At 33.7% G+C, this 72089-nt stretch overlaps 2 protein-coding genes and 2 pseudogenes across 3 annotated transcripts; all 4 read left to right on the top strand.

The window, feature by feature from the left end:
• The first annotated feature begins 24739 nt into the window (after positions 1 to 24739).
• On the top strand, positions 24740 to 25637 carry LOC107647276 (uncharacterized). Its single transcript, XM_016351370.1, has 2 exons — positions 24740 to 25297; positions 25509 to 25637. The coding sequence occupies exons 1-2, from the start codon at positions 24740 to 24742 to the stop codon at positions 25635 to 25637; spliced, it is 687 nt and encodes a 228-aa protein (XP_016206856.1).
• A 7292-nt stretch (positions 25638 to 32929) lies between these two features.
• Positions 32930 to 43639, top strand: LOC107604836 (phytyl ester synthase 2, chloroplastic). Of its 2 annotated transcripts, none has more exons than XM_016306538.3 (14): positions 32930 to 33524; positions 37677 to 37728; positions 37814 to 37869; positions 38329 to 38487; positions 39134 to 39238; positions 39591 to 39697; positions 40082 to 40203; positions 40496 to 40604; positions 40728 to 40858; positions 41195 to 41564; positions 41882 to 41995; positions 42670 to 42755; positions 42989 to 43098; positions 43249 to 43639. In XM_016306538.3, exons 1-14 carry the CDS (start codon positions 33092 to 33094, stop codon positions 43437 to 43439), a joined length of 2145 nt encoding a protein of 714 aa, XP_016162024.1. In that variant the 5' UTR covers positions 32930 to 33091; the 3' UTR covers positions 43440 to 43639. The 2 variants fall into 2 exon arrangements, with proteins under 2 accessions (XP_016162024.1, XP_020960528.1); XM_021104869.2 differs by having other exon boundaries at positions 32934 to 33524; positions 40725 to 40858.
• A 97-nt stretch (positions 43640 to 43736) lies between these two features.
• On the top strand, positions 43737 to 45051 carry LOC107647277 (uncharacterized; annotated as a pseudogene).
• A 1828-nt stretch (positions 45052 to 46879) lies between these two features.
• On the top strand, positions 46880 to 52407 carry LOC148562790 (uncharacterized; annotated as a pseudogene).
• The last annotated feature ends 19682 nt before the right edge of the window (positions 52408 to 72089 follow it).

Below are 72089 nucleotides of genomic sequence, written 5' to 3'. Positions count from 1 at the left end.
TTAACAATCATACTTATTATAGTTTACTTAGCTTTTAATTTCTTATCATTTCGAACACTATTGAGTTACTGGTTCACTTTCAAAATTGTCGTTTGACTTTAAAACTCATATTTTCAGCAAGTAGTTCAATATTTTACGATTCAATCCTTCAAATATCCTCTAAACTTAATTCCAATCAATCACCAAGTCTACCACTGTTACGATAATTCACACCGATTACCTTCACTTACCTCATAGGGGTTTCCTCACCCTATTACGGCCTCCGGCCCAATATCCAAATCAATTAACAATAAAATCAATAAATGCCATTCACTTCATAATGTCACAACAATTCTTAATCAACACACACATACATATAGCCATTCACTATCCACAACAACAACTAATTTCAATCCACACCTATCTTAGGGTCAACTAACCTAGGCATTCACATAACTTTACATAATGCCTACTTGAAACTCAAACCCGTACCTTGAATGTTGGCGGTTCCAACCCTTGAAGCCTTGCCTAGCTCAATCTCCAAGGTCCACCACCCAAATTTGCCAATCAAATTCTACTTCATATCAAATTCAGCCCCAACAATTCTCTATTCCATATAATCTAGTTACAACAATATATCTCAACATTTATTCTAGGGTTCATACATAAAATTGGGGACAATGAAGAGAGTTAAGCTTTCTTACCTTAACCCACATGAAATATAGATGGAACCCACTAGGAATTCATGCTAGAGCATCCCTAAACAACCAAAATCACAAAAATTCAACAACCCAAAACCAAAAACGTGAATCTGTAAGGAACAGAAAATTGGGCAAAAAACTGAGAGTTTCTTACCACAAATCTTAGATAGAATTGAAGAGGATGAGGAGAGCTACCGCGTGACCGCAAACGGCTTGTCAATCGGAGTTTTGGATCAAAAGTTATGTAGAATTGAAATTTGAGTTGAAAGATGAGTTAGGGTTTGAGGTTTGTTGCTGCTCCTCAACGTGTTTCAAGTGAAATGAAGGGGAAGGAGGCTGCATTTGGTTTCTTATATGTTGGGCCATGGGCCCAATTCAGGTTCGGTCCAACTGGTTTGGCCCGTTCAACCCAATCTTGGGCCAAATTCTTTAAAATTAGTGTCAAAATTCTCGTTTTAATTTCCTCTATCATATTAAAGCATGAAAACCTCATTTTTCACTTTCTAGAATATATTTTAATTTATGGGTTAATTAGTCATTAATTAACCGGGTTTTACAACCAACCTACTGAAGCAAATGCAGTTGAACCAACAACAATAAGCTCAGCCTTCCCCACCACAACAAAGCCAACAGCTAATCGCACAAAGAGTATGCAGAATATGTGCTGATTATAGTCATTACACTGATGAATGCCCACAGCTCCAACAAGAAGACAACACTGTGGCAGCTACTCATAACTTCTATGACCTCCCAAATCAAGGATACAATCAATAAGGCAGCAACTACAACCAAGGTGGGAACTATAACCAAGGATGGCAGGACAACTCCAACCAAGGTTGGAGAGATAATTCCAACCATGGCTGGAAGGACAACTATAACAGAGGAGGCAGAGATAACAATGAAAACCAGAGGTGGAATAACAACAACAGACAGCAGAATCAGAACCAACCTTACAGAGCTCCTCACCTAAGACAGTCACAAGGACCCCAGCATAACCAACAACAAGTCCCACAAATCACTTACCCTACTTCCTCATCAAATGACGAGATGCTTCGTTCTCTTGCACGAGGACAAGAAGACATGCAGACTACACTGAACTCTACTTTAAATGGTTTGAATGCCACTTTACAAGCTCTCGTCGCCCGGATAGATACATTACCTACTTCCACTAGCCAACCTTTAAGCTCCAGTGGAATTCCTTCTCAACCCTTACCTAACCCCAAGGGTGGCATCAATGCCATCACTTTGAGGTCTGGAACCACACTGCAAGAGAGGACCCAGGAGGAGCCAAGCCCAATAGAACACACCTAAATTGAAGACTCAGTGGACGTGGAAGACGCTGAAATGAGAGATGTTGAAGAGGAAGATGAAGTACAAGACAAGGTTGAAGAAGAAGCAGCTCAGCCAAGGAATGGAGCACCAAAGGATGCAGAGGCTGCAAGTGGCGCCATTCCTATCCCATTTCCACACCTTACAAGGAAGTCCAGAAAGTAGACGGAACTTGATCCCAAAATGGTAGAAATTTTCAAAAAGGTTGAGGTAACTATTCCCCTTTTTGATGTCATTCAGCAAGTACCTAAATATGCAAAATTTCTGAAAGATTTATGCATACATAAAGATAAAATTAAAGAATTAGAAACTATTCCTTTAGGTAGTTCTATATCTGCTTTAATGGGAGGTATACCTGAAAAATATAGTGACCCAGGTCCATGTATAGTAAACTGTACTATTGGAGGTGTAATATTTTCTGATTGCATGTGCGATTTAGGAGCGTGTGTTAGTATAATGCCATTGTCTATATATGATACCTTGAGGCTCCCTCCCTTAAAAAGGTCGGCAGCTCGTTTTGTGTTAGCAGATAAAAGCATTATTACAGTAGTTGGAATTGCTGAAGATGTATTAGTGAGTATTAAGGGGCTCACATTTTCCATTGACTTCTATATCCTGGAAATGTCCCCCTAATGACTCAGGAAGACCATCATCAATCTTGCTTGGAAGACCATTCCTGAAGACTTCGAAGTTCAAGCTGGATGCATTCTCAAGAACTTACTCCTTTGAAATAGATGACAGAACAGTGAGTTTCAGTTTAAATGAAGCTATGAAGCACCCTCCAGAAAATCATTCTATCTTCCAGTGCGACATCATTGATGAAACTGTAGCTGAAGTCCACCAAGAAGAAATAGAAGAGAAGCACATGGAGCAAAGTCCAAGTGTGGGGACACCCTCTGAACATAATGAAGATACTTTGCCATTATCACTAGCCCCGAATGATCCAGAGCCTAGCTATGAGCAGAAATTAGAATTGAAGACCCTTCCTCTACACCTCAAGTATGCTTACCTTGAGGATAATCAGAAGTTCCCAATTATCATTGCAAGGGAACTCACTTCACAACAGGAAGAGCAACTGCTCGCTGTACTGAGAAAGCACAAGAAAGCAATTGGGTGGAGCTTGGCGGATATAGTAGGCATCAGCCTTCAAGTTTGTGAGCATAGAATATATCTAAAAGAGGAATCAAAACCCGTCCGTCAACCCCAAAGAAGATTGAATCCCACTATCTTAGAAGTTGTCAAGAAAGAAGTGACCAGGCTACTTGAACCAAATATCATTTACCCCATCTCAGACAGCGAATGGGTCAGTCCAGTACAAGTGGTGCCCAAGAAGTTTGGAGTCACAACAGTCAAGAATGAGCATGGAGAGCTCCTGACAACTAGAGTGCAGAATTCATGGAGGGTTTGCATTGACTATAGGCGTCTCAATCAAGCTACTCGCAAGGATCACTAGCCCTTGCCATTCATTGATCAGATGCTTGATCGACTGTCAGATAAATCCCATTACTGTTTTTTAGATGGTTATACAGGCTATTTTCAAATTCATATAGCTCCTGAAGATCAGGAGAAGACTACTTTTACATGTCCCTTTGGAACGTATGCATACAAAAGGATGCCTTTTGGCTTATGTAATGCACCGGCTACTTTTCAAAGATGCACGATGAGTATCTTTTCAGATCTTATTGAGAACTGTATAGAAGTTTTTATGGATGATTTTAGCGTATATGGCGATTCGTTTAATATTTGCTTAGATAGTTTAGCTAGAGTATTAGACAGGTGTGTTAGTTCAAACCTTGTATTGAATTTTGAAAAATGTCACTTTATGGTAAAACAAGGAATTGTTCTAGGACATGTTGTTTCTAATACTGGTATTTCTGTAGATCCAGCAAGGGTGTATGTCATTTCTAGTTTACCTTACCCCTCCTCCGTGAGGGAAGTCCGTTCATTCCTTGGCCATGTAGGTTTTTATAGGAGATTTATTAAAGATTTCAGTAAGATAGCATTACCTTTATCCAGACTGTTGCAGAAAGATATTGAGTTCGAGTTCAGTGAGGATTGCATGCAAGCATTTGATAAGCTGAAGATCGTCCTGACTCAAGCTCCAATTGTAAGAGGACCAGACTGGAGCCAGCCATTTGAGATTATGTGTGATGCCTCCAACCATGCAGTAGGAGCGGCGCTGGCTCAGCGCGAAGGTAAGGATCCTTTCGTAATTGCTTACGCATCTAAGACCTTAGATGCCGCTCAGTCTAATTACACTACTACTGAAAAAGAGCTTCTTGCTATTGTTTTTGCTCTGGATAAATTCTGAGCCTATTTACTTGGTACTAAGGTAGTAGTGTACTCGGACCATGCAGCTCTAAAGTATTTATTAGCTAAAAAAGAGTCCAAATCAAGGTTGATACATTGGATACTATTGCTACAAGAATTTGATTTAGAAATTAAGGATAGGAGTGGTAACCAGAATTTAGTGGCAGACCACTTGAGTCGCCTTGAGCACATTAAGGATGATTCCACTCCTATCAATAACACTTTCCCATTTGATAGTTTGCAAGCAGTATCCGAAGTAGTTCCTTGGTATGCACCTATAGCTAATTATCTAGTTAGCCATACTTTCCCTCCCAATTTTACTAAGCATCAAAAGGACAAGCTGAAAAGCGAGTCTAAATACTATATATGGGATGATCCATATTTGTGGAGGTGTGGTGCTGATCAGGTAATTAGAAGGTGTGTGCCTCAATCAGAATTCCAGTCCATTTTAGAGGCCTGCCACTCTTCTGAGAGTGGAGGACATTTTGGCCCTCAAAGAACATCTAGAAAAATTTTAGACTGTGGATTCTGGTGGCCTACTATTTTTAAAGATGCTGCTGAATTTTGTGGATCTTGTTCCCTATACCAAAGGTTTGGTAATATATCTAAGAGGGATGAGATGCCTCAACAGATTATGCTTTTTTGTGAAATTTTTTATGTTTGGGGCATTGACTTCATGGGTCCATTTCCAAACTCTAATGGTTACCTTTATATACTGTTAGCTGTAGATTATATTTCTAAATGGGTGGAAGCCATTCCTACCCGTACTGATGATGCTAACACTGTTGTTTCCTTTGTTAGAAACCATATTATTTGTCGCTTTGGATCACCACAAGCAATTGTGAGTGATCAAGGCACTCACTTTTGTAACAGGAGACTAACAGGATTGCTGAAGAAGCATGGGATTGTTCACAAAGTAGCAACAGCTTATCATCCTCAGACCAATGGATAAGCAGAAGTATCTAATAGAGAAATAAAGCGTATTCTGGAGTAGATAGTAAAGCCTCATAGGAAGGACTGGAGTGCTAGGCTACAAGAGGCACTCTGGGCATATAGAACAGCATACAAAACACCCATTGGGATGAGCCCCTTTCGCTTAGTGTACGGAAAGGCTTGCCACCTTCTAGTAGAGGTGGAACACAAAGGCTTTCTGGGCTGTGAGGGAGTGCAACATGAATTTTGAAGAAGCTGGTGCTGAAAGGAAGCTGCAACTAGCTGAATTGGAGAATCTTCGCCTAGAAACATATGACAATTCCAGGCGATACAAAGAGAAGATGAAGGCTGTCCATGACAAGCACATAAAAAGGAGAGAATTCAGACCAGGGGAGTTAGGTCTTCTTTATAACTCCAGACTGAGACTCATGCCAGGTAAACTGAGATCAAGATAGGAAGGTCCTTACAGAGTAGAGAAGGCAGAGTCATACGAAGTTTTTCACCTGCGTCATCCTTCAAGCTCCAAATTCATCAAGGTCAATGGACATCGCCTAAAGCTTTGTCACGGAGAAAAGATAAAGGATCACAAAGAGCTAGAGGTCTTCCAAGAGCAGAAGCAGAATGAGCTTGAAGAACGTCCAACTTAAGGACGTAAAAGCAAAGTACTAGGTGGGAGACAACCCACCATGGTATGATCGTTTTGTTTCAGTCTTAGTTTTATTTTACTTTATTCTATTTTAATGACTCTTATCATAATCTCTACATAAAATCTGCATTTTCATTTGCATTCTGCATTTAAAAAAAATGCACGCGACACGTAACCGTCGCTGACGCGTCCGCGTCATAACTGCATTTGAAACAAGGAAGAAAAGAAGCAGAGAGTCACGCGGGAGCATGGCTGGAGGCGTGCCTTAGGCACAAGCATGATGTTGCACAAAATCACAATCACACTTTTGCAATTCCGCACAACTAACCAGCAAGTGCGCTGGGTCGTCCAAGTAATACCTTACGTGAGTAAGGGTCGACCCCACGGAGATTGTCGGCTTGAAGCAAGCTATGGTTATTCTGTAACTCTTAGTCAGGAAATTTGTAATAAAAATGATTGGATTTATGAAGAGTAAATAACTTAAAATAAATACTTTTATTTAGTAATGGAGAACAGGTTGAGGTTCTGGAGATGCTCTGTCTTCTGAATTTCTGCTTTCCTACGGTCTTCTTCTTCACGCACGCAGATCTCCTTCCATGGTAAGCTGTATGTTGGTGGATCACCGTTGTCAATGGCTACCATCCATCCTCTCAGTGAAAATGGTCCAAATGCGGTGTCACCGCACGGCTAATCATCTGTCGGTTCTCACTCATGTTGGAATAGAATCCATTGATTCTTTTGCGTCTGTCACTACACCCAACACTCGCGAGTTTGAAGCTCGTCCCAGTCATCCCTTCCCAGATCCTACTCAGAATACCACAAACAAGGTTTAGACTTTCCAGATCTCAGGAATGCCCGCCAATAATTCTAGCCTATACCACGAAGACTCTAATCGTGAACCAGGAGGCTAAGAGATACACACTCAAGCTAGTGCAGATAGAACGGAGGTGGTTGTCAGGCATGCGTTCATAAGTGAGAATGTTGATGAGTGTCACGGATCATCACATTCATCAGGGTGAAGTGCGAGTGAATATCTTAGAATAGAGACAAGCGTGATTGAATGAAAAATAGTAGTAATTGCATTAATTCATCGAAACACAGCAGAGCTCCTCACCCCCAACCATGGGGTTTAGAGACTCATGCCGTTAGAAATACAATATGAAACATGTAAAATGTCATGAGATGCAAAATAAATCTCTAAAAGTAGTTTTTATACTAAGCTAGTGACCAAGGTTTACAGAAATTGAGTAGACTAAGATAGATAGTGCAGAAATCCACTTCCGGGACCCACTTGGTGTGTGCTTGGGCTGAGCATTGAAGCTTCCATGTGTAGAGACCTTTTTGGAGTTAAACGCCAGGTTGTAGCCTGTTTCTGGCGTTTAACTCTGGTTTGCAACCTGTTTCTGGCGTTTAACGCCAGAATAGGGTAAAGACTTGGCGTTAAACGCCAATTTTCATCGTCAAAGCTTGGGCAAAGTATGAACTATTATATATTGCTGGAAAGCCCTGAATGTCTACTTTCCAAAGCAATTGAGAGCACGCCAATTGGGCTTCTGTAGCTCCAGAAAATCCATTTCGAGTGCAAGGAGGTCAGAATCCAACAACATCTGCAGTCCTTTTTCAGCCTCTGAATCAGATTTTTGCTCAGGTCCCTCAATTTCAAACAGAAAATACCTGAAATCACAGAAAAACACACAAACTCATAGTAAAGTCCAGAAATATGAATTTTGCATAAAAACTAATAAAAATATAATAAAAATTAACTAAATCATACTAAAAACTACCTAAAAACAATGCCAAAAAGCGTATAAATTATCCGCTCATCACAACACCAAACTTAAATTGTTGCTTGTCCCCAAGCAACTGAAAATCAAATAGGATAAAAAGAAGAGAATATACTATAAATTCCAAAATATCAATGAAACTTAGCTCCAATTAGATGAGCGGGACTAGTAGCTTTTTGCCTCTGAATAGTTTTGGCATCTCACTTTATCCTTTGAAGTTCAGAATGATTGGCATCTATAGGAACTCAGAATTTAGATAGTGTTATTGATTCTCCTAGTTCAGTATGTTGATTCTTGAACACAGCTACTTTATGAGTCTTGGTCGTGGCCCTAAGCACTTTGTTTTCCAGTATTACCACCGGATACATAAATGCCACAGACACATAACTGGGTGAACCTTTTCAGATTATGACTCAGCTTTGCTAGAGTCCCCAATTAGAGGTGTCCAGGGTTCTTAAGCACACTCTTTTTGCTTTGGATCACGACTTTAACCGCTCAGTCTCAAGCTTTTCACTTGACACCTTCACGCCACAAGCACATGGTTAGGGACAGCTTGGTTTAGCCGCTTAAACCAGGATTTTATTCCTTTGGGCCCTCCTATCCATTAATGCTCAAAGCCTTGGATCCTTCTTTTATTTTACCCTTGCCTTTTGGTTTAAAGGGTTACTGGCTTTTTGCTCTTGTCTTTTGGTTTAAAGAGCCATTGGCTTTTTCTGCTTGCTTTTTCTTTTTTATTTTATTTTATTTTATTTTTTTTATTTTTGCCATTTTTTTTATTATTTTTTCGCAAGCCTTGTTATTCACTGCTTTTTCTTGCTTCAAGAATCAATTTTATGATTTTTCAGATTATCAATAACATTTCTCTTTTTCATCACTCTTTCAAGAGCCAACAAATTTAACATTCATAAACTCCACTTATAAAAAATATGCACTGTTCAAGCATTCATTCAAAAAATAAAAAGTATTGCCACCACATCAATATAATTAAACTAATTTCAAGATAAAAATTAAAATTCATGTACTTCTTGTTCTTTTGTAATTAGGAACATTTTTCATTTAAGAAAGGTGAAGGATTTATGGGACATTCATAACTTTAAGGCATAGACACTAGACACTAATGATCATGTAGTAAAGACACAAAACATAGTCAAACATAAAGCTCAAAACTGAAAACAGAAAAACAAATAGACAAGGAGATTAAGGAACGGGTCCACCTTAGTGAGGGTGGCGTCTTCTTCCTCTTGAAGAACCAATGGTGCTCTTGAGCTCCTCTATGTCTCTTCCTTGCCTTTGTTGCTCCTCCCTCATGGCTCTTTGATCTGCAGTCAAATGCTCTACCACTGAACTATGGACCTTTGAGATGAACCTTTCCATCTCTCATGACTCGGGGGTGGAAGCAACTGCCTTTCTTTTCCTCTTTCTAGAGATTTCTCCTGCCTTAGGTGCCATAAATGGTTATGGAAAAACAAAAAGCAACGCTTTTTTTCCACACCAAACTTAAAAGGTTTGCTCGTCCTCGAGCAAAAGAAGAAAGAAAGGAGTAGAAGGAGAAATGGAGGAGATGGAGGTGGGTTTGAGAGGGGAATAGTTTGAATTTGAATGGTGAGGTAGGTGGGGATCCTGTGGGGTTCACAGATCCTGAGGGGTCAAGGACTTCTCATCCCTGCTCCATTAAAGCGTGTAAAATGACTTTATAGTGCAATTCTGGCATTAAATGCCAGGCTACAGCCTGTTTCTGGCGTTTAATGCCAACTTTTCTTCCCTTTCTGGCATTTAACACCAACTTGGTGCTCTGTTCTGGCGTTAAACGCCAGCTTGTTGCTTCTTTCTGGCGTTAAACGCCCAGAATGGTGCCAGACTGGGTGTTTAATGCCCATTCTGCTACTCTTACTGGTGTTTAAATGCCAGCAAGTTTGTCCTCCAGGGTGTGCTATTTTTGATGCTGTTTTTGATTTTGCTTTAATTCTGCAGCTGTTTTTATGACTCCACATGATCATCAATCCTAAAGAAAACATAAAATAACAATGGAAAATGAAATGAAAAAGTAATTAACATAGATAAATAAGATTGGGTTGCCTCCCAATAAGTGCTTCTTTACTGTCAATAGCTTGACATTACTGAGCCTTATAGTTTGCAATGTCTGCAAACTACGGAGCTTCCTGAATAGCAAACAATTGCTCATCCGGAAAGGTTTCAGAGATCTCAGTAGGAGGGAAGGACGCTCCTGCTATTGGTTCTATCCGGGACAGGTGATCAGCTACTTGATTCTCTGTCCCTTTTCTGTCTCTTATTTCTATATCAAACTCTTGCAGAAGCAACACCCATCTTATAAGTCTGGATTTTGAATCCTGCTTTGTGACGAGATATTTTAGAGCAGCATGGTCAGTGTACACAATCACTTTTGATCCTACTAAGTAAGATCTAAACTTGTCAATGGCATAAACCACTGCAAGCAATTCCTTTTCTGTGGTTGTGTAATTCTTTTGTGCGTCATTTAAAACACGGCTGGCATAGTAAATGACGTGCAGAAGCTTGTTATGCCTCTGTCCCAATACTGCACCAATGGCATGGTCACTAGCATCACATATTAGTTCAAATGGTAATGTCCAGTCTGGTGCAGAAATAACTGGTGTTGTGACCAGCTTAGCTTTTAGAGTTTCAAACACCTGCAGACACTCTGTGTCAAATACAAATGGCATGTCAGCAGCTAGCAGATTACTCAGAGGTTTTGCAATTTTTGAAAAATCCTTTATAAACCTCCTATAGAATCCTGCATGCCCCAGAAAGCTTCTGATTGCCTCAACATTGGCAGGTGGTGGTAATTTTTCAATTACCTCTACTTTAGCTTGATCCACCTTTATTTCCTTGTTTGAAATTTTATGCCCAAGGACAATTCCTTCAGTCACCATAAAGTGACATTTTTCCCAGTTTAAAACTAGGTTGGTCTCTTGGCACCTTTTCAGAACAAGTGCTAAATGGTCAAGGCATGAGCTGAATAAGTCTCCAAATACTGAGAAGTCATCCATGAAGACTTCCAGAAATTTCTCTACCATATCAGAGAAGATAGAGAGCATGCACCTCTGAAAGGTTGCAGGTGCATTGCACAGACCAAAAGGCATCCTTCTGTAGGCAAATACTCCAGAAGGGCATGTGAATGCTGTTTTCTCTTGGTCCTGGAGATCTACTGCAATTTGGTTGTAACCTGAATAGCCATCCAAAAAGCAGTAATATTCATGACCTGCTAGTCTCTCTAGCATCTGGTCTATGAATGGTAAAGGAAAGTAATCCTTCCTGGTGGCTGTATTGAGCCTTCTGTAGTCAATACACATACGCCACCCTGTAACTGTTCTTGTAGGAACCAGTTCATTCTTTTCATTATGAACCACTGTCATGCCTCCCTTCTTGGGGACAACATGGACAGGGCTCACCCAGGGGCTATCAGAAATAGAGTAAATAATCCCAGCCTCCAGTAACTTAGTGACCTCTTTCTGCACCACCTCCTTCATGGCTGGATTTAGCCGCCTCTGTGATTGAACCACTGGCTTAGCATCATCCTCCAATAGGATCTTGTGCATGCATCTTGTTGGGCTAATGCCCTTAAGATCACTTATGGACCACCCAAGAGCTGTCTTGTGTGTCCTTAGCACCTGAATTAGTGCTTTCTCTTCCTGTGGATTTAAAGTAGAGCTTATGATCACCGGAAAAGTGTCACCTTCTCCCAGAAATGCATATTTCAGGGATGGTGGTAGTGGTTTGAGCTCGGGTTTAGGAGGCTTCTCCTCTTCCTGAGGAATTTTCAGAGGTTCTTTTATTTCCTCTGGTTCCTCCAGATCAGGCTGAACATCTTTAAAAATGTCCTCTAGCTCTGATTCAAGACTCTCAGTCATATTAACCTCTTCCACCAGAGAGTCAATAATATCAACTCTCATGTAGTCGTTTGGGGTGTCTGGATGCTGCATAGCTTTGACAACATTCAACTTAAACTCATCCTCATTGACTCTCAGGGTTAATTCCCCTTTTTGGACGTCAATGAGGGTTCGTCCAGTTGCTAGGAAAGGTCTTCCTAGAATGAGAGTTGCACTCTTGTGCTCCTCCATTTCCAGTACTACAAAGTCAGTGGGAAAGGCAAATGACCCAACCTTGACAATCATGTCCTCAATTACGCCTGATGGATATTTAATGGAGCCATCAGCAAGTTGGAGGCATATTCAGGTTGGTTTGACTTTTTTAGTCAAGCCAAGCTTTCTGATAGTGGATGCAGATATTAGGTTGATACTTGTCCCAAGATCACATAGAGCTTTCTTAGTACAAGTACCCTCTAATGTGCATGGTATCATAAAGCTTCCCGGATCTTTAAGCTTCTCAAGTAAGCTCTTAAAAATGACTGCACTGCATTCTTCAGTGAGAAAAACTTTGTCAGTTTCTCTCCAATCCTTCTTATGAGTTAAGATCTCTTTCATGAACTTAGCATAAGAGGGTATTTGCTTAAGTGCCTCTGCAAACGGAATCTTGATTTCAAGAGTTCTGAGATAGTCTGTAAAGCGGGCAAATTGTTTATCCTGTTCTGCTTGGCGGAGTTTCTGAGGATAAGGCATTTTGGCTTTATATTCTTCAACCTTAGTTGCTGCAGGTTTATTTCCTACAGAGGCAGGTTGAGAAGCCTTCTTGAGGGAGTTATTATCAGCACTTGCAGGTGTCTGATCCCTCATTGGTGTTTGAACGCCAGGATTGGACGTGGATTGGATGTTTAATGCCAGATTCCAACCCTTTTCTGGCATTTGAACATCAAAACTGGACATGGATTGGGCGTTTAACGCCAGTTTTTCACCCTTTTCTGGCGTTTGAACGCCAAACTTATTCCTCTCTGGGCTCTTACTATCCTCAGAGGGATTTTGGGTAGCAGGTTGCTCATCCTCTGTCAGTTGTTCCTTTCTTGGCTTTCTGCTGCCTTGAGTTGAGATATTTAATGTTTTTCCACTTCTTAATTGAACTGCTTGGCACTCCTCTGTTATCTATTTTGATAACTGCTGTTTTGTCTGATTCAATTATGATTCTATATCCTTGTTAGCAATTTTGGTTTCTTGTAGCATCTCCTTAAATTCTGCTAACTGCCTTGTTATAGAAGATAGTTGCTGATTGAGTTCAGCAACTTGTTCCTGAGGACTAAAGTCAGTTGATACTGCCTTAGTTTCTTCTTTCATGGAGGACTCTTTACTTATGTACAGATGCTGATTTCTAGCAACTATATCAATAAGCTCTTGAGCCTCTTCAATAGTCTTTCTCATGTGTATAGATCCACCAGCTGAGTAGTCTAGAGATATCTGAGCTTTTTCTGTAAGTCCATAGTAGAAGATGTCTAATTGCACCCACTCTAAAAACATTTCAGAGGGGCATTTCCTTAGCATCCCTCTGTACCTCTCCCAGGCATTATAAAGGGATTCATCGTCCTTTTGTTTAAAGCCTTGGATGTCCAGCCTTAGCTGTGTCATCCTTTTTGGAGGGAAATATTGATTCAAGAATTTGTCTGATAACTGTTTCCATGTTCTTATGCTTGCTGTGGGTTGGTTATTTAACCACCTCTTAGCTTGATCTTTTACAGCAAACGGAAACAGTAACAGCATGTATACACCCTGATCTACCTCCTTGTCACGCACTGTGTCAGCAATTTGCAAGAACTGCGCCAGAAACTCAGTAGGTTCTTCCTGTAGAAGACCGGAATACTGGCAATTTTGTTGCACCATGACAATGAGCTGAGGATTTAGCTCAAAACTGCTTGCTTTGATGGGAGGTATACAGATGCTACTCCCATATGCAGTAGTAATGGGGTTAGCATATGACCCCAGAGTCCTTCTGGACTGTTCATTTCCACTTTGGTCTATGATGGAGAAAAGGGAATTGATGTGAATTGCAAATTAAAATATATTTTTATTTTTATCTTATTTAATTAAAAATAAACCGAATAATTAAATCAAATAAAAATAATAAGATAAAATAAAATAATTAGAAATTAAAATGTAAATTTCGAAAACTAAGAGAAAAATAAATTTGAAAACTAAAATAATTACTTAATTAAAAAGATTTGAAAAACTTTGGATATGATTTTTGAAAAAGATTTTGAATTTTGAAATTTCAAAACTAAGATAAGATAGAATAGAAAGTTTTTAAAATAAAAATCTGAATTTTTAAAGGAAAATTTGAAAATTAATTAAAATAAAGAGAGAAGATATTTTTTAATTTAATGAAGAAAGAGAAAAACAGTAAAAATGACACCAAACTTAAATTTTTAGATCAAAACAAAGGAAATAAACAGGAAAACTTTGAATATCACGATGAACGCTAAGAACAACTTTTGAAAAATTTTTAAGAAGACAGAAACACAAAGGACACCAAACTTAAAAATTTTTATATTCTGAGCACTAATAATTCGGAAAAAAATTGAAAGAAAAATAAAATCATGCAATTGACACCAAACTTAAAATATGAAACTAAACTCAAACAGAAAAACTCAATTATTAGTTTAAAAATTTTTGAAAAAATTGAAAAAGAAAATAAGGGTTCTAAAAAAAGTTTCAACCAAAAACGATAATAGAAGACGCAATTTTAGTGACTCAAAACAAAAAGATAAATTTTTCCTAATCTAAGCAACAAAATAAACCGTCAGTTGTCCAAACTCGAACAATCCCCGACAACGGCGCCAAAAACTTGGTGCACGAAATCACAATCACACTTTTGCAATTCCGCACAACTAACCAGCAAGTGCACTGGGTCGTCCAAGTAATACCTTACGTGAGTAAGGGTCGATCCCACGGAGATTGTCGGCTTGAAGCAAGCTATGGTTATTCTGTAACTCTTAGTCAGGAAATTGTAATAAAAATGATTGGATTTATGAAGAGTAAATAACATAAAATAAATACTTGTATTCAGTAATGGAGAACAGGTTGAGGTTCTGGAGATGCTCTGTCTTCTGAATTTCTGCTTTCCTACGGTCTTCTTCTTCACGCATGCATATCTCCTTCCATTGCAAGCTGTATGTTGGTGGATCACCGTTGTCAATGGCTACCATCCATCCTCTCAGTAAAAATGGTCCAAATGCGCTGTCACCGCACGGCTAATCATCTGTCGGTTCTCACTCATGTTGGAATAGAATTCATTGATTCTTTTGCGTCTATCACTACGCCCAACACTCGCGAGTTTGAAGCTCGTCGCAGTCATCCCTTCCCAGATCCTACTCGGAATACCACATACATGGTTTAGACTTTCCGGATCTCAGGAATTCCTGCCAATAATTCTAGCCTATACCACGAAGACTCTGATCGTGAACCAGGAGGCTAAGAGATACACACTCAAGCTAGTGCAGATAGAACGGAGGTGGTTGTCAGGCATGCGTTCATAAGTGAGAATGTTGATGAGTGTCACGGATCATCACATTCATCAGGGTGAAGTGCGAGTGAAAATCTTAGAATAGAGACAAGCGTGATTGAATGAAAAACAGTAGTAATTGCATTAATTCATCGAAACACAGCAGAGCTCCTCACCTCCAACCATGGGGTTTAGAGACTCATGCCGTCAGAAATACAATATGAAACGTGTAAAATGTCATGAGATGCAAAATAAATCTCTAAAAATAGTTTTTATACTAAGCTAGTGACCAAGGTTTACAGAAATTGAGTAGACTAAGATAGATAGTGCAGAAATCCACTTCCGGGGCCCATTTGGTGTGTGCTTGGGCTGAGCATTGAAGCTTCCATGTGTAGAGACTCTTTTTGAAGTTAAACGCCAGGTTGTAGCCTGTTTCTGGCGTTTAACTCTGGTTTGCAACCTGTTTCTGGCGTTTAACGCCAGTATAGGGTAAAGACTTGACGTTAAACGCCAATTTGCGTCGTCAAAGCTTGGGCAAAGTATGGACTATTATATATTGCTGGAAAGCCCTGGATGTCTACTTTCCAACGCAATTCATAGTGCACCAATTGGGCTTTTGTAGCTCCAGAAAATCCATTTCAAGTGCAAGGAGGTCAGAATCCAACAGCATCTGCAGTCATTTTTCAGCCTCTGAATCAGATTTTTGCTTAGGTCCCTCAATTTCAGCCAGAAAATACCTAAAATCACAGAAAAATACACAAACTCATAGTAAAGTCCAGAAATGTGAATTTTGCATAAAAACTAATAAAAATATAATAAAAATTAACTAAATCATACTAAAAATACCTAAAAACAATGCTAAAAAGCGTATAAATTATCCGCTCATCACATGCCCACGCGAACGCGTGCCCTACGCGTCCGCGTCATTTGAAAAATTAGCCTCCCATGCATGCACGTCGCCCATGCGCACGCGTGACCCTGCGAAATCGACGTAAAAAGGTGTATGGCAGAGAGTTATGATGGAGTGGTGCTGGAATGGCGCTAGAAGCACAAGCCCTATCACGCGAACGCGTACCCCACGCATCCGCGTCATTTTTCAAAAAGAGGCCATTCACGCGTGCGCGTCACCCACGCGCACGCGTCACCCAAAAATTTGGCAATGCGCATATAAAATAGAAAGTTGTGCGTACGCGAGGCTGCTCTCGCGCCAATGGCACAGTTCATTTCACGCGAACGCATGACCCACGCATCCGCGTCACCTGAACATATCACAAACCACGCGACCGCGTGCTCCACGCGTCCGCGTCGCCTGCGCCGCACAGCTTATCCAAATCAGCGCCAGATATCTTATCTTTTCTTCCCCAATCTTAATTTTTCCTTCTCCCTTCTTATTTCTTTCTTCTTCCTTCTTTCTTCTTTATCCCTTCTTACTTTTTACTTTTTTTTCTCCCCTCTTTTTCACATCCATTCTCAAGGTTCTTTTCTTTTCTTCTTCCCTTTTTACTTTTCCATTATTATTCCTACTTTTATTTAAGTTTTCTTCTTCTTTTTCTTTTTACTTTCATACTCTATGTTCCTTTTTCTTTCTTTTTTTTACATTATTTTAATTGGTGTTAGAAATTTAATTGGGTAACTATTTTCTTCTATAATTGCTTGTGGATTATTAAGGAATTATTTGACAATTAATATTATTTCTTAAGGGTTATTTGCATGTTCAAATTCAATACTTTCCATAACATATTTACCATGCATGCTAAGTGTTTGTGAAAAAGCCCGTATGGCATTATGCATTATTTCTAAATTATTCTACTACTCTAATGCCTGTTTTTCACAAAACCCCTTTTTATATAATATTGATTGAATATAATTGTCAATACAAATAGGTTGTTAGTTTGAAACACTTGATAATCAAATTGGGTAATCAATGCTTGATCTATGCTACTCATGCCTTTGCCAGCATGCCAATAAACATCTCGCATTTACTTGCCATAGCATGCACTTGCTATATTTCCATTGATGAACTTCTCACATGTAGTCGCGATCATGTGTTAACGACATCCTTCTTTACTGTGCATTGATTATCACTTATACCATAACCTTCCTTGCTCTAACCCTTAGCTTTAAAAGTTACTTTCCTTTTCCTTTTTCAGGATGGCCACCAAGAAAGGTAAAGAGAAAGCTACTCCCAAACAACCAGCAAGGAAAGGAACAAAAAGAGCACTAGCTGCAGAGCCATCTTCAACAGCAGTAAAGCCCTCAACAAAGCGAATCAAGAGGATCATCAAGGTCGATGAAAAAGAGAAAGCTTTTCCCAAAAAGGACACTACGCAGTTCACTAACTGCTACTGTGAGCAGATGTTCCCTATCCTGGCGGAGAGGAATTATAATAATGAATACCTTCTCATCCTCCCGACCAATATTGTTGAATTTGTTGAGCCCCGAATTGAATGAAGACAATGAAGATTCCTACAGAGACAGCCACGACAGGTTAACCTTTCATGGGTAGTTGAATTCTACTCTAATTTTTACATGCCAACCATGCAGTCTGTCTATGTCCATCAGAAGTAAGTTCCCATAACAGAAGAGGCCATTCAGCGAGCTTTAGATCTTTCCCCTACTCTAGAAGGATTGGACGCATTCCAAAAAGCCTCTTTCAAGTGCCAGACATACCAATTTGACTGGGACACCGTTCTCAGAGTTATAGCACAACCTGGCAGCAAATGGATCTTTGGATACCATCGATCCCGACCTAAGAGCATATTGGCTTCAGCACTCACCTTGGAGGCTCGAGTATGGGCTCAGATTATGTCCCATTACATTTTTTCGAGCACTCACGAGTCCTCCTTCACTGCAGATATGGCTGTTTTACTCTGGTGTATCCTTACAGACCAGCATCTCAATTTACCAAGACACATCCGAAATGCTATGGGACACGTACAGATTGCGGGCAATCTACCTTTTTCCGCCTTGGTTTCAGATCTAGTCTTAGCAACCGGAGTCTCCTACAGAGCTGGGGACACCAAGGCCATGATTCCACGGGATGACCAATATGTCCCTAACGGGAAGTATATCAGACCTCCAGCAGCCACTATCAACCGGAGCACAGAACCAGCGGAAGATATCCCTTCACCTTCCACATCACAAGCACCTTCAACAAACTAACTGCTCCATCAGATACTTGAGAAGTTAGACCAGCTTGACTGGAAAGGAAAGCAAAGGGAGCACCGTAACAAGTGCAGATTTACATACCTCAAGGAGCTACTTGTTGGTAACCAACCACCTGAAGAAAACCCAGACACCCCAGACTCCACTTCATTTACCAGCACAGGGAGCCATGATGGTCCCAATTGTGGAGATGCTCTACCAGCCCCGCTTTGTTCCTGACTGATGGCACCGAGGATGGTGCCAAGCTTTAAGTGTGGGGAAGTCGGTCAGTACCTGACTTTCGGAGGTAATTTCTCTTTCTTAACACCAATAAATTAGTTATTTTTCTTTTGTTAAGATAGAATAGATTGCATAGTAATAGGTATTTACATGCATGTTCTAATTGGTTGAAAAATAATATGTTTCTTCTCAAGACTTTATTTTGAAATATTTTACTAATTTAAATCAAAAAATTTTTGTGTTAAATTTGTTTGAAGACTGTAAATTGGAACATAAATGATAGCTAAGAACACACAACCTGTGAGAATTGAGCTTAATTACATGGTTACACTATTTAACCATAAAAATTTTATTCTTGTGTGTTTGCTTCTCTATGATTGTAATCTATATTTTGTTCCATCCTATATGTCCAATGTTTAATGTGTTATATGAATGCATATGATTGAGGCCATTATTTGATTATTAGCTCACTTATCCCAAATAGCCTACCCTTCCATTTACCTTTGTTAGTCACTTTGAGCCTTTTAATCCCATTTGTTCTATATTTTACCACATCACTAAACTTAAGCGGAAAAACAAGTAATACCCCAAATTGAATCTTTGGTTAGCTTAAGATAGAAATTGTGTATCAATAAAGTATGGAAAATTGTGGAAACATGGGTTAATAAGGGAATGTGTCATGATAAACCACTATTGGGAATTTGGGTACCTACTCATGTGAAACTAGAAAAATTAAAAATCCATGTGCATTGGCAATGTTATGTTTATTTTTATGCTTCAAAAAAAAATAAAATAAAAAATCCAAAAATATTCAAGTAATTAAGTAATTAAATAAATGAATAAGGGAACAAAATTACCCCAATGCTAAGCAAGTTAATGAAAAGATCAATGCATATGTGATACAAGTTAAGAGAAAAGTTGATGCATGAGTATGTAATACAAAAGTGGGAAAATTTTGGGTAGCTAGGCATGAATTTAAAAGTATAGAGTGTATGTATAGGTAAGAGCTTAGGTTAATCAAAGATTCAATTTATAGCTCACTTAGCTACATATATATATACTCTCACCTTTACCTTAGCCCCATTACAACCTTCAAAAGACCTCATGATGTTTGCATTGGCACATTAAATACTTGTTGATTAGTTAGGTGAAGAACAAGGTTTAGAAAGCATGATTAGGGAAGAATAGAGTGATTACCCTATACACTAGAGTGACTAGAGTGCATATACACCATCAGTGAGGGTTCAATGCTTAATTCTATGTTCCCTGCTTTCATGAGCTATCTTCTTACAAGTTTAATTGTTTTTACTGTATAAATTTTAATTAGTGATATTTGATTTATATTTGTCTTGAAGAACTTATTTACTTTTAACCAAGTAGGCAAAATCATTTTAGCATATAGTTGCATTCATATACATAGGTTGCATTGCATTACATGAGTCTTACTTTTCCCTACTCATTTATTTTATCTCCTTAAGCTAAGCATGAGGACATGCTAATGTTTAAGTGTGGGGAGGTTGATAAACCACTATTTTATGGTTTATCTTGTGTTTAATTGAGTGGTTTTCATCAAGCCTTTACCCACTTATTCATACTAATTGCATGATTTTATAATCCCTTCCTAGTATTGTTTTATGATTGAAAACTTGCTTCCTATAGATCTTTAATTAGTATATTTTAATTCTCCTTTATACCATTCGATACCGTGATCCGTGTGTTAAGTGTTTCAGGCTTCATAGGGCAGGAATGGCTTAGAAAATGGAGAGGAAGCTTGCAAAAATAGAAGGAACACAAGAAACTAAGGAGATGATTAGCGAGCACCGACGCGCACAAATGACTCACGCGAGCGCGCGGAATGGAGAAAATTGCAGCGACGCATGTGCGTGCCTGACACGTACGCGTGGATTGGAGTCTGCACAAAAGACGCGCACGCGTGGACGATGCGTACGCATGACCTGCGCGATCTGCAAAATTAACAGAAAATACTGGGGGCGATTTCGGGACGCGTTTTGACCCAGTTTTCGGCCCAGAAACACAGAATAAAGCCAGAGAACATGCAGAAACTCAACACACACAGAGACACATTCACATATTCTCATTAAGATAGTTTTTAGGTTTTTAGATCTGAATCTAGAGAGAGAATTACTCTTCCTCTAGTTTCTCTTTACATTCCTAGTTTATTGTTTTTGCTTTTGGATATTGAAGAGTCATCACCTCCGTTGAAGATACTATTCCAGTTTGTTTCCTTACTTGCCCTTTTATTTATTCCATATTCTTAATTCTTATTTAGAGTGGTAATTGGATTATTTTCATGAATTGTTAATGCAAAGGATTGCTTTTACTTTTAATTAATTTTGAATCTATATTTTATTTAAATTATCATGTCTTCTTCTTATATTTTTCTAAGCGTTATATTCATGTCAATGGAGTAGAATCCCTACTTGACATGGGGGTTGATTAGAAGGAGACACTTGAGTTGGAAGGCTTAAGTGATGGTTAAATTGGAAGTTGTTGGCTAGTTCTGTATTTACTAACGCTAGACCTTCCCAAGGGAGAGGACTAGGATTTGCGAATAAGAGTTAGTTCAATCACTTGACTTTCCTTTATTTAGTAAGGGTTAACTAAGTGAAAATAACAACCTTTTTGATACTACACTTAAGAGATCCCAACAAGGATAGAACTTCCGATTAATCATTCCCCCAATCAAGGCTTTTTATTTAGAATATTTTAAATCTCTTTTAATTTTCATTGCACTAAATTACAATTGTTTATTTTCTGTTAATCAATTCTCAAAACTCTCGAAAAACTCCTGATTAATAACTTAGCACCCTTTCTAGCAACTCGTTGGGAGACGACCTGGGATTCATACTCCCAGTATTTTTATTCTAAACCTTTTTTGTGACAACCTTTCTAAATTGATGAGGCGGATTTGTGCTGGTTAAGAGCTATACTTGCAACGCTGTTCTATTATATTATAATCTCTTAATTAGTCTAACTTCTGCCACTCGTTAGTGACTTAGCAAGAGACATTTTCAATGGTCTTGACAAGGAAATTTCCACTCACATATATCCTTTTTGAAGGACTTCCACCAATTGACAAGCATCTTCCATTTCTACTTCCTGACAAGGTTGCTCAAATTCAGTATCTTCCTCACCAACTTCTTCTAACTCCTCCCCATTTCTCAAGTCATATCTCGGAGGTTGCGTAAAGTCAACGTCAACATCCATTTCAAATTCAATGGGGGAAGGTTCATCCAACTCAAAGGGATCATTAGTTGGTGTGGAACCATCGTCAATAATGGAACTTGTCGCTTGCTCAACTTCTTCCAATTCTTCAATATTCATAATATATCTTTGAGGTTGTGCATTATCCTCCTCAACATCAATTTCAAGTTCAATGGAAGAAGGCTCAACAATTCTAAAATCCACCTCATACTCAACTTCTCCTAAGTCTTTAACCACTTCTTCTTCTTCAATGATTTCAGCTTCCTCGACTTGTTGAAATACATACGTCCACTCCTCGTTCTCCGCTTGAGATTCCAACCTCTCTTTCATACTATGCTCTTCGATTGATTCTCCTCGTTCGTCAATGGGAATGCCTTGATTGCATGAGTGTTGTGTGGCTAAGTTTCTTATGACTTCGGCCAAGGAAGCCATGATATTTTCTTACCTTTTTTGAGCTTCAATTTGCTCTTGAAAAAATGAAATGAGAGTGTCATCCATGAGTGCTTGAGGTGGAGAAGAGGGTTCATTGTTTGGGAGAAAGGTTTCATAATTGAAAGGTGGTTCATATTGGTGAGAATATTAAGGTGGTGTATATGGAATTGGTGATTCTTGGGAGTATTAATGTTGGAATGGGGGTGGTTCTATGGGTATTCGTTCATAATAATCACAAGGGTGAAGCACATAAGGTTAGTGGTATGGTGGATACGAGTTACGGGAAGGTGTTTGGTAAGATGGGGCTTGTGAATAAGATTGAGAACCATGTTGAGGAGTTAGTTTATATGCGCGTGCATTGAGGAAAATTATGATCATTGTCAAATGGAGGAAATTGATACAGATACCAAGAATTCCATTCATAAGAGCGCGATTCCTCTCTCAATTGGCTTCCAATCCTATAGCGTGTACCATCATTGAAGTTCTCATTTTCTGCAACATAGTTACAACCAAACTCAAAGCCAAAAGGGTGAGAATTCATTAAAAGGAAAAAACAAAACAACAACTATTAAGAAACAAAGAAAATAAACTCCTACAACTAGCAAAAACTAGCAAAGAAACAAAAACAAACTATTCACAATATTAACATATATACAATAACCAATAACAAGCACACATTGCAATTTCTCGGCAACAGCGCCAAAAACTTGATGCAGGCTAAACGTCGGTCTAGAATTTTCACAAAAGAATTACGTTGCAAGTATAGTTCCAAACCAACAAATGACCCGAATCAAAGTTTGATTTATTTGTCACGAATGAAAACCAACAAAAATCGAGAGTATTAGATCTCAGGTCGTCTCTCAAAGAAATTTTAGTGAGGTGTGCAAATCATCGGTTATGAGATTAAAGGGGAGGTTTTGGAGACAGGGGTCAAACAAGAAAATAAATGACAAGAAAGTAAAGCTAACAACTAGAAGGATATAAATGCTAAAAAGACATTGCTAGCAAGGATTGAGAGTCAAGGTTTCCTATCCTAGACATTGACTACAAATATGACAATTATGAAGAGTTAATCCCACTTAGTCAACCCTAACATCGAGGATAAGCCAAATAGGCATAATTGATCTCAATCCACAAATCCTAGCCAACTAACTAATTAGCTTAGTGAAAGGCTAGCGTTAGTGGAAACCAAATCAACTAACAACCCTAAATTACTAATCAATATTGGACATTAATGACTCAAAGTCACCTAAGTCTTCAATCTCAAGCAAAGAGTATGAAAAACTACCCTAAAACTAAGAGAAGCATTTTCACAAACACTTGGAAGGCATAAAAGTAAAACATGATAGAATTGCAATAATAATAAAATCTAAAGCTACCAAATGCAAGAAAATAATAATAACAACTCAATTAAGCAACAATAAACATAAAAACATCAAATTACATTAAATGGAATCAAAATTAACAAGAGTTCATGAACATAAAAGCAACAAAATAGAGGAAAGTAACAAGTAAACTAAGAGAATTAAGATGTTAGAACAATAAAAAGTAAGGCAAACTAACTTAAAACAAGATCAAAAATATAAATTTATGGAGAGAAATAAACCTAAAACCCTAAATTATAGAGAGAAGAGAGAGCTTCTCTCTCTAGAAATCTAACCTAAAACATAACAAAAACCTATCCTAATTACTCTCTCCTTGATCCTTCTTAAGTTTGGCTTGAAATACTTCATAAATGAGTTAGATTGGACTTGAAAAAGCCTGAAATTGTGACCCACGTGTTCACTTAAGTGAAATCACGTGTCTTCAGTCATGCGTACGCATGAGTACGCACAACATGGTGAATTCCCAAAGCATGCATACGTGCAAGGCATGCGTACGCATGACCATGAAATGTTCCAAACTTCATTTCTTCATGAATTCTCCACTTTTGCATGATTTTCCTTCATTTCTCCAATCTATCCTTGCCTTATAAGCCTGAAATCACTCAACAAACACATCAAGGCATCGAATGGAATTGAAGTGAATCAAATTTATCAATTTAAGGGTCTAAAAAGCATGTTTTTAATCGTTAAGCACAATAAGGAGAAAATTCACAAAAGGCCTGAAAACATGCTATTTCAGTGAATAAATGCAAGATAAGTTGATAAAATTCCCTCAATTCAATCCAAGATAAACCATAAAATTGCAGTTTATCTCTGGCTAGACGGCACAACAAGGACAAAGATCGAAAAACCAGGAACCGAAGAAACTCCAGACCTCCAAAAAACACGAAAGACACAGCCCAGGTCGTAGTTAATGTGGTTGTTGGAAGGAACGGATTGCCAAGATCCAAAAAAGCCATTAAAAGGGATGTCAAAGCCACAACCTCTGAGGTTCTCAAAGTAACAGGCATTCTAGCATTACGGTTCTAGGCAGAGGATTTTCAAGTTGCCACATCCGAAGATGATGAACCCCTGGTGATCACTACTAGGTTAGATAATGGCATTGTGAAGAGAATCCTCATTGACACATGTGCAGACTCAAACCTTCTCTTCAGGAACGCATTGATGCCCTGGGTTTAAGGGATTAATATTTAAAGCCCCCATCTCCCATGGGTTGTTGGGCTTGGAGATTATTATATCAAACCTAATGGGGTTGTTGATCTTCTCATCACCATGGGAGAAGGTGTCAATATAAGGGTGGTACAGGCCGAGTTCGGCGTCCTTCAAGATTCTACAATTTATAATGTGATCTTAGGAAGAAAGATGTTCAATGATTTATGCGCATCCATATCAACAAAATTTTTTGTCATGAACTTCTTGATAGCGGAAGGTCGGGTTGCAACCATACGAGGAGATCGGATATCTGTGGTTAAATGCAACAAGGCTAGCCTTACGCTCCGGGATAAGGCTAAGGAATCTATAGGGGTGTTCCTTATTGACCTAGACTCCCAACTACAGGAGAAACCGAGACCAAAGCCCAATGGACTGTTGGAGAGATTCCAAATTGGTGATGTGCTAGAAAAGTACACTATGATAAAAAAGGAACTACCTTATCCCTTGAAGTCAAAACTTCAGAATTTCTTAAGAGGAAATGTGGATTTATTTTCTTGGGAACTTGCCGACATGCTTGAGATTGATCCAACATTCATGTTCCATCAGCTAGCTATTAACCTAGAGTTCAAGCCAGTTGCACAGCAATGTCGAAAGATGTCGCCCGACCGAGCAGCCGAGGTTAAAAGCCAAGTTTAAGGATTATTAGATGCTGGGTTTATTCGTGAATTAACTTACTCAACATGGTTGTCCAATGTGGTTATGGTAAAAAAAAGTCTAATGGAAAATGACGAATGTGCGTAGACTATACGAATTTAAATAAAGCCTGTCCAAAATATTGTTTTCGCTATCAAACATTGATAACATGATTGACTCTTCCTCGTGATATCAGAACTTCCTAGATGCTTATAGTGGTTATAACCAGATTCCGATGCATAAAGCTAATGAAGATAAAACAGCTTTTATCAACCCTGAGGAGATTTACTGCTACACTATAATGCCTTTTGGTTTGAAAATGTAGGGGCAATGTATCAAAGGTTAGTGGCAAAAGTTTTCAAGCCGCAGATTGGGAAGAATATGAAATTCTACATTGACGATATATTGATAAAGACAAAGGACGATTCCGACTTGATCACTGACTTGCAGGAAGTTTTTAATTGCCTCCGATTTTACAGGATGATGTTGAACCCGACAAAATATGCATTTAGAATTTGGGGAGGTAAATTTTTAGGATTTATGGTCACTCAAAGAGACATAGAAGCTAATCCTGAGAAATGCCGAGCAATTATATACATGTCGAGTCCTCGGAATCTTAAAGAGGTTCAAAGGCTCACAGGTCGGTTGGCCACATTGTCAAGATTTTTAGGGGATTCCGCAATAAAAGCCAAACCACTTTTTAAATTGATGAGAAAGGATGTAGAATTTGCCTGGACCAAGGAATGTGAGGTAGCTTTTCAACATTTTAAAAACTTTCTCTCATCTCCTCCCATCTTAGTAAAGCCAGAATATGGGCAACCCTTGTTCTTGTAGAGGATCATGATCGAAGAAACTCTGGCTTCAGCCTTGGTTCTAGAGGATCAGGATAAACATCAACGTCCCGTGTATTTTGTTAGCAAGGTTCTTCAAGGACCTGAGCTATGATATTCAAAGTGGTTTGGCTTTTATTGCGGAATCCCCTAAAAACTGACATCGGCTCTACTTACATTTGCTCTACTTACATCGGCTCGTCAGTTGTGCCAATACTTCCAAAGTTATTTGGTAATAGTGCGAACTGACCAACTGATCAAAAAAGTTTTACAAAAGTCCGACCTGGCAGGTCAGATGATGAGTTAGTCTATTGAGCTATCTTAGTTCGATGTACGTTATGAACCACGCTCTACCATTAAGGCCCAAGTGATGGTAGATTTCCTAGCCAAAATGACACACCCAGCCTCTAACATACCGATATGGGAGCTTCACGTGGATAGAACTTCCAATGTCAGGTATGGAGGGGTTGGCCTCATCCTAACCAAGGGAAAGGACATGGTGATTGAGGCCTCCATCAAATTTGATTTTTCTTTCTCAAATAATCAGGCTGGGTATGAGGCTTTTCTTGTAGGAATTGACGTTATCTCGGGATGTCGGAGCTACAGAAGTGACCGTGTTCAGCAATTCACAATTGGTGACATCCCGAGTTAACAGATAATACTAGGCGCAGGATCCGCTAATGCAACAGTACTTGAAAAAAGTACAACAAGAGGTACAATCCTTTGATTCTTTTTTAATCAAGCATGTACCTAAGGAACAGATTACATGAGCTGATGTGTTGTCCAAACTCGCAAGTACTAAGCCTGGAACAGGAACCGTAGTCTGATACAGGAGATGCATACAGAACCAGCTGTAACAAAACCCGACATCCCGATTTTCTGTTCCTCCAATCTTAATACTTAGATGAACCCAATTTGCACATACCTAGAACACGAGACCTTGCCCAGTAATCCTAAAGAAGCAAAGAAGTTATGACTTAATGCCGCCAAATATACGATGATAAATGGAAAGCTGTACAAAAGGGGTGTGTCCCAACTATTGTTAAAATGCTTAAATGACCAACAAACGATGTATGTGTTGCAGGAGGTACATGAGGGTTGCTGTGGACATCATTTAGGAGGAAAGTTGTTGGTTCATAAGGTTATCCGAGCCGAGTACTACTAGCCCACTCTCATTAAGGATGCCATGGAATACATGAAGAAATGTGACAAATGCTAGTTATTATAGATTATTTTACCAAGTGGATTGCAGCCATGCCTCTGTCTAGTATCAGTTTTGCTCAATGTCGGAAGTTTGTTTGGAGAGAAATCATTACAAGATTTGGGATTCCCGAACCTATAGTCACGGATAATGAGACCCAATTCATGCACTCCAGGTTTTGGACCTGTTGTCCAGCTTAGGAATTCGACAAATATTTGCCTCAGTGGAGCACCCGCAAGCAAACTATAAGATAATTTACCCGAAGCTGCTAATAAAGTGATTTTGAATGGGATAAAGAAAAGATTGGATGAGCGCTCAAGTTCTCGGGCTGACGAGGTGTGGTCAGTTCTATGGTCATACCGAACTACAGTACAATCCACCACCAACGAAACATCTTTCAGATTCACCTATGGTGAAAGGGCAGTAATCCTGGTAGAGCTCGGGGAGCCAAGTCCAAGAATGCTTTTGGGAACCTTGGTAACTCATGAAAGCTTGGACCTAATTGATGAAATTAAAAATATGGCTAACTTAGTTGAGCAAGCTTTAAAGTAAAAAAGGTGGCCAAAAGATACAACACTAGGGTTCGATCTAGAAGCTTTCAAGCTGGGACCTAGTGTTAAGACAAGCTGATGTCAGAACCTCAGGAGCTCAAAGAAAGCTAGCTCCGACCTGAAGAGGACTCTTCAGGATTAAAGAAGTATTTGGAAAGGGAGCATACAAGCTTGAAGCACTGGATGGTTCCGAGAACCTGGAATGTGACTCATTTGAAGAGATATTACTCTTAGAAATCTTTTGGCTATGAATAAAATACATGTACTCTTTTCCTAGGCATCTAGGTTTTTAATGAGGCCTCCTTTGTATTTAGCAAACAAGTTTTATTCGCAACTCTATGTTATGTTTCGATAAAATATGGATTTCCAATATGGAATTTTATGTTATGAATAACTTATGTTGAGATTCTTCACCAGTATAAAAATCGAATTCGGGTCGTAATTAAAAGCTCAAAAATAGTTAAATAGAAACTAATATTTAATAAAATGGTAAAACATTAAGAGTCATAAGTTAGTCCCGAGCATAACAGAAACGCACAAAAGTAGTCCCGACAACAAACGGGAAAAAGTGCTATCAAAAGTACGAAAGTTCGAACTACCAAGTTCACAACACTTAGCAAAATAAGTTTAAAATTAGAAAATAGAAACAACCTTCCCATCCACCACCTTTTTAAAGGCATCAAGTTCGGAGACGTCTAAGTCGGGAGCCCTCAATTTGATCTAGTCAAGGATGTTTCGCTCTGCATCGAAAACCCCATCTACGACAGCTTGCTGCGCCTTTCTGACTGAGAGCTCAAGCCCATTAATCCTTCCAATTAGCTCGGAAACTTACTTCTTCAAGTTTTTCCCTCTCAAATCAAAAGCAACTTTGGCTTCCTTTAGAGTTTTCACCTCAGCCTCAAAGGAAGTCAGCTTCTCCAGGAGAGAGATAACTCTAGAGTTCAATTTCTAAATCTGAGAGTTGGCATTAGTAATTACCTTATCCTTGGATAGGAAGTAGGAATGGAGGTTGCCAATTTCTATCTCGGCATCATGGACACATGTCACCAAATGAAGAAGCATTCTTTGGACTCGGGGAAGGGTGTTCTCCAGGGGCATCTTGGCAAGCACCAACTTTGTTTCCTCATTCATGAAATGTTGGTCCACGAAGTCAGAAGCTCGGAATCCTTTGTCTAAAAAGTTCCTAAGTGATGAAGGAGATGGAATATTGACATCCTCCTTACCCGTGCCTTTTAATTTTTTCCTTGAAGGAGAATGAACCGGAAATCCCCCTCCAGGTCATGAACCTCGACCTCGGGACCCCTTTCCTCCCCACTTTCCATAATCCTACGAGGTTGTGGTTAGCGGCTGATGGTGGTAGAAGAGAAAATTTGATCACCATCAATATTGATTGGCGGTTGACTTGACAACCTTTTCTTCATTTCAGCGATAGCGGCAAGTCTCCCAACCATATCAAATGAAATAAGATATCGTTAGTAATACGAAATCATGAAGTATAAACTAAAGAGGCTATGAATACAAAACTTACTAATAGCGCTTCGAGCAGCTTAATTGTTTATGAGAATGTCCCTTAAAACTAGGAAACGCTCATTTCACAACATCATTAACAAATTGATATTTAAAAGTTCGCTAGCATTGACACCAAAAATTCGGATTTTTGGTGAAGAAACTTTATAATGCCAATACAAGTTAAATCTTTTGGCACACTCCAAAGTAAAAAAGAAGGGAGTCGTTCTTTCTATCCCCTTCAATCTTAAATAACGTTTCTTTGAATTCATGATAGAATTCCTCAAACAAAGTAAATATTTTCCTATTAGGAATGCCTCGGAAGGAGACGAACCCGCGGCCCTGTGACCTAAAGGGGATGGTGAGAGTGAAGAAATAGAAGAAGACTCTAAGAGTAAGATCAATATCCAAAAATGAGTACAAAAGCTTGAAGCATCGGATAATGGCCCAAGAATTCGGGTGGAGCTGAGAAGGAGCACATCCAGTATGTGTTAGTAAGCTTATCTAGAAATCGAAAAAAGGTAGGCAAACCCCAATCAGGAAAAACAAGGTCTTGTACATCCACAACCAATCTGGAACAATACCGGCATGCTCGTTTATATGGTATAGCCGATCTCCAAACCTCTGAACAGATAAGACATAAAGATTGCTTAGGTTGAAATCAAAGATAACCCGATCCTCCCTCAAATTATCAAGTTCTTCATGAGTAATTATAGAAGGCGTATCCTTGACTTCCTCAGAAACCCAAGAGTATATATCCACATCTGGCTCACTATTCATTCCCGGAGTGGGGGCAGGATGGGATCTTGGTAGATTAGCAGCACCGCCACGCCCTTAGCCCACGATAACCTTTTTCCTAGCCATCTCGTGAAAATCTACAGGGACACCACCACTATGTTACCACCACTACGTTGCCATAAATAAAAAGATCCTAAGAATATAAGTCCTATAGCTTGTAGCTCGTTCAAAACATAGAATGAACTTGCAAAATGCAGGAAAACTACGAAGAGTGGGGGCAAACAGTAATCATCAACTATTTGAAAACTAAAAATAGTGGTTCTCCTACTACAAAAAGCATATTCATAGATAACAAGCACAAAGAAAAAACAGGAAAAATGCCAAGCAAAAGGGATAGCATGCAAAACGAATAAGGATTCAAAGAAATTTCTCCAGTAAAAACACAAAATGGGGAAAAACAGAAGATTCACTAATCTCAAATGACAATTACTGTTGAATTTGCTAATAAATGCCACTAACCCTCCTTAGCACAGCAAAGGACGCAACGGCAACGGGGAGCAAAGTAAACCCAACAAGGGAGATTTGCAGAGAGAAAGAAAGGAGAATGTTCGTATTTGGAAGGATGGTTTTGAAAATGAAATGGTCTGGAAAGTAAAAAGGTAAAGTAAAACCTATTTAAACTTAAGTTAAAAATGTTGCATTTATTACTAAAGAGAGAATGTAGGAGAAGGCTGACAGTTTGCAAAATATGGGGACTATAACCGCTCCAGTGAAACTAAAGGAAACTGTTCAGTTTCTTTAAAGTACCCTTTAGGGTCCCATCAAAAAAACAAAATCCAACATCATAAACTCGAATATCCGTGACAAAAGAACAGAGTCCAGGAATCCGAGTTGGAAGCACTGTTCTGGACAAATAGTAACATAATGGAACGACGATTAAATGAGAATCCGACATTATTTTATAATACTAAACACGACACAACGACAGCGCCATTAAGCCTGAAATCGTTAAATCCCACCATTAAGAACATAACTTAAAGGCACTAAATACTGAAAAATGGCACAATCCAAGAGGACAAAGATAAAAAAAAAAGACACTCAGCAGATAAGACACATGTTCCATATCACCTAAAATATTACTAACTTTAGTATTAGAGGGTCTTGCAGGTTGTCTACCCAATTTAATTCTACGCATGCCGAAATTAAAATCTCCAATCTTCATCCTTTCAGTTCGTAAACTCACTTCAAGTATGGACATCATCATTACTAACTTATTTTTATTATTATAAACTATTATCATTACGAAACTTTCCTTTTTTCATTAGTCTAAATGCTACTATTTTTTAATTGTAGAAAATGGTGTTATTAACGATTATGTAAAGTAAATACAATCATAATAATTTGTCTTTTTTTTAAATATGGTATTTTTTCATTATTTGATACTTCTAATTTCAGAATCAAAATTCAAATTATGGAGTAGTAGTATTTAATTATTTATTCATTTTCTTTATATACATTGTACAAAAAAAATCTTTATTTGTGTGGAAGAAGTGAAAAGCAGATCAGAGGCCACGCAGCATAAAAGGGAACACTAGATACACGCATCCCGAAAACTCCAACACCACCCACCAAAAGGACAATGCACAACTGCACAAGCATTTGCCATGTTTCATTTTTCCATTGATGGAGTAAAACAATTTCGCTTTAATATTACTATCCCCAAATTGGAAGTTCTTTGAAAAGTATTAATATAATTTATAAAACTAAAATATTAAAATTATCATTAGTTAATTTTTATTTTTATTTTTTTACTATTATTCTTTCGAAAATTAGTAAGATTAGTTGATTTGCGACAAAGAACAAATTAATTTTACAATTTGTGAAAAAATCATATGAAATTAATTTTTAATATATTTTTGAAATAAAATAATTAATTATTAAAATAGTTAAATATGTCATTATAAAATAATTAAATATATAATAATAAAAATTAATTTTTTATTTTATTATGAAAATTTAATTTTAATTCATTAATAATATAAAAAATTTTACACAGTTATTTGATTGAATTTATATATTTAAATAATTTTTTAACTAATTAAATTTAAATTTTGTTATTTTTATTAATTTAATAATAAATAATTATTTATGTAAATTCTTTCTATACGATGATATATGAAAATTAAATTTATAGTACAATAATTTTCTTATAAACAGTGCTTATTTGTTATTTCCCTCTTTACCAACACTGAATTTTTGTTTACTTTTGATGTGACTTATAAAAAAAATACAAATTACCCATTTATTACCAAAAAATATAAAATAGGATATGTGCAAATTCTCACGCAAATTAATTTTGTTATGGAGAGTGAGTAAGTGTTGGACCACGTTATGGAGAGAAGGAGAGCTTTACCGGCGTATGGTGTCAAGCACATAGAAATCGGACCGTGTGAGGGGTAAGAGTACAACTCGGACCCAGCGAGTTGTTTACCTTATTCAAAAAAACATATAATAATCAAAACGTACTCTCCGATTTCATTTACGGTAATTATTAAAATTTTATTCATTCACAACTCGCAGGGTCTGATAACCTTGATGTGAACTTCATGTACTCCCTCCATACAAAATGGACCATCCGATTTGCTTAAAAAAAATTTAACAACACTAAAATCGGATGGTCCGATTTCTTAAAACCAAATCTGAGAAAAACTGTCCCACAAATTAGTCTAACACCTTTATATATCATAACCACGCACAACACAATTACAGTTTCCATATCCAAAAAAATCAGCCTCATATGTTCATTATTTCAATCTATTTTCCATAGAAAACAGAATTCATTCAGACTAGTCATTCTTGCCTTTTCCTCTATAAAAAGCACTTTTTTCGTTTTTCATTTTTCATTTTTCTGTCTCCTCAGGAGTCTCAAATCATCTCACCTTTCGGAACCACCATGGCAACGGCGGCGGCCACCGCAGCCTCTCTCTTTAGAGTAGTCATCCGCCGCGAGACGACGACATCGCCATTAGCCGGGAAGAAACACCGGTCCCCCGTCCGGATCCCGCGCTTCGCCGTGTCCGTTGACCGGCCTCCGGCGCCGACGTCTGCGGTAACAACGTCGCCGGAAAAAACAAATCCGGTGGTGAAGCGAGAAGCGGATGGAGAAAGAGGCGTTGACGCGAAGTTGAAAGAGGAAGAAGAGGAGAGCAAGAACAGAAGCGTGTTCAGCGGTATGAAGCGGTTTCTGGAAGAATCGAAGGTGATAATCGACGAGGAAAAGGAGAACGGTGGTGGTGGAGCGCCGCGGTGGTTCTCGCCGCCGGATACGGGGGATTGCAGCGGTTCTTGGCAAATGGAGGATCCGCCGGTGTTACTCTACTTACCGGGTTAGTCGTTATTTTGTCTTCTCTTTTTTTTTTCATTTTCGTTTTCTTCTCAGTATGCATTGCTTGGTTGGTTTACTGCTACTGCTATTGTGTGGGTTTTTACTGGTTCATTTTTGCGGGGTTTGTGTTGGTATTGATTTTCTTTCTGTCGTTTACTTTTCAACGGTTTTTGAACTGCGTGTCACAATGTGTTTAGTCGTTTTTACTAGTTGAGCAGTTCTAAAGTTCAATTCATTCAACTTTTGTGAAACTAACTTATTAGTTTTTGTTCCCGCTTTACTCGCATTCATGCCGTGTGATTTTTTCTATGATGATGAAACATATTTACTGCATCCTTCAATCCCTAAATACTCTCTTACACGTGATTTAGGATTTTTGAAACACGAAGAAATGACTTTAACTTTACTCGTCTAATTCATCTACTTTTATAACTTTTTTAAAATAATAAATTTAAAAATTAACTAATTACTTCGCTGATGTTCTAATATATAATTAGTTATATTTGTAAAATTTGTTTATACTGACATTATATAAAAATTAAATTATAAAAAAATTGAAAAATTACTCTGAAAACTATTAGGATATTAATTATTTAAAGGTAATAACTCTGTTTTCTTTTAAAAATTAGAGGATAAATTAATATCTTTATATATTATTGTATAAAAAACCTAATATATATTTAACACATGAACTAAATGTTTTTGTATATTTTATTTGAATCTAAAGTATGATATTTGAAATAAAATTTTAGATAATTAATTTCTTGTATATTTTATTAGATTTTTGTTAGTTGTTATTTTCAGAAAAATACATTAATCCTAAAATATTTATTTTTATAATATTTCATAATTCTTCTTCTATTAAATACAAAAATAAAAAAAATTGTATTTTTTTTTAAAAAAAATAAAAAGACATAATTAAAAGTTTTTATCTAGTATAAAAATTCAATTACAAACTTTTAAACTATGAAAACCTAATTAAAAAGTTAGAAAAAGTATACATCAAACTAAGGCTAAAAAATTTAGATATGGAAATGAGATGCCTGATATATCTTAGTATTGTAATTTTGGGTGTTTTTTAAAATTGTGGGATATATATAAATCGGATCCTCCAATTTGTGTTTAAAAAATTTTAAAATTTTGGAGTACACAAATCGGAGTTTAAAAATCTTTTAAAATTCTGAGTACACAAATCGGATCCCAAATTTTTTTAATTTTTTAAACACAAATCGGAGGGTTCAATTTGTGTACCAAAAAATCAGACGGTCTGATTTCTATACCTCTTACAAATTGGACAGTCCGATTTTAATTTCTGATACTACAGCTGCATAAAGCATTTATACATTCCATAACTGTCTCCTACACCATTCTCTCTTTCATATCTAAATTAAAAAGTGTCGAACTGATATTAAATATACTACAGATTACTACAGAAGGATAGATCATCATTTAATAACTTTTTTTCTGATTCCAATTAAAATGTCTAGTTGGATATTATTTTAGTTGATTTATTATGGTGTAAAAAATAATTTAGTTTACTCTTTGAAATATAAAAGTGAAATTAGCAATTTAAACTATATCGAATTGAATAGTAAAATTAATAGGAGTTGGAACTTGTACCCCGATCATGCATGCGAGAAAACTTTTCAATATTTTAATTTTGGTCTACAACTTTAAAATATGGAAAAGTATAGGTGAACAATGAAAATACTAAATAATGTGAACAATGGATATATTGGATGCTCAATTTACTAAGTGTGCGGATGGTTATCATAATATTAAGATTTAAGTGGATAATTTGGGGATATAGTATGTTTTTACTTTATTAGGCCAATTTTAAATCTCATTATTCACATTATTCACAAAAGTCATTGTCTACCTAACAAAGTCCTTAAAATATTTTATATCGTATATTCCCAACATCGGCCTCATAATTTTTTTTAGCATACTCCTGAAAAATTACCTCTTTTGTTTGATGTGCCTCAAAATTCATATTTAGTTCAAAAAAAAAAAAGAAGAAGTTTGTGTTCATTGTTTGAGATAATTTGGAAATTAGACCGAGATGTTGTTTTTAACATACTATATATTAAGAATTGAGTAGGTTTAATTCAGCTAAGATTTAGAGCCATTCACATTCTTTATTTTTTTTTTTTTTTACCAAAGATGACTCGAACCCTCAACCTCTTAATTGAGTATGGAGAGACTATGCTATTTGAGCTATAACTCATTGGCTTCACATTCTTTATTCTTAACAGATGTAAAACTTGCAATAATATACATGTTTTAATCTAATAGTGTGTAACAATTATTCTGACGTTTTACAAGCATAAATGATACAGTCAGTAGTACAAATAAAAAGTTATAGATGAATTTTTAAATAAAGTGTATAATTCTAAATTTTAAAATTGATTAAAGTAATTAGAAAAATTTGAAAACTAACAAGGTTTATTTTTTCTACATAAAGTCCACCAGTTGGAGATTTCGCGCAGAACCGTGTTTATTGGTTGCTTTATTTATTTGTGGTGAACTCTATTTTGGGTTAGAATTCAAGCACACAGAACCGGGGGGTCGCATAGAAATGTTGGTTTCAGTAACTAACCTACTAACCACCACGCCAAGTGTTTGTTGCAGCTTCATCAATTAGTAATGAACTGGCCCAAAAAACAAAGTATGAAGGGACACATAACGTGTTATGCTACGGATAGAATCATGCTTGTGTTTCAACTTTCAACATCCAATTGGTAGATTGACGTTAGTGGCTTAGTGATCTACCACAATACCAATGGTAGATCTAAGCATCTTGAAAAAAACACAACCTTAAGTGGGGGATTATTTAAGCAAAATTTAGAGGTTAAGAATTGTGTGTAAGCAAATTTCATCATTTGAAGGTACCAAGTTTGATTCCTACTGTAGTTATTTTGAAATTATTTTTAAATGTTTACCCGGAGTCAGTTTAACTAAATGGAACCAATTCGGTCATACTTGACCGAGTCGAACATAATAACTATATATAGATATAACAAATAATAAGAATTGGAAAAAAAAAATGACAATTACAAAAGACAAGTGATACTATATAAAAATAAGAGAAATATATTAAAAAAAAACCCTTGTAGTCTTGTAGATAAAGGCCACAAATGGTTTAATTACATTCTTGATGAAAAGATAACAAACCCATCCAATAAATAAGTATTCTTTTTCAGCAGTGGCAGCCGACACCAATTTCTTATTCTTTCTTTTTCATAGTGAGTATCAATATTATCAAGTAAAATACAACCCGCGTGATCCGTGAAGACAAACCATTTCTATTGTTTATTATATGGACCAACACTTTAATTAAGTAGTTGAATTTTTAGTTTAAGAGCTAAGTTTCATAATCTTATTTAAATTCTGGTCGTAGTTGATTTAATTTAGTAGTTAAGTTTTGTAATTTGTTGAATTTTTATGTCTTTTTATATATTGAATTTGTGTTATAATAGCAAATGTAAGATTAGTTAGAAACTTAGAATGATAAGTACTACTTTACATTTTAATTAGGAGGTTTTAGCTTTTATATATATAATATATATATCAACAACTTAATTTATTAGGTGAAGTCAGTTACATAAATCGAATGACGCTATTGATTATATTATGGTCTTTTTTTCTATCTAGTTTTTACCATCTTATCAATAATAGATACTATTTCAATTTTTTTTTCTTATGCTTATTTTATTCATCCGTGTGTAATTGCTTATTCATCTCAACATCTCACACTTAACTTATATTTATACTCACCTTTTATCGTCTAATACTTTATTTCATATAAAATAGAGGATTTTATGACGAATAAAATTCACCTTTAAAATGTAAAGATACCTTGTTGAGTTGTTGTCACGTATATAATGAGACGCACAGATCATATTCATGTTTGGTTGAATAGATAGATTTTAATATGTGCATTGAACAGATCAGAATTATAGTATTATTACATTTAAAAGATTTCCCCTATTATTGACTTATCAAAGATTAAGATTCGTAACGTGTTCTCGGTCTTTTATCGGATAATATGCTGTGGTGAGGGTTGAAGTTCCCCCCAAGTTTTCCGAAGTCTTAATAGGAGCTTCCATTACTTTATAAAAATTATAAATTACCTGTACTCCGAATTTTACAGGGATTGATGGCGTGGGACTTGGACTTACTTTACATCATCAGAAACTCGGAAGGTTTGTGTTTATTCTAAGTATCTAGATTTTACTGACATTAATGACTGATATCTAAGAACCACACTTTTGTTCTTTTTGCTTGAAGGATTTTTGATATATCATGCATGCATATTCCAGTGGCCGATCGAACACCATTTACAGGTACTTGTTTCCTATTATTATTTACTATGTTCAGCTAGCTACTATTATTGAAAGTGAAATCTAAGACAATTATAAAATCATGCTAATTTTATGCACCTTGTTAAAATTAATATAAAATGGTTTAAGACTTAAGCATGTTTGTTGTGTTAAAAACCACGTTCGGCAAGTTAATGTTGTCTTTCAATGGGGTATTCTATCTAGAACCATCTTTTCCAAAAGTTTAAGCCGAATTCTATCCTTATTTAGAAGAATGGAGATAGCAAGGATTGTAGAGGCACATGATCGGTTTTACATCTAGGGTAATGCTACGGTGAGAGTAAATATTGCTTCTTTTAGTAAAGAAAAAATCCACCAAAAAAGTTTATGATTTGCATTGCACATGTTGTTTATACATTAAATAAAAATCTTCACTATTCACCCAATTCTGCATAACTTATTTTGTATGTTACCCTGTTGCAGACCTCATGAAAATAGTTGAAAGTAGAGTCAAGTCAGAGCATCAACGTTCACCAAGGAAACCCATATATCTTGTTGGAGAATCTTTAGGAGCATGCCTTGCGCTTGCTGTTGCAGCCCGCAACCCAGATATCGATCTTGTACTGATTCTAGCAAATCCAGGTAAATAGAAATATTTCAATCTATTTGATTTTATTGGGCATGAGTAGTTAAGTCAAGCACCATAATTGTGAAATTGTATCATAACCTTGCAACGCAAGCAGTTGAAAAAGACAGAAAGAATTTAGTACAACTAACCGTTAGCACCATGACAGCCATGGCAGCTAATACTTTTGCAACAAACTTCCTAATTTTGCATTTACATTTCACTTTCATTTTCTTGCATATTAAGTTACAAAAAGCCTGATGTAAATAAGAGTTGAACTTCTCCCATAGAATTTACTGTTGGATGCATGCACTGTTCAGTGTAATTTGGGATTACTATACTGATAAAGTAGAGTTATGAGTTGTCAAACATGTGAGTGAATGTATGAAAATGTAACACAATGTTGAAGAAACAGGTGACATATTAAGTTGAAACTAAAAATGAAGAGTAACTCATACTTGCTTAGAGTTTGAATTATTTGAAACTAGTTGCTTACCGATAAAGGATTGACTAATCTCAGTTGTTGCTTAGATATATGAATGATGTTGCGATATTTAGCTAGAGTTTTATGTGAAAGTTCCTAAACCATATTCAAGTTGATTTAGAAAGCAATCAGTTTCAATACACAGTACCTGATCTAACCATCACAACTCAATTTGGCAGCTACTTCATTCAGCAGGTCACAGTTGCAACTTCTAATACCATTAATGGAGGTTCTTCCTGACCCACTCTCACTTGGCCTGCCTGAACTTCAGAGTTTGATGCCAGGTTTGTTTATCTCCTTTGCATGTTATACTTTATTATTTTCTGTTTATCCATGGTGGATGTGTCTTACATTCCTTTCACTTTGAATGGCAAACTAGTTGGACGATTGTAGACCTTTTGGTTGCTTTTTGTTGTTTCATAGTCAAATGTTTATGAATAATGGTTTTTAGGTAAATTAAATTGCAAGTACTTCAATGTAATTAGGAAATTATAATCTTTCCACTTCACTATCCTTAAAAAATAAAGTTTAAAAATCAATAATTTTCCACTTTCACATACATTTTGTTTTTGTCTTTTACCAAAGAAAATGATATCTTTTCTTTATTAATGCCTTCAACTTTTCTTCTGGCATTAGGCGACTCTGAGAGGATGGAATTGGGTAATTTGTTGAAAGGACTTCCTCTACAAAATACAACAAAAGAGTTGATGGAGGATTTTATTAATTTCTCACCATCTCTGCCTGTAAGGTTCAATTTTCCTTTTTGTTCCTAAAAAAGGACAGAGACATATATATATATATATATATATATATTCTAAGTGTAAACATGATTTTCTCCCCCTTCTTTCTCGAAATGTTTGCAGTTGTTTAGTTTTTAATATGCAAAGCATTTTATGAGCATTAATGACAATGCTTAAAACAAATGCCAGAAGAACAAATCCAAATTCAAAATCATGTTGCTTGTTTACTCCTTATTCTTAAACAAAACTTCGTAAAATTTGGTCATCCTGAAGTTGAGGAACGCAGATGGACATGCCTGTATTTTCTTTATCTGGGCTTCTGATTTCTCAGATTGAGCTTTCTTTTCACTTAAGAGTATTGAAAGTCTATTGTTGATTGAGATTTAGGCTCTTGCTGATATATTACCAAAAGAAACACTTCTGTGGAAACTAAAGCTGCTTAGATCAGCTTCTGCATATGCCAACTCACGCCTTCATGCTGTAAAAGCTCAGACTTTGATACTATCCAGGTTCATACTCTTTGAAATTGTCAATCTCATATAGTCGTAATTTAGGATCGTATGTACTTTGTTAACTTATGAATTCGTGTTTACTTAGCAGAAATGCTTTTCTTTTTCAATAAAAATATAAAACTTGGTTGACAGATTTTTACTTTGAAAACATTATCTTGATGAAAACACTTAAGATTAACTAACTTTACTGGCATGCTTGACTTCTGTTCATTCTTCAATATTGGTGCACCTTTTTTTTTTTTTCTGGATTGTGGAAACTGAAACTGAGGTTTATCATTTGTCCTCGTAGTGAAAAAGATGAATTACTACCTAGCAAAGAGGAAGGTGAAAGGCTACGTAAGTTATTAGCTAATTCTGAACTACGTAAATTTTCAGACAGTGGACATTTCCTATTCCTGGTATGATTCCCGCCATTGCTGTTTCTTCATCTAACATTCTTGTACTTGTGAAGTAAAGATATCTAATATGTTATGGAAAGTCTTAATGGATCCTAATATGATGCCTCTGTTTTCCGCTAGCAGGAAGGCAACATTGACCTGGTAACAGTCATCAAGGGAACTTCTTTCTACCGCCGTGGCAAGAAGCATGATTATGTATCAGATTATATACCGCCAACGCCTACGGAATTCAAAGAAGTACTGGACTCTTACAGGTAAATATTATGATAAAGTTGATCATATAAGGCATCAACACAGTTAACAAGAGTCTGCAGTGTTTAAACAAGCTTATCATGTCAAGTTGATGTCTTGGTGAGTATATATTCCTGCTATATGAGATAAAGTTTAAAATCTATCAGAAATATACAAGGTACTCTAAAGTGGGAAACTTGATTGAACTTGCTAATATCTTAGTTGGTCAAATCATGTATCTATGCTATATCTTCAGATGTGCAGCCATGCTTTCTTGATTCATCTTCTTTTCTTTTCTTTTTATTTTATTAATCAATAGAAGTTGCAATCATGTCCCCTTTCACTTATAATGCTTGCAGGCTATTGAACATTCTGACAAGTCCTGTAATGTTGTCAACTTTGGAGGATGGAACAATTGTAAAGGGCCTTGCTGGACTTCCTTCAGAGGGACCTGTTATATATGTTGGGTATCACATGCTGCTCGGAATTGAACTCGGTCCATTAGTTTCTCGAATTTTGACCGAAAGAGATATCCTTGTTCGAGGGATAGCTCATCCATTGATGTTTAGGAGAAATGATGCTGGACTACTGCCAGATTTAGCTTCTTTTGATTCCTTCAGAGTTATGGGTGCTGTTCCTGTTGCTGCAACTAACCTATTCAAGCTTTTGTCTTCCAAGTCTCATATCTTATTATATCCTGGAGGGATGCGCGAGGCTCTTCACAGGAAGGTAAATTCCAATATGTAGTTTTCTTTTTTGGCAACAAGTTATTGCCATCTTTCATATTGAAACAATTGCTCGTTTTACTCCCTCTGTTCTGGCTTGTATACCATCTTGGACATGAAAGAGCGTATGAAAATGTGAATTGAATGAGTTGTCACTAACTCAGTATGCTGAGAAACATTTATTTGAGTTTATTTGATAGTGTAAGAGTTTTACATTGTTATTAGATACTTACCTTTGTAAGACTTGGATATTTGCTAATATGGTAATGCATATTTGGATATTTGCATTAAACATATACTGAACATTTTAATGATTTTCAGGGTGAAGAATACAAGTTATTCTGGCCCGAACAATCTGAGTTTGTTAGAATGGCAGCTCGATTCGGAGCTAAAATAGTACCTTTTGGTACTGTTGGAGAAGATGATCTTGCTGAGGTAAGCTTCGATCTTTGCCGAGCTATAATCATTTTACTTAAAAAAGTGATTGTGCCCTTCAAGTGCTTGTCATGGAGACAAAAGCATGACCATATTGTTTATGGATGATGGTAGGATTTGATTTTGATTCATTAATCATATCTTATATTTCAAGGATTTTGACTTTTCAGGTGACTGTTAAGTGTTAACTGAAGAAGTTTAAATACTGTGATACTACATTATTCAAAAAATTCAATGAGATGCATAGCAGATAAAAATTGCTCCCTGAACTTTTTGCATGTGTATTTGATTGTGGAGAGGATCGAATAATGAAGGCTCTGCAATTAGTGGGAAGGAATATATTTAACATTTTCTTTTATATATTACTGAATAGAAGAATTTAATTTGATGACATATCACTAAACTCTAATCATAAAAATTTTTAACATTTTTATTTTAAATTACTGAATAGTCCTAAAGATTTATGAGAACTATGAGCTTCTCATATATTTCTGACGATGTTTTAGTCTTGTAGAATAGTTAGAACACAGGAAATACGTCACCTACATAAAACATTCTTGTCAAGAGTTTCTTGATATATAATACGTTCATTCTTTAATTTCATTTTACATCTTCTGTTGATGCCTTGAACATGGACTTATACCATTAACACCAACTCATGTCTGTCTTTTCAGGTTGTTCTTGATTATGATGACTTGGTCAACATTCCTTTATTCAAGTCTCTAATAGAGAAGCTCACAGCTGAGTCTATCCCTTTGAGGTATCTCCATTTTTTTATTTTCCTTTTAAATTTAGTTGTTCATTGTGTGGCATGATTCATATTACATTAAGAGTCACAACTTAGTATTTGTAAACTATATTGTTATATCTATTCAACCTTCTATAGATGCCATCTTACACATATAATTACGTATTTGGATACACATAAAATCTTCTTAAACCGCATATCAAAACTAAATTCTTATTTATGTCCCTGACATTTTTAAAATTTAGGACTGATGCTACTGGCGAGGTGGCAAATCAACAAGTACATATGCCTGCATTCTTGCCTAAAGTTCCTGGCCGTTTCTATTATTATTTTGGAAAACCAATCGAAACTGAAGGTACGCTCAAGCCATGAAATTTGGTGGTAATTATTCAATGTGTGATCTGTTAGTCTAATATACGAGATAAAATGAGTACATAAAAAATTTATATGATATTGACTATGGCAGATTAAATTTATATATAGATATTATATGTTTGTTTGACAGGTAGGAGACATGTGCTGAAAGACAGGGAGAAATCTAATGAACTATATTTACAAGTGAAATCCGAGGTTGAGAATTGTTTGGCTTATTTAAAGGAGAAAAGAGAAAGTGACCCTTACAGAAACATAGTGCCTCGGCTATTATACAAGGCCGAACATGGTTTTGATGCTGAAGTTCCAACTTTCGAAATTTGAATGTTGGAAAACCAAACCTGTTGGTGTCTTTTCTTTCTTTCTTTCTTTCTTTTGTTTTTCCCTCCTCTTTTAATTGGTTAGATGTGCATTCCCCTATGTAAAATGAAAATGAAATCATCCATTTTTCTTTTTCCTTTTTGATAGAACAGTGCAATAATTCTTGGTTCAAATCAATAAGAGGTGAATGCGGGTTTCACGAATATAATATAATAATATAGTAATAGCACTATAACCAATTATTATATACCAAATTTTGTTTCATTTGTGTTTTCATTTAATTTTTGAATGAGTAAATTACCAATTATGAGCCCGAATTTGTAAAACGCTGACAATAATAACCCTAATATTTGTTAACGATAATTACATCCCTTAAAATTTTAAAAACGTAACAAATCTACCCAACCGTGAAGAGAGTCCTTCTCCGTTAAACGGAACTTGGTGATGTGGCAGACGGAAATCCAAGGTGGCATCCTTTTAAAGCCATCTGTCCCAACAATGGAAGAAGCGTTTAGGGTTTAGGTGGCATGCCTCCGATCCAAGAAACCGACCCGATACAAGATACAACCATCGCCGACCACCAGAAGAAAACCAACAACAAGAGGATGGCCAAGGACGCCGGTGGCGGCGGCGGCGGCTCTGCCGCGGGACCAATGAGGTACCGCGGCGTCAGGCGGAGGCCGTGGGGGTGTTACGCGGCGGAGATAAGGGACCCGCAGTCGAAGGAGCGGCTGTGGCTGGGGACGTTCGACACGGCGGAGGAAGCTGCTTGCGCCTACGACTGTGCTGCCAGAGCGATGCGAGGCGCGAAGGCGAGGATGAACTTCATGTATCCTGATTCTCCTCCTCATCCTCATCCACACCATCACCATCATAATTTAATTTTCGTCACTCTGAACTGTTCCAAGCGTTCAACTTCCCGAAGCAGCAGTGCCACGTCAGCAAGTTAGTTCAGAGCGGCCGCCATGGCGTAACTGCTCCATTATCGACTCAGCAGCAGCACCGAAACATCACTAACAATTCTCATCATTCCCTGAACATGCTTCTATTCCGCGAGTTTCTGAATTCAAATCTATGTTTGGTTTCTTCTTCTTCTGCTGCTACTGGTGGTGTTGGTTCTAGTGGTGCTAATAATAGTCCTTATCAGTACTGCATCAAGGAAGGTGGTTCCGCTTGCTGCTTCAACGGTAACTGTTGCGGTGGTGGTTCCAACAACGGCACGACGGAGGTTATTGCTGAAGGTGTTGAGGAAGAAGATCAGTCGTTATTGGAGTTGTTCCCTAGAGAGTCTTCAGACTTTGGCCTGTTGGAAGAGATAGTTCAACGCTTCTTGCCGAAATCCAAAATCGTTCCAAACAAGAATTGCGACAGCTCTTTGAAGCTGAAACCCGAGGCCGCGGCAATTTCGTTTCCTCATCATCAACAACAACAACAGGGCTATGATGATAACAGCAGGATGATGAGGGGTTTCGATTAGGGTTTCGTCAATTAGGCCTAAACATGAAACGGGACAGATGGCTTTAAAAGGATTTTCGTCTGCCACATCACCAAGTTCCATTTAACGGAGAAGGACTCTCTTAACGGTTGGGTAGATTTGTTACGTTTTTAAAATTTTAAGGGGTGTAATTGTCGTTAACAAATATTAGGGTTATTATTGTCAGCGTCTTACAAATTTGGGGTCATAATTGATAATTTACTCTTTTTGAATATATGTAAATTGTGGTAGGCTGGTAAGCTATTAAGATTTAGTTATTTGCATATAAATGTTGATGACTTACAGGTTGATGGGCTTATTAGTTGCCACTTTAATGGCGGCATGGAACGGGTTTTAAAAGGTTTTTACGTAAATTGTGTTAGGCTGATTAAGTGTATGTTTGGATTATAGTTTGTAAATAGGAGTTTACATAGAATTGATTTTGCAAACTTGATTTTGATAAAAAGTAAGTTTGTGTTAAAGTGATTTATGTTTGGTAATTTTTGTATCAAAGTTGATTATAGTAAAATAAATGTTGTTTGGCTTATATCATTCAAAATCACTTTTAGATAAAAAAATTACTAAAATAGACCTCAACTTAAATAATTTTTTTTATATTATCCTATCATTCTAATTTAGATATTTAAATAGATCTTATTAATTAATTTTATAATAAAATTAATATTTATTTACTAAAATAAAAATAACATATAAAAATAGATAAAATATATTTTTAAATAAAAATAAAACAATATAAATTATATATATATATATATATATATAGTCACCAAAAATATATATATATATAATCAAATATGTTATATTTTTTTACATCGTACTCTTATTCTAGTACTCTCAATAATCTTATTCTTAATATTAATTTGGAATCCAACGTTTATGATTTTATTATTATCTATGATTAATTTTTTATTTAATTTATTTTTTTAATAGAATCATAATCTATGTTATAAAAAATTACACTAAAACATAGTATATGAGAATTACAATTATAACAGAGAGTACTAATAATAATAAAAAAATTAAATATTTACTTTATAGTAATTGAAACAAATCTAAAAAATTTTTATGATCTTTTTATATAGTATATTTTTAATATTTTTAGTACTCTTTTTTTAGTATGCTATAATTTTTTACTATTATTATTATTATTTATAGTTAATTTTTTGTTTAATTTACTTTACCTAATAGAATCAATAAATCATATTATAAAAAGATAATAACAAACATAATACACAAAAATCACAATTATAAAAGTGTATAATATCAAACAAACAGTTGAAAAAAATAAAAATAATAAATAATAGAAAAATAGAGCTTATATAAATAGAAATAACAAGAATTTTATAAATAATATAATAACATACATGAAGGATAAAATTGGTAAAAGATAAATAAATGGTTAGTATCCATGGCTAAAAGCTCGTTAGGAAAACGCAGAAGCTAAAAATAGTTGCTTCTTGTAAACGTTGGTTTTGGTAGCAAAATCACTTCTGCGTTCATGAAAAAAAATTTTGCCAAACCAAAAGTTGAAGCTTTCAAGAAGTCTAAACGTACTTCTTCTCTTCCAACGAGTTTCCAAACACACCCTAAAACTCTATAGTTTACAACTTTTCATAAACGTATAGAAACTCCTCTAAAGATGACAAGCTCTAGGTTTATTTACGATGTACACATTATTGTAGGATACTGGATTTTATAACCAAATCATAAAATTAAGAGCCTACAACGACTTATAAAATATAAACTAATAGAAATTTCTAAATAACCACCTGAATCATGTCAGGCTTTTAGAATATTTTGGAATTTATTCAGAATTAACTAACCATGTAACTAACCACAATTAGAGCCTAATTGCCGGCATACGGTAGCATATAGTTAATACTTAATACTATAGTTAGATCATAGATGTGTAATCAGTTGCTCGTTTTAGTATTAACACTTTAACAGTATGTGCAAAGGCAATTTTGATTATGAATAATTTAATACTTTAATATTAAGCCTCTTGAAGAAGATCACAATCACATTGAGCAAATGATTCAGGAGTTGCTTCATTATAAAGCTCCATTGAGCTCTGTTCTCTTTAATTTCATTCATTTGCTCTATATGGTTCCTCCTAGATCAATTATTATTATTATTATTATCTTTAATTTCAGGGCCTTAATAATAATAACATTGTAGCTCTTCATTCTAACACTAAGTTTTTGAAAAACAAGAGAAAAAAATAATTAAAAATAAAATGATGAATAGATTATTAGAAGACTAATTAAAAAGAAAAAAATATTCTCACATTTTCTCTCTCTCTTATTATACAGTAGTTGATTGTTAGAAGACTAAGTTGTGTGTTTGCTTAGAGATTTTTGATCCAATCCCTTCAATTTTTTGCTTGGAGTTTAGTTTAGTGCAATTCTTATATTGTAAACTTCATTGATTTCTAGGGTGTTGTATGATAAATGAAATATTGCTTGTGTTGTGTTGTTGCTTGTATTACATTGAAAACATTGATATGGTTAAATATTGATAGGGTGTTATATGATGGATGAAATGTTGTTTGTGTTGGATGATTTATAGGTACTAAAAATATTGAATTCGTAAGAAATATCTTGACACCATCGAGGATGGATGTATGATAGATTGAATCGAACAAGAGGGGTATTAAACCTGAATTTTATGACAAAGTTGAGGAGTTTGTAGAAACAATTAGTAAGTTAGATGTTGTGAAGTCGGAAGGAAAGTGTAGATTCCCATGCATTAAGTGTATATGCACAAACTATAAAGAACTTAACTTTATTAAGATGCATTTGTGGGAAAAGGGGTTTATGCCAAATTATTGGATTTGAACAGAACATGAAGAGATTGACGACATAGGGATTAATCACACGGGATTCAATAATTGTGGAAAAGGTTGTTCAAAAAGTGGTGCAAATGTGGAAGAATGTGATATGTATGACATTAGTTGGGAAGACATCTCCAGAAGGTATCATGAAATGATTTTCGATTCTGCTGGTCCAGAAGATCTTCATGTAGAGGCTAAAATTTTTTTTGATCTTCTTGAGGCAGCTTAAAAGTCTTTGTGAAAATGTTGTATGCACTCTCAACTATCGATAGCTGTTAGAATGCTATGCATTAAAGCGAAGAAAACCAATCACATGAGTTATTTAAGTAGTGGGCCACCTTAATTAGAAAAATTTCTCCTGAGGGTAGTGCCATACCTAGGGACTACTATGAGGCTAAGAAGTTAGTGCAAAAGTTTGGATTGAAGGCAATCAAAATATATTATTACTCAAACAATTGCATGTTATATTGAAAAGACAATGCTGCTTTAATTAGTTGCAAGTTTTGTGAAGCACCTAGGTTCAAGCCTATTTCCGAGGGTGTTTGTAAGTCCAATAGATTTTCTGTCAGACGGATGCACTACTTATCCTTAATTCCTAGACTTCGAAGGCTTTATGCGTCAATGAGTTCAGCTCCGCACATGACGTGGCACATCAAAAACTAACGTGATGCTGATGACCCATCCATCACATGGGGAGGCATGAAAAGCTTTGACCGCATCCACTCTGATTTTTCTTTGGAGCCTAGAAATATTAGGTTAGGTCTTTGCTTTGATGGGTTTACCCTAAATATCCAATTTAGCAAGTCTTATTCTTGTTGGCCCGTAATTGTTATTCCATACAATCTACCTCCTGGGATGTGTATGAAAGATCCTTATTTATTCTTGACTTGTTTAATACCTAGTCCTAATAACGCTAAAGCCAACATTTTTGTATTCTTGGGACCCCTGATTGACGAATTACATGAGTTGTGAAAACCTGGTGTTTTGACGTATGACATTGTAGAAAAGAAGAAATTTCTCTTAAAGACGACATTGATGTGGACTATCAATAATTTCCTGGCTTATGAGATGTTGTCTGGGTGGATGACATAAGGAAGATTGTCATGTCCTATTTGCATGGAAGATACCAAGTCTTTTACACTATCACATGGAGGGAAGGCATCACGGTTTGATTATCATCGGAGGTTTTTTCCGATAGACCACCCTTATAGGCGCAATAATAATGATCTTAGGAAGAATAAAATAGAAAGTGAAAAGGCTCCTACTAGATTAAGTGGTTTAGAGATTTGGCAAAGAGTTAAAGGACTTGGGAAGATATCAGATAATGGAAAGTGGATTAAATCACGAGAGTATGGTATTACTCACAATTGGACCAAGCAAAGTGTGTTTTAGGAGTTACCTTTTTGGAAGGATAACCTGGTTCGTCACTGTCTTGATGTAATGCATATAGAGAAGAATATGTTTGATAACATAATGAATACTATTATGGACACTGATAGAACTAAAGACAATAAAAAGGCTAGGTTAGACCTGGCTGAACTGTGCAAGCATCCAGATTTACATTTGCGGCAAGTCGGAGATAATTGTTGGTCCAAACCTAAGGCAACTTATACTTTGACTTCTGAACAGTAACAAGACATGTATAGGTAGGTGCAACAACTTAGATTTTCGGATGGTTATGCATCTAACCTTGCTAGATGCGTAAGTCTTTCTTAGGAGAGGTTTATTGGTATGAAGAGCCATGATTGTTACATTTTTATGTAGTGCTTGCTTCGAACTGCATTCAGAGAACTACCTACAAATATATGAAAACTTCTTACCGAGTTAAGCCAGTTTTTCAAAGACTTGTGCTCAACCACCCTCAAGGTTCATGATTTGGAGGTTATAAAGCAGAATATTCCCATTATCCTTAGCAAGTTAGAAAGGATATTTTTTCCAAAATTCTTTAATGTAATGGAACATTTGTCAATTCATCTAGCATATGAGACACATGTGTGTAGGCCTGTCCAATATAGGTGGATGTATCCGTTTGAACGGGTGATAGAAAGATTCAAGCGAACCGTGAAAAATAGAGCAAGAGTTGAAGCTTCAATTTGTGAGGTTTTCTTAGTAAAGGAAACTTCAAGTTTTGTTTCTTTCTATTTTGAACCACATATCTTATCAAAGTGAATCTGTGTGGGAAGAAATGATGATGGGGAGACACAGTAAAAACATCTTTATCAATATTTAATGCTGAAACTAGTTACAAGGCTTCGATTTGAACATGCTTGGCCAATATCTGTTCGAGGAAGCCATCACCAAAATTTCAAGGCCCTACAATATACACATATATATACCTCACAAATTAATTAAATTCACTCTTGATTCTTCATCATGCTTTTGGTATTTGGACTATATATATATATATGCTCAACTGAATCAGATCAATACTAGCTAGATAGCTGGGCCAATATAATAGAATTTACATACCTTTCTCTTCTTTTTGATATATTTAATATAATATAATATAATTTACATATATTTCTCTTATTTTCTCCTAGATTTTGTTTTGTATAATTGATATAGTAATTTTTTATACGTTATTTGAAACTTGATTTATATAATTGAAATAAGGGTTAAGTATTTTTTTTTCGTCCTTAAGGTCTGGGGTGAAAATCAAAATCGTCTTCGACCTTTTTTTGTTATTAAAATCATCATCAACGTTACAAAATGTTATAAAATCATCCTTTTGTCCATAAATAATATTTTTTAGACAATTTTACCCTTGAACAAAAATAAAGAACTCTCTCCACCGTCACCACTGCCTCATCATCATCACCATGAACCACCATAACAACAAACCTCATCATCATCACCATGGTTACACCATAAATCTAACCACAAAATAAATCAACAATCCAGCAATAACAACATCCACAAAATTAGCAACAACATAAATTAAAAAAATTAGAAAGATAGAACTCATGTATATGTTCTTCAAAAATTAAAAAAAAAAAAGAAAAAAAGAAGAATGAAGAAGAGAGAAAGAGAGTCGCAGTGTCTTCTCCTTTTATTTTCTGTCTCTGCCATTTACTTCCCACCCTCAACACTCCTCCTACCTCCATCACACCACTGCCTTAGCCTTTTTTTTTTCTTACTGCAACAAAGCCATCACAAGTCTAACCTTAACTCTGCCCAAAATCAACAACAACAATACAGACAAAGAAAAAGTAAATCAAAGAAAAATGTACAGAAGAAAGAAAATTAGAAAAAATAAAATAATGAAGAACAAATTGAAATCCACAGATAGCACCATGCCTTAGCTAAAAACCTTCTTCTCAATCCTAGATCTGTTCGCAACAGCCCCCTCCCAGAGTCGTTCTCTCATTTCTCAATCCCGTAATCTTCTTCTCAAAAAACACTTCCAATTCGTCATTTAATTCCATCGTGGAACTGTCTTCGACGACTACCGCATTTTTGGGCAAAATGAAGACCGGATCGGCAACAACTCATCGACGTCTCCCTCCTTCACCGCGTAGTTCACAGCGCCGCCACCATCTGTTGTGGCTCCTCCTCTGATAGCAACAATGATCACCTGTGGTTCAAGCTTTTGAAGAAGTTTCTATTGGATGAAGTCTCTTTATTTTGTGATTCTTTAATTTGTATGTGATTCTTTGTTTTTGTGATAATGGTGATGGTGATGAGAAGAAGATAAGTGGGATTAGTGGTGAGGGAGACTAAGAGTTTGGGACAAAGAGAGAGAGAAAGAAGTTCGGTGATTATGACAAAGGGGGTTAAGGGTTAGTGATGAGGGAGAGAAGGAGACTGGAAGAAAGAGAGAAAGAAATAAGCTCGGTTATGATGATGAAGCTTGAAGAGGGGTTGGGGGTTAGTGGGGAAGGGAAGGATTTTTCTTTTAGAGGGCAAAATCATCTTTAAAATGTTGTTTATGGACAAAAGGATGATTTTATAATATTTTGTAACGTTGAAGATGATTTTAATAACAAAAAAAGGTAGAGGACGAATTTGATTTTCACCCTAGACCTTAGGGACGAAAAAAGTACTTAACCCTTGATATAATCATTGTGCAACAAGAGAAGTTTATAAAAAAGTTGGTAGAAATTCAGGCTCAACATACTGAGGCTCAAGCACAGGGAATGGAGCTACCACCAATTGATGAAGACTTGATTTGGGAGGAAGTGTGTGGTGGGCAAAAGAAGAATCAAATTTACGGAAAAGGGGTATTCTTTTCTAGCTCTATCAAGTCTAGAACCACTTCTGCCAACTCTGTATCTGAAAGAGCATATACAAATCAAAATTCCATTCCTGATTTGCGGGAACAGATTCATAAACTCAATGAAGAGCTTTTTTAGCTTGTTACTCAACAGACAAATGAGCGTATTAGTAAGTTGTTAGATACATGCTTGGCTCCTTTGGAAAAGACTCAAAAGAAGTTAGAAAAATTAGAACAGGCAATTGAAAAGGCCAAGAAGGAAAAGCTGAAACAGAAGAGAAGGAATGAGGCTTATATTAGCTATTACAAGAAGGCTAGAGCATCACGTAGTTTCACTGTTGTTCCACTACCACCGCCGCCACCTTCAATCTCTTCAAATGATGATTATGATGATGATGGGGATGAAGATGACACTGAGGACTATAGCTGATAAATTTAGTATGATTGAACAATACACTGAGTTTATGTTTTGAGTTATAGTTGATATATCAATACACTTTGTTGATGTATGGTTGTTACTTATTATTATAGTTGATGTATCAATACACTTTGTTTATGTTTTGAATTATATTGACTTGCTTGTTTATAGTAATTTTCTTTTAGTTTGATAATACGATGAACCTTTTTACATTTATATTTATTTTATATGAAATCAGGTTTATTTTGCAATAAAAAATCTAAAAAAATGCTGATTTACCTTACTGACGGATTTACAGACAGATTTTTCGTCTATATTTAGAGTTGAAAATGCTTTCTTAGACTCTAATTATTGACGGAAAATTTGACACTAGTTACCGACAAAAAATTGGATGGTTTAAGTGAAATTGAAGTGACGATTATCGAGAGAAAATTTGTTGGTAACGGGAAAAAATCTGTGGATAAATTACCGACAGAAAATCTGACGATTTTTTAGCGAAAGGGGTACCATTACTGAGGGAAATTCGGTCGGTAACAAAAAAAGCTGTCGGTAAATTACCGACAGAAAAAATCTGTCGATAAATAATTTTCGACAAGGCTTTTACAGGGGGACAAATTTCATCGGTAACCAAAAATCCGTTGGTAAAAGAGACCAAATCTGTTTGTAAATCCATCTGTAATAAGCAATTTTCTTGTTGTGATTTTACTATGGTGACTAACATGTTTAAATATCCTAAACCAGATACACTTCATATGCTTACTATAAGATGGCCATGACACGTTCGGACTTGAGTGCAGCTAGATTGGCAAGTTGATCCTAAAGAACTCATTCCTTTTTTTAACAAACTTGTGAAATATTGGTTGTGTATTTCTTATTGATTATATAGAAAAAATCTCCCTAAACTCTAAATATGATTCATTCACTGCAGTACCTGTTCTCTAATTTTGCTGCGTATCTTAAATCATCTGGACATGGTTCGGTCTGGAAGATCACTGGTCCACCTTCCAGTGTAGGCAAGAATATATTTTTTTTTCCACCTACTGAGGAGTGATGGAAAAAATTCAAAGAGGAAGTTCGGGATTGAATGGAAAGAATGATGTAAACTGTATAAGTTAAAGACAAGGGACAACATTATCCTGAAGCTGACCTCCCTACAGAACCAGCACATAGAGTTGGTGATTGAAAGATTTTAAACCCTACAAAAACTGGCCTCTTATCTATTACTCTATGGAAACACATGTTTTAAACTATATCTTGAATTGTATTGGACATATTTTATTTTGTTATCTGTAAGTATGTGACAATCGATATTTTGAATATGATATATAATAGCAACCTAGAGTTGTATTGGACATATTTTATTTTGTTATCTAAGCATATCCATTATATTTTCACTCATTGTGATATAATGCATTTTCTATTTTAAATTGGATAAACTTCAGAAAATGAAGAGTGGTGTTTAGGTGTTTTGGAAAATTGCATAATGTGCAAATAAGGGGTTTGCTCATAACTTCTTGTTAATGCAAGGCACTTAATTTGTGTAGCTGTTTAGAGTTTATTTACTCAACATAAAGTGAAAAAAGGGAATCAGTGGTACTTGGCACTAATATAGTGGATACACCTTTTATTACATTTAGAAAATGTTACTCAATTAGCCGACTGACTAACGTTTAGTAGAGTAAAAAACAACAACAGAAAGTACTTCTTCTGGTTCAAAGGCAAATCACAAGGGAGCCACAATAAGGTATTGCATTACTTGTGTCCCTTTTTATTTCTAATGTTTGGACAATTCAGCTGACAAATTATTGTGAGGCATGTTAATTAATCATTTAATTTGTATATTATTAGTAATTATTTAATTAAATTGTAGCTGTCAGTGCATCCAGGTTCATTATCCCAGACAAGGTGAGATTTTCAAGTCAGAGGTCCAGAGTATGCACAGGAAAATTCCTCTTCTCGTCCCCAATTTTCTTTCTTTTAGGGTTCGTTGGTTTGGTGTCTTTTTCTTTGTCCAATTATAAATGGACTCCGACAAGGATATGCATGATGCTAATGACCTTGAATCCCTTGACAACAATTACTACCGTGGTGGCACGGAGGATGCTGCCATGAATTATTATAGTGATTACAATGACGATGCCGATGATTACTTCGACGAAGCTGATGATCTCGAAAGGCTCGAGTCTCGCCGCCCTGAGGTGTCTTTTTTTTTCATTTTGTTCCCAATTTCAGTTTTTCGATTCTCAAATATTAGTATTAATTATATCGAAAAATGTTGTTTGATGGAATAATTTAAAACAAAAGAAAAAGGGTTTCTCTTTTTTATTTCCACAGAATCGAGATTCATTGCAGTGATCATTTATTAAAACTAGCTGAATTTTAGGTGGCTTGATTATTGTTTTGCTTGACTTGCAATTCTTACCTTTATTCATGAAATACATAGAAATTGTAATGATGCTACAGTTTTCAGCTAAATCCTAATTTATGGTGACCCTCTGTTTTGTTTCAGCAAAATTTTACCATCTTAAAGGAATTAGATATCCAACAAAGACAAGAGGAGGACATCACTAGGGTAGCTACAGTTCTTTCTATATCAAAAGTTGATGCCAACAAATTACTTCACCATTACAATTGGTAAGTTCAGTTGTTTTTTTTTTTTTTTTTTTTTGAGTTTTATATAACCCTGAATTGATTGGCATTTTAACTGGGGTTTATTTGCTTGCAATCACAATCCATCACACCATGTTGTGTGTTTAAAAAAGTTTATATTTTGCTTATGCTGCTTATTCTATCCTTATGTAAGGCATGTGCTGGTGTTACTTACAGGAGTGTCAGTAAAGTGCATGATGCATGGTTTGCTGATGAAGATCGAATCCGTGAAGCATTTGGTTTGATGTATAAGCCAATCATTGAGCATGTTGATGCTAGAGAGGTGAGATATGGATTGTTTGGGTTTTACAATTGGTCAATAATTCTGATTGTATTTTATTTTCTTCATTTGCTGCAGGTTCATTTGTATTTCATTCTGACCCATCTTCTTCTCTAGCCAGCTTACTTGCGACATCTGTTTCGAAAATCATCCACGTGCTAAGATAGAGATGACTTCTTGTCGTCATCCTTTCTGTCTCTCGTGGTGGGAGGATAAGTCTTGTGTGCTGTATTTTGTTATTTGAAATAATCTGAGTATTATGCTGAAAGCCTGAATTTTGATTTTGGCTTGGTTTCCTAGATCCATTTTTTTTTGTAGCTATTACGTGGGTAAGTTGCTTTTGATGATCTATTTCATGACTTTTTTATCTAACCATTTTATGTTAGTATTCCTTGGTTAATTTCTTCTTTCCTCTCTATCTTGCACATCTGTTCTATTTCACATTCTAGGATATATCAGCACATCAATCACGGATGGCCCTGGCTGTTTGATGCTGAGATGTTCTAATCCCACATGTGGTGCTGCTGTTGAGCAAGATATGATTCGTTGAGTAAAATCTGATGAAGATAAACAAAAGTATTCTCGCTACTTTTTTAGGTCGTATATTGAAGACAATAAAAAAGTATGTGCTAGATTCAGAATTTTGGGTTGATCATGATAAAAGAAAATAATTTTTTTTTTGTTATTACTTGCAATTGAAATCATGTCTATAGATTGTTTTTTGTATCATGTCATTATGTTTCATAATTTTTTTTGTCATTATATTTCAATAAATTAATAGTGTAGAATAAAATTATGAAGTCTATATCATTAAAAAAAATATTTATTTTTATTAACATCACAATCTAAATCGTAATTTATTTCTAAAGCACTCATATAATATCCTTTGATTTTAGAACTTGGTCTTTCTTTCTACTCAAATGTTAATAAAAACTCATTCTCAAAATGACATAATTTTATAACTTTTTTCTTACCATTTTGCAACCAAACTTCATCTTTTTTTTCTTGGACTCCAATGTACTTCTTGTTTTCTATTGTTTGGTAGTTTTATCACTATAAGAGTTGAGTTCTTTTTCCAATTTTTTTCACAAAATTCTTCTAAATCATCTGAAAAATGTAATATATAGGTTACATAACTGAATTATTCATATATGATATGCTATAACTATTATGCATGAAGAAAAAATAAACATAAACTTAAATAAATATTTTACCAAGAAATTTAAAATACAAGTATTTGAAATAAAAAATAGATATAAACTTAAATATTATGCAGTATTTCTAAATTTTTAAGATCTTTTATATAACTAAATATTAATTTGAGCTCTTACTATTTATTTTAATCAAAGGAAACAAAATTGTAAATTTGGCCACATTTATTTTGGTTTCTATTATGTCCTTTTTGCCCATACTGTCAATAGATTTAAACAACTATTGTGGTTAAGGAATTCAACATGAAAGAATATATATTACATAAACACAAAAAAAAATAAAAATAAAACATATACAAACTAGAATGCTTAAGACGTTTTCTGTTTGATTATTTGTACCTGATTAAAAGATATGTTGACTTCATGCAAACAATGGTTACTATTCTTTGACAAATTCATCAAGGGTTGAAAATAGTTTTTTTTATTAGTTTCTCGGTGAATAATGGAATGGTTGGAAAGGTTCTTAGTATAAATATAAATATTTGTTGTCTTGGTTTTTACAAAATTGTATGCTAACCTCTAAAAATCACTTATTATGGTGGTTTTTATCGAGTTAAGCCCCACTTTGGTCCCTGAGATTGGCGAGTTGCATTGATTTAGTCCTTGAGATCCCAATTGCACTAAATTAGTCCCCCAGATTCGAAAAAGTGCATCATGTTAGTCCTTCTCCCAATTTCCGTCACCGGAGCACTAACGCCGTCAGTGACGTGGCCATTTCTTGCCACGCTGGACAAAATGAAACGACTTGTCGTTTCTAATTTGGCGCTAAACATCCCTTTGAACGATGTCGTTTGTATGTAATGGGAAATAAAACGTTAGGCACCCTTTTTTGTTTCTACTCTTCATCTTCTACTTCTCCATAAGTGACGCAGAGAAAAAAAAAAGCTTCTCTTCCATGAGTGACCCAAAGTAGCAACAAGTGGCTGCAATAGGATTTGTCGAGACCATTGGAACACAACGTTCGCTGTGCAACTATCGGAAGAGTTCATTTGCCACTACAGAGATCTTCTGTGTCGTCACTAAGGTTAGTGAGGATCAAAAATTTTTTTTTTCAAATTTAATGGAATGCTGTGATGGTTGTTGATCATGATTAAGTGTTTTGTATATTGTCAGTTCACAAATTTTAAAGCTGATTTTGTGGTAGGGTTTTGTTTTGATGTTTTGTGGGACTATGTTTAGGAGTTTTTTTTTTATGCTCTGTTCCAATGGTGGAAGAATCAGCACCTTCGCATGAGTGATCATGTTTTTCTTTATGATATTTTCTATGACTTTTATGAATGTTATTGATGAAAACTGTCTTAAAGTTATCAGTGTGTGTTATTGTTGATTAAAATAAATTCTTTTGAACCATGCAGATGGATGCAGATATTATGTTCCACTCTCCTTATATTATATACAACATCAAGCATCCCATACTACCTCATGTGCGACTTTGAGCACCCCATAATACCCAAATCCCTAATACATTGCTTTAAGGTCTTCTAAGTTCTGGAAAAACCACACTCCTTTTGGCTCTGGCAGGAAAGCTTGGTCAAGATCTTAAGGTTAAAGTGCTTCTTTCATGTATGCATCAATCATATAATCTAATCAAATCACTACAATTTTGCTGATAAATATGTTGCAGGTTAGTGGCAGAGTTACCTATAATGGCCATGAAATGAATGAGTTTGTACCTCAAAGAACTGCAGCATACATTAGCCAGAATGATGTTCATATTGGAGAAATGACTGTGAGGGAAACCTTGGCTTTCTCAGCAAGGTGTCAAAGGGTTGGTTCAAGATTTGGTTAGTCGAATTTCACCCTAAATTGTTCTTGTTGAAGAAGATAGCTTCCATATCTGTAACCTGTAGTCTAAGCATGACTTATAATTACTTTTTGCTATGTGCAGACTTGCTTTCTGAACTAACAAGACGAGAGATAGCAGCAAAAATTAAACCCGACCAAGATATCGATATATACATGAAGGTGAAAGGAACTAACTCCATGCTCCACTGGAAAATCTGCATAGCAAATTATAAAGCATTACTGTTTCTATAGAAATGAACTTCAGCAATTGATTCTATTATACATTACCACCTTAGCCATACTCTTTCCTCCTAAGTTCAGTTAAACTGTTAATTTTAATTGATACACAACCTTTTAATCTTATTGCCTTTCTAATAATACTAGGCAACAACATCTGAAGTCCAGGAAGCAAACCAGATAATAACAGAATATATACTAAAGCTGACATCTTCAACTTCAAGTAGTTCTGAGTTTTGATTTCTCACAATATTGCATCATCACAAATGCAAATACTGTCTTTATGGTTTCTACTATTTATCTAATTTGTGATTTACAGATCTTGGATTTAGAAATATGTGCTGATACTCTAGTAGGGGATGAAATGTTGCGCAGGATATCCGAAAGACAAAGAAAGCGTGTTACCACAGGTAGTGATCAAACTCTTAGTCCATCAATTTTGTGTGTAATTCTATTTCAACTTTTATGAGTGACATGCAAAAGGTAATAATCTTTATTCATTCATTATCTTTATTTCCTTCCATGGTAAATAGTGTAAATGAACTTGTTGATTTCCTGTATGATTTCTTGTTGGTAATAATCTGAATGGATTCTGGATTGAGAATACTGTAAATGAACTTGTTGATTTCTTGTTTGTAAATAATCTGAATGGATTCTGAATGGTAAATAGTTCAAATAAACTTGTTAATGGTCTGAATAGGACTTACCAATAACTTGTTGATTGCACAATCAACCTCATCTTGGATATTATTTTATTGGAATAGGCACCACCATCAGGACTGGTCACCATGGATCCACTGCAAGGAGCAAGCTCAGCCACATTTCCAAACTGGCCAACTTCTTGAAATTTGTCCCAACACCTGGCTTCAAACCCCCCAAGAAAGAAAGAATGAAGATGTAGTTGAATTAGGAATCTTTTTGTGAATCATACTCTTGTTTTTTGGCTTCAGTATATGACAGTAGACCAATTGTTATATTTGAAAACATTGTAAGGTTGATGGCACTATCTGTCTTTGTTATTGGTGTATTTTGGATCAAGATCTAGCTTTTAATTAGGTTGGGGAGGTGTCGCTGATATGGCAGCTGTTTTGCTTGTTAATACTCATGCTGAAAACTCATTGTTAAGTTAGCATCTTATTATTATAATGACAAATTGTTCTACCTTTAATTATGCTACTAATAGGTTCTTCTTTACAATATTTTTTCCATCATTTTGTTAGATGACAAAAACAGAGTTCTTGGTTTATATTTAGAGCAAGACTACCAACTTCAAACAATTCACAATGACAATTTTTCTTTTGTTTACTTTACAATAACCCTAATCACATTAAAACATAATCATCCTCAAATCTTAAATACTAACATGAAAACAACAACAAACATTATAAACAGAGCCTACAATAACATGTACAATTTATGGGTCCTAACTTCAGTTTCTAACTTTCTAATTCTCCAGGCCAAATTGACCCTCAGTTCATCAACATTCTCGGTAGCAGTCACCCTTCCCGATGTCTTCTTCTCCAATGTCAGCCCAGACAAACAAATCACACCACCTTTTTCCACTGACATTGTAGTTATGACACCCAAAGAATGGCTTGTTAGAGTTAGCCTCTGTTGTGGACCACCGGAGAACAGGGCGGCATCCACACTCACACCACTCTGGAACACTCGATGCTCTATTGGTTCCTCTGGAGATCCTTCTGCTTGACCGCATGGAACTGTGGCTCCCATTTGCACTCATAATCCTAAACCCAGAAAGCTGCACAGCGAGGAAGAAGACGAAGAACTAGAAAAAGTGGGTAGAAGAAGAAGAGGAAGAAGTTAGGGCAGAAATCTTGGTTATAAAAGGGGACAAGGACTAAATTGGAGCTAATCAAATTTGAGTGCCATGTCATCTAACCGTTGCTGGGTCCAGCGTGGCAAGAAATAGCCACGTCACTGACGGCGTTAGTGCTCCGGTGACGGAAATTAGGAGAAGGACTAACATAGTGCACTTTTTCGAATCTGGGGGACTAATTTAGTGCAATTGGGATCTCGAGAACTAAATCAGTGCAACTCGCCAATCTTAGAGACCAAAGTGGGGCTTAACTCGGTTTTTATCACTATTACTATGATGATTTTTAAAAGTGTGATTTTATGAATCATTATTATACACATAATGTGATTTTTTTTAATTAATTCAACTACAAGAATATGATATAATTATTAAAGTTAGGTCTTTTATTCTTGTGCAATTGTATTAATCGCTATTTGCAAATAATCAAGAAACGGGTTTTGTTAATGTGTTCTTTTAGAGATGATATTGTGTTTTCAAATTGCACAAATTTTAAGTGTAAATATTATAAAAAAATTTATATATTTCTTTTCTCTTCATTAAATAAAAGCATTTAAAAATTATTATTGATAATAAACTTATCGTGTATCTTAAGTTCTATGTTACAATATTAATTAACATACTCTATGATTGTTATATTTTATAATTTCACTTTAATATAGTAATAATTTTTTTTGTTATTTAAATACTAATATAATATATAATTTTATTTAAGATATTTTTGTTATATTCTAATATTTTTTTATTTTTAAATTTTGAAAATACATTGATTCCGTACAACTGCACAAGTATCACGCTAGTATCTATAACAATATATAATGCGAAAACTTCAAGTTTGGTGTCCAATTTTCTTTCCTATTTTAATCCTGCTAAGTGTCAACACAATCCAAAACTAACTTTACAGTTATGCATTTCACTATCAGTTACAAAAAAATTCACACGTAACTTCTTTTTCAATCCTCCACTTAAATAATTTATTTTTTTTATCATTTCTTTAATTTTCTTTACTTCTCTTACTCAAACAACTTCCTAAAATAGACTATGACTATGATAAATGTAGGTTTTAGAAGCATGTATGAAAAGAACAAAAGAATAATTTATGATGGAGGAAGTGTTCAATTAAATTATATGTCATATTAGTAAGTAATTTTTGGTAAATTTTATTATATTTTGTGATATTCATTTAAATTATATTTTATTTAGTTTTATCTTAGTTTTAGTTTGTACCGTTTTGTTTTGAGTACAATGTACTCTGTAGCTTCACTCTAATTATTTTATTAGAGTTTTTGTTGTAGTTTCTTAAAAAAATTTATCATTTTTGTATTTCTTTTGATGTTTTTCTTCTTTTTTTTAACATTCTCAGTTGAATTGCCTCCATCCTTCTCCTTTGCCTTCCTCCATTGTGGTTATAATTTTTTTTTTTAATTTACTTACTCAATCTATATTTTTAATCCATTTTTAATTTTTTTAATTTGTTACCAATTTTTCACGTGGACAAATAGCGTTATGTTTTTTTCTCTCGTTAATTTGATTTGACAAAAAAAAAAAAAAAACAGTTTCTTTACATTTTATATGTACATTTTATTTATTTTTTTGACATGTCTGTATTTAACTATCTGTCAATGATGGGATGAAAAAATTTTATAAATATTTTTTAATATTTTTCTTTTTAAATTGCTTTTAATGGGATAATTTTTTTTATTTTCTAAAATACTTGATTATTTAGAATATTGTATTTAAAATTTGAGTATATAAATATTTTTAAATTAAACTAAAATAAATAAATTATATTACAAGAAAATTTATTAATTTTGCCTTTTATAATATTATTTGTTTCGCATATTGGCTTAGTTATTTAATTGGTATATAATGCATGCAAGAGAATCACACCTATCAAGTGTTTCTTAAAATATTCGTATACTAATTTTTTAAATAATTAATTATTTAGAGTACTGAATTTGATATTTAATTATATAAAGTATTGTATTTGTCATACAGAAGACACAAAAAATATGCATATCTATAACAATATATAATGCCAAAACAGAATTTTTGGTGTCCAACTATATATTCCAATATTGCTCTTAATGATAGAAGTTCTTCTTACATGCATGCGTCGGTTACTTTAAATAAAAAAACTTCCACCGTTAACAACAACACATATTCTTCTATCTCATTTTCATTCTGTGTTTTCACTAATAAACGTAGAAACGCGTAACCTCTTCTTCAATTATTCATTTCAATAATTTATCCTTTTCAATTTTTCTTAATTCTTTTCTCCATTCTGAATGTGCTTCTCTGTATATAACAATTATTTGGATGAATTATTATGATTTTTTTAACTAAATAACGACGATGCCAAATGTTGATTTTCGATGCCAGATATAAAAGGAGGAAAAGAATAATTAGCAGCCATAAATAATTTTTTATAGATCTTATCATTTTGTTTTTGGTATATTCTATATGTGAGTACTTTATACTAAGAGTTTGATCTCATTCTTCTGTTATTAATTTTTTTTATCTCATTCATAGTTCTTTTACTCTCACCACTAGATGCACTTTTCTATATTTTTACTATTGCCATCATTCTCCTTCTTTCAACATCATGATTGTATCGCTTCCATTCACTACGATTACAAATTATTACCTTTTAGTTAAATCTCAATTTTTAAATTTTTTTTATTGAATGATATTATTTTTTTATTTTTTTAAATTATTGATTATGTAAAATATTGTGATTAAAATTTGAGTACATAAATATTTATTTTTAAATTAAATTAAATAAATTATATAACAAAAAATTTAATGATTTTGTATTCCATAATATTGTTTGGTATATAACCCTGATTATTTGATGAGTTTAATTTTAATAGCATTATGTAATTAGATGCATGTCAAACTATTTTACACTAATAGAACATCAAAATTAAATTCTTATTTGATTAACATAGAAAAGACGCAAAAAAAAATTGCACCTACCAATGATTTGTTAAAATATTAATATGTTTATTTCCTAAACAATTAATGATGTAGAGTACTGATATTCAAGTACATGCAAATTCGTACATAATTAAATTAAAATAAATCTATAACAATATATCTATCTATAACAATATATAATGACAAAACCTGTTTTGGTGTCCAAATTTTTTTCCATTTTTATCCTTTTTAATAATCTACCCCACGTCAGTTATTCCGCATTACAATACTCTCACTGCCTCATCTTCATTCACGTTCTCTCTTATTTTATAAATCCACATAACTTCTATAATAAATATCTCTTTCTTCCCTTATTCTTTCTCACTTCACGTTGCTGATACTAAAAAAACTTCCTTCATTTATCATCCATTTTTTATGCATCTTTCTCATTTCATCTGATATAATTTGTTTTTTGTCATTAAATAAAAGTGTGAAACTATGTTTATATGTTTGTTTTGATTAATTACCGTTGACACAGGATACCAACGAAAGTGGTCGACCGACTTGGCAAGACTATGCCAGGCGACGAAGACAAAACATGAGCAAAGAACAGAGACAGCAATACCTCGCCAAAAGGAAGGCGTGCCAGTTAAGTTATACATCCCATTAATAAATTTATGTAGTTAGTATATCATTTAATATGAATTATCTTTTACAATATATTTTCATGCTAATAACAAATTTTCTAAATATTCAATACTAATAATAACAGTGAAGTTGGTCCAAGTAATAGACCGAATGATCCAAACATAGGTAAGAATCATGTATATTTATTTAATTAATAATAATTTATTTTTTCTTAAATTTTGATTCGATAAACCTTCCATAATTGTCCTAAATAATATTGTTATAGATATTATTATAATATCTTAATGTACTTTAAATTAAATATTTATAACAATATAAAAAGGGAATACGGGAGTTTATTATCTAATTTTCACTTTTCTATCTTAATCTTATGGATAAATAGTGTTTAATATAATTTTCGTCTTAAAATTTGGTCAAAAATGTAATTATTAGTTAATTTTTTTTGTTCTTTGTACAGTTACTTTTTTTATTATACATATAACTTTTAATCCACGTTGTCTTTTTTTGTTCTATGGAATACATGTAGTATTCTCTCCTTATCTTTATTTTACTTAATTAAAAAAAATAATGATAAATATGTGTACAGAGAATGGTAAAAAATAATAAAAATAAAAATAAATTTTTTTAAAAAATAGTGAAACAAAAGATGATTTAACATATTGAATATAAAATTAAAAAAAGCAATTAAAATTATGCGAGAAAAAGAGTTCTTTAAATTTAAATTTTTATATCTGCTTCAAATTAAATAATATTAAAAAAATAAATAAATTTAAAAATATTTATAAATCTTTTTTTTTTTACCAAAGATATGAGACTCAAACTCGCAACCTCTTAATTGAGTATGGGAAGACTATGCCATTTGAGCTATTACTCATTGGCATAAATATTTATCTTAATTGTTACATATAAAAATAACATAATAATTTTAGTATCATACTTAAATTAATTTAAATTTTATTATTCTATACATTGAAAAAATAAATAACTTATAAAATTTTTATTTTTATTTTTATTTATTAATAATTTATTATTTATTAAAATTATTATTTTTTATCTCAAATTTATAATTTAAAAATCATAAAAATTAATTTTCTAAAAATATTAGAAAAAAATAACAATATAAAAATTACAATTTTGTTTTGAAATTAAATGAAATTTTAAGAAAATCTTAAAAATTTTATTAGTTAGAGACATAGAAGTTGACATATTAGATTTAGAGAAAGATTAAGAATTATTACAAATAAGTGTTAAGAATAGGAAAAATATTCAATAATAATGTAATATTTTTATATTCAATTGTATATGTTAATAGTAGCTAAAATAGTAGTGTCCATATAATATTACTCTTTTAAGAAGATATAAAATATTTGATATTATTTTTTTTATAATTGTTGACAAATTTTATAATTTAATTAACGAAAAATCTGAATCGTTGCTATCTTAAGTTTTGTCTGAAAGCAATAAAATATGACTTAACAAGTAAGTCTAAAAAATAATAAGGATCTATATAATAAGTATACATCTAGATATCTAAATTAAATCAAAGAAGAAAAAAATTCCTTTAAAAAATTTGTAATAACTCAAAAGTTAACACCATGATAGTTATAGATCAGAGTGACAAACAAAAATGAGAGTTAGAATAATGGTACGGTGATAATCAATTGCGATTGGGATGAATAGAAGAAGAAAAAATAAAATAAAACAAGGCAACATAATAATATAATAATAATGATAAGAGAAACGATAGTGTATAATATGATGAGATAATATAATCAAAATAAAAATTAATAATCTTAAAAAATAATAAAATTAAAGATAATTAAAGAGGTTCAAGATAAAATTGAAAAATTATATTTTTTATCTATTAGAATTATGGATGGAGATAAAAAAAATATTTTGGATATAAATTTTTAAATTTGTTTCTAATTAAATAGGATTAAAAAATAAATAAATTCAATAATATTTATAAATAACTAATCTTTAAATAATATCAATAAATTTTTATATTAATTTTATTACACATAATAGCAAATTAATATTTTTTTAATCTTATTTTTTAATTTAAATTTATTTTTTTAATATTTTACATGTTAAATAATTTAAAATATTTTATTTACTTTATAATTTATTTTTAATTATTATTAAATTTATAATTTTAAAATAAAAATATAAAATTAATTTTTTAAACTTAATAGAAAAGCGGCTCAATAGGCACGATAGTTGTTTCATATATAAACAGCAACCCAAATATAACGACCACATTAAAGGGATTATATATTATATTTATGAAACAACTATCGTGCCTGTTGAGCCGCTTTTCTATTAAGTTTAAAAAATTAATTTTATATTTTTATTTTAAATTTATAAATTTAATAATAATTAAAAATAAATTATAAAGTAAATAAAATATTTTAAATTATTTAACATGTAAAATATTAAAAAAACAAATTTAAATTAAAAAATAAGATTAAAAAAATATTAATTTGCTATTATGTGTAATAAAATTAATATAAAAATTTATTGATATTATTTAAAGATTAGTTATTTATAAATATTATTGAATTTATTTATTTTTTTAATCCTATTTAATTAGAAGCAAATTTAAAAAATTTATATCCAAAATATTTTTTTTATCTCCATCCATAATTCTAATAGATAAAAAAATATAATTTTTTAATTTTATCTTGAACCTCTTTAATTATCTTTAATTTTATTATTTTTTAAGATTATTAATTTTTATTTTGATTATATTATCTCATCATATTATACAGTATCGTTTCTCTTATTATTATTATTATATTATTATGTTGCCTTGTTTTATTTTATTTTTTCTTCTTCTATTCATCCTAATCGCAATTGATTATCACCGTACCATTATTCCAACTCTCATTTTTGTTTGTCACTCTGATCTATAATTATCATGGTGTTAACTTTTGAGTTATTACAAATTTTCTAAAGGAATTTTTTTCTTCTTTGATTTAGATATCTAGATGTATACTTATTATATAGATCCTTATTATTTTTTAGCATTACTTGTTAAGTCATATTTTATTGCTTTCAGACAAAACTTAAGATAGCAACGATTCAGATTTTTCGTTAATCAAATTATAAAATTTGTCAACAATTATAAAAAAATAATATCAAATATTTTATATCTTCTTAAAAGAGTAATATTATATGGACACTACTATTTTAGCTACTATTAACATATACAATTGAATATAAAAATATTACATTATTATTGAATATTTCCCCTATTCTTAACTCTTATTTGTAATAATTCTTAATCTTTCTCTAAATATAATATGTCAACTTCTATGTCTCTAACTAATAAAATTTTTAAGATTTTCTTAAAATTTCATTTAATTTCAAAACAAAATTGTAATTTTTATATTGTTATTTTTTTCTAATATTTTTAGAAAATTAATTTTTATGATTTTTAAATTATAAATTTGAGATAAAAAATAATAATTTTAATAAATAATAAATTATTAATAAATAAAAATAAAAATAAAAATTTTATAAGTTATTTATTTTTTCAATGTATAGAATAATAAAATTTAAATTAATTTAAGTATGATACTAAAATTATTATGTTATTTTTATATGTAACAATTAAGATAAATATTTATGTCAATGAGTAATAGCTCAAATGGCATAGTCTTCCCATACTCAATTAAGAGGTTGCGAGTTCGAGTCTCATATCTTTGGTAAAAAAAAAAATAAAGATTTATAAATATTTTTAAATTTATTTATTTTTTTAATATTATTTAATTTGAAGCAGATATAAAAATTTAAATTTAAAGAACTCTTTTTCTCGCATAATTTTAATTGCTTTTTTTAATTTTATATTCAATATGTTAAATCATCTTTTGTTTCACTATTTTTTAAAAAAATTATTTTTATTTTATTATTTTTTACCATTATCTGTACACATATTTATCATTATTTTTTTTAATTAAGTAAAATAAAGATAAGGAGAGAATACTACATGTATTCTATAGAACAAAAAAGACAACGTGGATTAGAAGTTATGTGTATAATAAAAAAAGTAACTGTACAAAGAACAAAAAAAATTAACTAATAATTACATTTTTGACCAAATTTTAAGACAAAAATTATATTAAACACTATTTATCAATAAGATTAAGATAGAAAAGTGAAAATTAGATAATAAACTCCCATATTCCCTTTATATATTGTTATAAATATTTAATTTAAAGTACATTAAGATATTATAATAATATCTATAACAATATTATTTAGGACAATTATGAAAGGTTTATCGAATCAAAATTTAAGAAAAAATAAATTATTATTAATTGAATAAATATACATGATTCTTACCTATATTTGGATCATTCGGTCTATTACTTGGACCAACTTCACTGTTATTATTAGTATTGAATATTTAGAAAATTTGTTATTAGCATGAAAATATATTGTAAAAGATAATTCATATTAAATGATATACTAACTACATAAATTTATTAATGGGATGTATAACTTAACTGACACGCCTTCCTTCTGGCGAGGTATTGCTGCCTCTGTTCTTCGCTCATGTTTTGTCTTCGTCGCCTGGCATAGTCTTGCCAAGTCGGTCGACCACTTTTTTTGGTATCTGTGTCAACGGTAATTAATCAAAACAAACATATAAACATAGTTTCACACTTTTATTTAATGACGAAAAATAAATTATATTAGATGAAGTGATAAAGATGCATAAAAAGATGGATGAGAAATGAAGAAAATTTGTTTAGTAACAGCAACGTGAAGTGAGAAAGGATAAGGGAAGAAAGAGATATTTATTATAGAAATTATGACGTGGGGTAGATTATTAAAAAGGATAAAAATGGAAAAAAAGTTTTGGACACCAAAACAGGTTTTGCCATTATATATTGTTATAGATTAATTAAATAAATATACATTATTCTTACCTATATTTGGATCATTCGGTCTATTACTTGGACCAACTTCACTGTTATTATTAGTATCTGAATATTTAAAAAATTTGTTATTAGTATGAAAATATATTGTAAAAGATAATTCATATTAAATGATATACTAACTACATAAATTTATTAATGGGATGTATAACTTAACTGGCACGCCTTCCTTCTGGCGAGGTATTGCTGCCTCTGTCTTCGTTCATGTTTTGTCTTCATCGCCTGGCATAGTCTTGCGAAGTCGATCGACCACTTTCATTGGTATCCTGTGTCAACGGTAATTAATCAAAACAAACATATAAACATAGTTTCACACTTTTATTTAATGACGAAAAATAAATTATATTAGATGAAATGAGAAAGATGCATAAAAAGATGGATGATAAATGAAGGAAGTTTTTTCAGTATCAGCAACGTGAAGTGAGAAAGAATAAGGAAAGAAAGAGATATTTATTATAGAAGTTACGTGGAATTATAAAATAAGAGAGAACGTGAATGAAGATGAGGCAGTGAGAGTATTGTAATGCGGAATAACTGACGTGTGGTAGATTATTAAAAAGGATAAAAATGGAAAAAAATTTGGACACCAAAACAGGTTTTGTCATTATATATTGTTATAGATTTGTCATTATATATTGTTATAGATTTATTTTAATTTAATTATGTATGAATTTGCATGTACTTGAATATCAGTACTCTACATCATTAATTGTTTAGGAAATAAACATATTAATATTTTAACAAATCATTGGTAGGTACAATTTTTTTTTTTTTTTGCGTCTTTTCTATGTTAATCAAATAAGAATTTAATTTTGATGTTCTATTAGTGTAAAATAGTTTGACATGCATCTAATTACGTAACGCTATCAAAATTAAACTCATCAAATAATCAGGGTTATATACCAAATAATATTATGGAATACAAAATCATTAAATTTTTTGTTATATAATTTATTTAATTTAATTTAAAAATAAATATTTATGTACTCAAATTTTAATCACAATATTTTACATAATCAATAATTTAAAAAAATAAAAAAATAATATCATTCAATAAAAAAAATTTAAAAATTGAGATTTAACTAAAAGGTAATAATTTGTAATCGTAGTGAATGGAAGCGATACAATCATGATGTTGAAAGAAGGAGAATGATGGCAATAGTAAAAATATAGAAAAGTGCATCTAGTGGTGAGAGTAAAAGAACTATGAATGAGATGAAAAATTAATAACAGAAGAATGAGATCAAACTCTTAGTATAAAGTACTCACATATAGAATATACCAAAAACAAAATGATAAGATCTATAAAAAATTATTTATGGCTGCTAATTATTCTTTTCCTCCTTTTATATCTGGCATCGAAAATCAACATTTGGCATCGTCGTTATTTAGTTAAAAAAATCATAATAATTCATCCAAATAATTGTTATATACAGAGAAGCACATTCAGAATGGAGAAGAGAATTAAGAAAAATTGAAAAAGGATAAATTATTGAAATGAAGAATTGAAGAAGAGGTTACGCGTTTCTACGTTTATTAGTGAAAACACAGAATGAAAATGAGATAGAAGAATATGTGTTGTTGTTAACAGTGGAGGTTTTTTTATTTAAAGTAACCGACGCATGCATGTACGAAGAACTTCTATCATTAAGAGCAATATTGGAATATAAAGTTGGACACCAAAAACTCTGTTTTGGCATTATATATTGTTATAGATGTGTATATTTTTTGTGTCTTTTGTATGACAAATACAATACTTTATATAATTAAATATCAAATTCAGTACTCTAAATAATTAATTATTTAGAAAATTAGTATACGAATATTTTAAGAAACACTTGATAGGTGTGATTCTCTTGCATGCATTATATACCAATTAAATAACTAAGCCAATATGCGAAACAAATAATATTGTAAAAGGCAAAAGTAATAAGAAAAATATTAAAAAATATTTATAAAATTTTTTCATCCCATCATTAACAGATAGTTAAATACAGACATGTCAAAAAAATAAATAAAATGTACAAAGAAACTGTTTTTTTTTTTTTTTGTCAAATCAAATTAACGAGAGAAAAAGACATAACGCTATTTGTCTACGTGAAAAATTGGTAACAAATTAAAAAAATTAAAAATGGATTAAAAATATAGATTAAGTAAGTAAATTGAAAAAAAATTATAACCACAATGGAGGAAGGCAAAGGAGAAGGATGGAGGCAATTCAATTGAGAATGTTAAAAAAAAAAAAAGAAGAAAAACATCAAAAGAAATACAAAAATGATAAATTTTTTTAAGAAACTACAACAAAAACTCTAATAAAATAATTAGAGTGAAGCTACAGAGTACATTGTACTCAAAACAAAACGGTACAAACTAAAACTAAGATAAAACTAAATAAAATATAATTTAAATGAATATCACAAAATATAATAAAATTTACCAAAAATTACTTACCAATATGACATATAATTTAATTGAACACTTCCTCCATCATAAATTATTCTTTTGTTCTTTTCATACATGCTTCTAAAACCTACATTTATCATAGTCATAGTCTATTTTAGGAAGTTATTTGAGTAAGAGAAGTAAAGAAAATTAAAGAAATGATAAAAAAAAATAAATTATTTAAGTGCAGGATTGAGAAAGAAGTTACGTGTGAATTTTTTTGTAACTGATAGTGAAATGCATAACTGTAAAGTTAGTTTTGGATTGTGTTGACACTTAACAGGGTTAAAATAGGAAAGAAAATTGGACACCAAACTTGAAGTTTTCGCATTATATATTGTTATAGATTATAGATATTGTAAAAAAAATACTACACACACATATATATAGGTATTTACTCAAATAAAGATATTAAAAATATCTTTTTATAAAAAATTTTATGTTAAAAGTATATTTTATTTATTTAGCAACACTTTAAAAGATAATAATATTTTTATAGCATATCAAATTAAATCCTATAATTTATTATCTAATGATAAAAAAGATGCATTTTCACATAAAAATAATTATAAAATTTTCATGATATTATTAACGAACCGAAACCCCAACCGGAGGGACTAGAAGGGGGAGCCCGGCGCCAGAGAACCTTGCTTTGGTGTGGGGCACCTGATTGACGCCAAAATCCCGAAGCCTAATTCCCATTTTCCATGGAATAAGTAGGATTCAGGTGATAACGGGGATAA

Source organism: Arachis ipaensis, chromosome B6 (assembly GCF_059453495.1).
Source record: "Arachis ipaensis isolate K30076 ecotype BB chromosome B6, ASM5945349v1, whole genome shotgun sequence".
In the NCBI taxonomy this organism is placed as follows: Eukaryota; Viridiplantae; Streptophyta; class Magnoliopsida; order Fabales; family Fabaceae; genus Arachis; species Arachis ipaensis.
Note: the sequence above shows the minus strand (reverse complement) of the source record. Positions and strands in the feature narration are given on the sequence as shown.

What these genes read in the sequence shown, in the direction of transcription:
- LOC107604836 (XM_021104869.2), top strand. Translation starts at nt 33,092, where the DNA reads ATGGCAACGGCGGCGGCCACCGCAGCCTCTCTCTTTAGAGTAGTCATC. An exon ending in CATCATCAGAAACTCGGAAG is followed by an intron (nt 37,729 to 37,813) that starts GTTTGTGTTTAT and finishes TTTTGCTTGAAG; the next exon opens with GATTTTTGATATATCATGCA. An exon ending in GCGAGGCTCTTCACAGGAAG is followed by an intron (nt 41,565 to 41,881) that starts GTAAATTCCAAT and finishes AATGATTTTCAG; the next exon opens with GGTGAAGAATACAAGTTATT.
- LOC107647276 (XM_016351370.1), top strand. Translation starts at nt 24,740, where the DNA reads ATGGGAGAAGGTGTCAATATAAGGGTGGTACAGGCCGAGTTCGGCGTC. An exon ending in CGCCCGACCGAGCAGCCGAG is followed by an intron (nt 25,298 to 25,508) that starts GTTAAAAGCCAA and finishes TCGTGATATCAG; the next exon opens with AACTTCCTAGATGCTTATAG.